This window comes from Dendrobates tinctorius, unplaced genomic scaffold (assembly GCF_039654945.1).
Source record: "Dendrobates tinctorius isolate UK_male_01 unplaced genomic scaffold, ASM3965494v1 ptg000038l, whole genome shotgun sequence".
Taxonomy (NCBI): domain Eukaryota; kingdom Metazoa; phylum Chordata; class Amphibia; order Anura; family Dendrobatidae; genus Dendrobates; species Dendrobates tinctorius.
Window position 1 is genome coordinate 11,122,675 of NW_027361706.1, and position 51,024 is coordinate 11,173,698.

Genomic DNA, 51,024 nt, shown 5'->3' on the forward strand with positions numbered 1-51,024 from the left:
AGTGGCGTTGGACACAGGGGTTTCATGACCATGTTGTGGACTGATTTTTCAAGCCCCGCTCACACGACTGGTAATACTGCATCGATCGAAAGTGACAGGAGACAGCAATTGTCAACTATGGTAACAAACTGCTTCTCCTCCCATATCGATGTTCTCCCTCACCGGTCATTCCCCTTTGACTATTGGGCCAGTAAACTTGACACCTGGCCTGAATTGGCACAATATGCCTTACAGGAGCTCGCTTGCCCTGCTGCTAGTGTGTTATCTGTGCGAGTCTTCAGTGCTGCTGGATCAATCCTGACAGAAAAAAGGACCCGTCTGTCAACCCAAAATGTTGATGATCTAACCTTCATTAAAATGAACCATGCATGGGTTTCAAAGGATTTTGTCCCACCCTCCCCTGCTGACACGTAGGTTGCCAGAAAAATGGCTTGCTTTTGTCCTCCTCTTCTGTGGACTTCTCCAATTACCGCATTTTTCGGACTATAAGACGCACCGGACCATAAGACGCACCCCAATTTTCAGTAGGAAAATAGGGGGAAAAAAAATAATGTGTCAAATGGGGGTCCGTCTTACAGTCCGAATTCAGCTTACCTGGGAAGGGATCCGGCACAGGTGGAGAAGTAGTCACAGGGGTCATTCAGTGGTCCAGGCTCGTGCGGTGGCGGCTCTGTGCTGGGGCAGGTTTGTTGTGCTGGGGCAGCTGCGCTGGGGTAGGGGCAGCTGTGCTGAGGCAGGGGCAGCTGTGCTGGGGCAGGGGCAGCTGTGCTGGGGCAGCAGTGCTGGGGCTGGGGCAGCTGTGCCGAGGCAGGGGCAGCTGTGCTGGGGCAGGGGCAGCAGTGCTGGGGCAGGTGGGCTCTGCGTTGTTGGCAGCTGTGCTGAGGCAGGGACAGCTGTGCTGGGGCAGGGGCAGCAGTGCTGGGGCAGGGGCAGCTGCGCTGGGGCAGGGGCAGCAGTGCTGGGGCTGGGGCAGGAGCAGCAGGGCTGGGGCAGCTGTGCTGAGGCAGGGGCAGCTGGGCTCTGCGGTGGTGGCAGCGGGCGGCGCTCTGCGGTGCGGTGGTGGCAGCGGGCTGTGCTCCGGTGCAGGGGCCGCGGCTCCGCCGGCATTTCTTCACAGCCCGGAGGCCCCCGCAGTTCCCTTGCTGGCCGCCGCCATGTTGCGGTGGCCTCCGGGAGCATGGACGCCGGAAAGATGGCCGCCGGTCCGGGGACGGCGCATGCGCGGCATCAGATCTCGTCCCGAGATGTCGGGGGACGAGATTTAAATCTCGGCAACAAGATCTCGTCCCCCGAGATCTCGGGACGAGATCTGAAGCTGTGCATGCGCCGTCCCCGGACCGAAGGCCATCTTCCCGGTGTCCATGCTCCCGGAGGCCACCGCAACATGGCGGCGGCCAGCAAGGGAACTGCGGGGGCCTCCGGGCCGCGAAGAAATGCCAGCGGAGCCGCCGCCCCTGCACCGGAGCACAGCCCGCTGCCACCACCGCACCGCAGAGCGCCGCCCGCTGCCACCACCGCACCGCAGAGCCCCGCCCGCTGCCACCAGCCACCAGGTTAGTACCGTGTATTGCGACCATAAGACGCACCCCCCACTTTACCCCAATATTTTGGGGGAAAAAAGTGTGTCTTATGGTCGGAAAAATACGGTACTCCATTTGCAGCTGCTGAATGTCCGACATCAACATATGCCAATTTTTCCACCTCCCTAACTGGGCTGCCTCCACCCACAGGGCCGGGGTCACCACCTGGCGCACGCACCCGTGCGAGTGCCGTTGCCCTGGACAGGTGGGTGGGCACACTGTTTGGCAACGGCACTGGCACAAGGTCCCTCATAGTAGAATCAAGTGTCTCTGACGGTGGGAGTGCACACCCGCCGTCAGACACACCGGCGTACTATGAGGGGCCCTGTGCCAGTGCCGTCGCCAACGAGTGGGCCCCCCCCTGCTTGCTCAGGATCACAGCACTTGCAAAGTTGAAATACTTACCTCTCCCTGCTCCACCGCCTTGACGTCTTCCGCGTTTCCTGACAGTGACATTCTGGTCAGAGAGTACGATGACATCACGTCTGTACGCCCTCTGCCTAATCAGTCAAAGTGCAGAGAGATGGAAGATGGGGACGACGAGGAGTCCAGACTAGTACAGGGATTCCCTAGCGAGGAGACTTATTTAATTGTTTTCAATGTTGGGACAGCTATTTTTGGAGAGCACTATACTCTGGAGAATGATATATGGGGCCCACCATACACTGGAGCATTCCAAAGGTGGACATCAGACACTGGAGCAGCATTTACAGGGCCAATTATGCACTGGAGCATTAGAAATGGGACCCATTATATATGGAGCATTTTTTGGGCCCATAACACAGTGGAGCTTCATCCATGGGGACCAACATATACTGTAGCATTATGTGGAGCTCATCATATACTGTTTCAAACATTATATGGGACCAATGATTCTCTATGGAGAAATATATGGGCCTCATTATTCTGTATAGCGCACTATGCGGTGGCCATAATACGGTATGGAGTAATATACTGTCTGTTTTTGGAGCTATTGGAGAATTTAAAATGGATATCAGTCATGAGATGTAAGAAGTGAAGTATTTTTCATTGTACTATACCGCTATTTTTCTGCCGTATCAGAGGATCATGAATTGTGGCATGTGTTAAAGGAGCCCATTGACATTTGGCTATACAGCACAATATACACAGCACAGTATATATAGCACAGTGTATACAGCACAGTATATATGTATACAGTACAGTGCATATAAATATATACACGCACACCACATATGCAGCACAGTATAAATACAGCACAGTATATATAGCATAGTGTATATAGCACAGTATATACAGCATAATATATACAGCACAGTGTATACAGTACAGTATATATAGCACAGTGTATACAGCACAGTATATATAGCACAGTGTATACAGCACAGTATATACAGCACAGTATATACTTCACAGTATATATATATACAGTACAGTATATATATATATATATATCTCAAAGCTCAAGTGTGTATGTACTGTATGTATGTACAGTTGTTGACACCCCTGCAATTCTGTCAGATAATACTCAGTTTCTTCCTGAAAATAATTGCAAACACAAATTCTTTGGTATTATCTTCATTTAATTTGTCTTAAATGAAAAAAACACAAAAGAGAATGAAGCAAAAAGCAAAACATTGATCATTTCACAAAAAACTCCAAAAATGGGCCAGACAAAAGTATTGGCACCCTCAGCCTAATACTTGGTTGCACAACCTTTAGCCAAAATAACTGCGACCAACCGCTTCCGGTAACCATCAATGAGTTTATTACAATGCTCTGCTGGAATTTTAGACCACTCTTCTTTGGCAAACTACTCCAGGTCCCTGATATTTGAAGGGTGCCGTCTCCAAACTGCCATTTTTAGATCTCTCCACAGGTGTTCTATGGGATTCAGGTCTGGACTCATTGCTGGCCATCTTAGAAGTCTCCAGTGCTTTCTCTCAAACCATTTTCTAGTGCTTTTTGAAGTGTGTTTTGGGTCATTGTCCTGCTGGAAGACCCATGACCTCTGAGGGAGACCCAGCTTTCTCACACTGGGCCCTACATTATGCTGCAAAATTTGTTGGTAGTCTTCAGACTTAATAATGCCATGCACACGGTCAAGCAGTCCAGTGCCAGAGGCAGCAAAGCAACCCCAAAACATCAGGGAACCTTCGCCATGTTTGACTGTAGGGACCGTGTTTTTTTTCTTTGAATGCCTCTTTTTTTCTCCTGTAAATTCTATGTTGATGCCTTTGCCCAAAAAGCTCTATTTTTGTCTCATCTGACCAGAGAACATTCTTCCAAAGCGTTTTAGGCTTTTTCAGGTAAGTTTTGGCAAACTCCAGCCTGGCTTTTTTATGTCTCGGGGTAAGAAGTGGGGTCTTCCTGGGTCTCCTACCATACAGTCCCTTTTCATTCAGACGCCGACGGATAGTACTGGTTGACACTGTTGTACCCTCGGACTGCAGGGCAGCTTGAACTTGTTTGGATGTTAGTCGAGGTTCTTTATCCAACATCCGCACAATCTTGCGTTGAAATCTCTTGCCAATTTTTCTTTTCCATCCACATCTAGGGAGGTTAGCCACAGTGCCATGGGCTTTAGACTTCATGATGACACTGCGCACGGTAGACACAGGAACATTCAGGTCTTTGGAGATGGACTTGTAGCCTTGAGATTGCTCATGCTTCCTCACAATTTGGTTTCTCAAGTCCTCAGACAGTTCTTTGGTCTTCTTTCTTTTCTCCATGCTCAATGTGGTACACACAAGGACACAGGACAGAGGTTGAGTCAACTTTAACCCATGTCAACTGGCTGCAAGTGTGATTTAGTTATTGCCAACACCTGTTAGGTGCCACAGGTAAGTTACAGGTGCTGTTAATTACACAAATTAGAGAAGCATCACATGATTTTTCGAACAGTGCCAATACTTTTGTCCACCCTCTTTTTTATGTTTGGTGTGGAATTATATCCAATTTGGCTTTAGGACAATTCTTTTTGTGTTTTTTCATTTAAGACAAATTAAATGAAGATAATAATACCAAAGAATTTGTGGTTGCAATCATTTTCAGGAAGAAACTGAGTACTATCTGACAGAATTGCAGGGGTGTCAATACTTTTGGCCACAACTGTATGTATGTATGTATGTCCGGGATTGGCATCCGCACCGTCGCAGCTACAGCCACAAAATTTGGCACAGTCACACGTCTGGACCCCGAGAGCATCCTAAGCTATGTTGTGAGGTGAAATTTTAACCCCGCGCGTTCCAATTCACCAAACAATTTTGCCCCTATCTACATAATGGGGAAAAAGTGTGTGTGTGTTAAGCGCCGCCCCTCATTATGATGTCATATGGTTGCAAAGGCGACACTGAAGTCATCATAGGTTGCAAGCCCCGCCGCTCATTATGATGTCATAATGGTTGACTATGGGATGGAGGATATGTATGACGGGTATATGGGCACGGGACTATGGGATGGCGGATATGTATGATGGGTATATGGGCACGGGACTATGGGGTGGAGGATATGTATGATGGGTATATGAGCACTCGACTATGGGATGGCGAATACGTATGATGGGTATATGGGGATGGGACTATGGGATGGAGGATGTGTGATGGGTAATTGTGCACTGGCCTATGGGATCGTGGATATGTATGATGGGTATATGGGCACGGGACTATGAGATGAAGGATGTGTGATGGGTATATGGGCACTCGACTATGGGATGGTGAATATGTATGATGGGTATAAGGGCATGGGACTATGAGATGGAGAATATGTATGATGGGTATATGGGCATGGGACTATGGGATGAAGGATGTGTGATGGGTATATGGGCACTCGACTATGGGATGGAGGATATGTATGATGGGTATAAGGGCATGGGACTATGGGATGAAGGATGTGTGATGGGTATATGGGCACTCGACTATGGGATGGAGAATATGTATGATGGGTATATGGGCATGGGACTATGGGATGGAGGATGTGTGATGGTATATGGGCACTCGACTATGGGATGGAGGATAATTATCCACAGTTAGTTACTATGACTGGGCAGCGCCGGGCTCTTCAGCTAGTATATATATATATACAGGGTCGCAATCAGGGCATTACTGCCCTGACTGGCGTATGGGGCCCGGCGAGCAGAGGGGGCCCGCATCGGGCCCGGTCTCCTCTCTGCTCACCGGGCCCCTACCGGCAGGTAAACCGGGCCCTGGCTAGCGGCGCTGCGGGCGGCAGCTAAACGCTATTGACATGCGGGCCCGGCGGCCTGCACGTCAATAATTAACAGCTGCCAGCCAATCGGAGGCTGGCAGCTGACGTCAGCCGCAGCGCGCACCTCGCCGGCGTCTGACGACAGTGTCAGTCGCCGGCTAGAGCGCGCTGCATCGTGGAGGGACGGAGGGTGCCTTGCCCGCCGCTGGACCGCGGCCAGGTAAGGAGAACTATTTTTTTTTGACAGCGGCGATCCGGGGGGCCCGGGGGCAGAGTGGTGGACTGGGGGCAGAATGCTGAACATGGGACAGAATGCTGAACATGGGACAGAATGCTGGACATGGGACAGAATGCTGGACATGGGACAGAATGCTGAACATGGGGCAGAATGCTAGACTGGGGCAGAATGCTAGACTGGGGCAGAATTCTGGACTGGGGCAGAATGCTGAACATGGGGCAGAATGCTGGACTGGGGGCAGAATGCTGAACTGGGGGCAGAATGCTGAACATGGGGCAGAATGCTGGACATGGGGCAGAATTCTGGACTGGGGGCAGAATGCTGAACATGGGGCAGAATGCTGGACATGGGGCAGAATGCTGGACATGGGGCAGAATGCTGGACATGGGGTAGAATGCGAGACACGGGGCAGAATGCTGGACTGGGGCAGAATGCTGGCTATGGGGTAGAATGCTGGACTGGGGCAGAATGCTGAACATGGGGCAGAATGCTGGGCGCTGGGGCAGAATGCTGGACATGGGGCAGAATGCTGAACATGGGGCAGAATGCTGGACATGGGGCAGAATTCTGGACTGGGGGCAGAATGCTGAACATGGGGCAGAATGCTGGACTGGGGCAGAATGCTGGACTGGGGGCAGAATGCTGAACATGGGGCAGAATGCTGGACATGGGGCAGAATGCTGAACATGGGTCAGAATGCTGGACATGGGGCAGAATGCTGGACATGGGGTAGAATTCGAGACATGGGGCAGAATGCTGGACTGGGGCAGAATGCTGGCTATGGGGTAGAATGCTGGACTGGGGCAGAATGCTGAACATGGAGCAGAATGCTGGGCGCTGGGGCAGAATGCTGGACAGGGGCAGAATGCTGGCCATGGGGCAGAATACTGGACATGGGGCAGAATGCTGAATATGGGGCAGAATGCTGGACATGGGGCAGAATGCTGGACTGGGGGCAGAATGCTGAACATGGGGCAGAATGCTGGACATGGGGCAGAATACTGGACATGGGGCAGAATACTGGATGGGGGCAGAATGCTGGACATGGGGGCAGAATGCTGGACATGGGGCAATATGCCGGACTGGGGGCAGAATGCTGGACATGGGGCAGAATGCTGGACATGGGGGCAGAATGCTGGACATGGGGGCAGAATGCTGGACTGGGGGCAGAATGCTGGATATGGGGCAGAATGCTGGGTGCTGGGGCAGAATGCTGGACATGGGGCAGAGTGCTGGACTGGGGCAGAATGCTGTAATGGGGCAGAATGCTGGATATGGGGCAAAATGCTGAACTGGGGCAGAATGCTGGAGACTGGGGCAGAATGCTGGACTGGGGCAGAATGCTGGACATGGGGCAGAATGCTGAACATGGGGGCAGAGTGCTGAACATGGGGGCAGATTGCTGAACATGGGGGCAGAGTGCTGAACATGGGGGCAGAATGGAGATACGGGGCATGATTGGAGACAGATCACACAGGATCATGGGGCAGGATGGATACGATGGAGATCATATGGGGGCAGAATGGATACTCATGAGGGCGGGATGGGAGAACATATGGCTAAAGCCAGGAATGAGACACACGGGGGTCAGGATGGGGGATATTATTACCATAGGGGCTAATTAAGGGATACTATCACTGCAGTGATGTATTTAATTTTTTGAGGATACTGTTTTAAATGGGGGGGGCGGTCCTGTTACTGTGCAGAGCAACACTATGTCGCCTTTTTTTCTTCATGTGGTGTAATGTAGAAGTTGGGAAAAAATAAGTAATGTGTTCTGCAAGCGGAGCTCTAGGTAACTGTGTTATTTCCTGCAGAGACGAGTTCTGGCTGGAAGACGTGATGGCGATCTGTGCTGGATGAAAGATGAAAAGCAAGGATGAAGGACTTCACCTAGAGACATCACTGGTGAGTCAGTGTGTTACCTGTACACTGACACTATACACTGTATACTATATACAGAGGTCCTGTGTATAATGTTACCAGTGATCACTGTGTTACCTGTACATTATATACAGAGCTCCTGTGTATAATGTCATTGATCAATATATTACCTGTACACAGACGCTGCATATTAAATACCGATCTCCTGTGTATAATACCACTAAGGCCTCATACTCACTGGCGATAAAATTGGACGATTGCAATCCAATTTTTAATCGGATTGCACTCTGACCCATTTTAGTGAATGGGTGACATCTCACTTGCGATTTTTTTCACAGCCAAAATCGGTCTGAGAAAAAAATCGCAGCATGCTGCGATTTGCAGTGATTTTTGACAATAGAAGTCAATGGGTGCGATTAAAAAAACGGACCATCCGTTTTCCATCCGTTTTTAATGGATACATCACCATTATGTGGTATAGAACACTGTAAATGGTCCTGTAAATGACTGTAGAAAAAGAGTGGCTGGGAAAAGAAACGGATTAAAAACGGATGGAAAACGGATGTAAAAAAAAAATCGCAAAGAAATTGCATGACACTGGCATAACACTCCACCCTTTTTTACAGTCCAGAAATCGGACCGTTTTTTTAATCGCCAATGGGTATGAGGCCTTATGGTGATAGTATTATGTTTTTTTATTACTGATCAGTATTGTAGTATTCAGTCACCATCTGGTGGTAATATGTGGTCTGGTCATGGTGTGGCGGTATTTGTTCCTTGTATGTGATATTATTGGTCATTTTAAAAATTGAAAAATAAATAAAAATATACCTAAATTGCATTGCATATTTTAACAAATATTTAATAGGTTACAGTAGAGTAGAGCCCGGCCAAAAGTGTCTACCCTGTTATGGTGGCGGCTTAAAAAATCTTTTGTCCAAAGCAAAAGATGCCGGCTATATGTGTGATCTGGTGATGGGAACTGTTAATGTGTGATAGGTGAGAAGTGGAGTTTTTCCAAGAGAGGGCGGTGGGACTGTGGACAGTTTGAGGGGTGGAGGCGAGACTGGGTGGAGCCTGGGCGGAGTCTCAAGGGGGCCCCGAAAATTTTGCCAGTATGGGGCCCTGAAATTCCTAGTGGCAGCCCTGTATAAATATATATATATATATATATATATACACACACCACATATGCAGCACAGTATATATTGCACAGTATATATAGCATAGTGTATATACCAGTGTGTTCAGCACAGTATATATAGCAGTGTGTTCAGCACAGTATATATAGTACAGTATATATACAGCACAGTATATATAGCACAGTATATATACAGCACAGTATATACAGCACAGTATATATAGCATAGTGTATATAGCAGTGTGTTCAGCATAGTGTATACAGCACATTATATATACAGTACAGTATATATAGATATATATACACACCACATATACAGCACTGTATATTTAGCACAGTAATAATAATAATAAATTTTATTTCTATAGCGCCAACATATTCCGCAGCACTTTATATTTCAGAGGGGATTTGTACAGACAATAGACATTACAGCATAACAATAATCACATACAGTAGATTATAACAAATACCAAGAGGAATGAGGGCCCTGCTCGCAAGCTTACAGTCTATGAGGAAAGAGGTAGACACGAAAGGTGGGTGGTAACAGTTGCCCTGATTGTATGGACCAGCCATAATGTTAAGTGTGTAACAGTACAGACACAGAGGGCTAATGGATAAAGCATGTGGGAACATGATGTGGGGAACCTGGTTATGGTAAAACTTTTGGCTGTGCCACACAGGGATAGATTAGGTTAATGTGTTGAGGCGATAGGCCAGTCTGAATAAATGCATATTTATGGATTGGGGACTAATCGTATTGACCTGGGAAGTGCATTCCAAAGAATTGGTGCAGCACGTGTATAGTCTTTGAGACGGGAGTGGGAGGTTCTGATTATTGAGGATGCTAACCTCAGGACATCAGCAGAACGGAGGGCGCGGGTAGGGTGGTAGACTGAAACAAGGGAGGAGATGTAGGGTGATGCTGAGCCATGGAGGGCTTTGTGGGTGAGGGTAATAAGTTTGTACTGGATTCTGGAGTGGATGGGTAGCCAGTGTAATGACTGTCACAAGGTAGAGGCATCGGTGTAACGATTGGCGAGGAATATATATATGCAGTATATATTGCACAGTATATACTGTATAGCACGATGTATACAGCACAGTATATATAGCACAGTGAATACAGCACAGTATATGTAGTACAGTATATATAGCAAGGTATATACAGCACAGTGTATATAGTACAGTATATATAGCACGGTATATATAGCACAGTATATATTTCACAGTATATATACAGTACAGTATATATACAGTGCAGTATATATACATAGATACAGGTGCGTCTCACAAAATTAGAAAATCATCAAAAAGTTAATTTATTTCAGTTCTTCAATACAAAAAGTGAAACTCATATATTATAGAGAGTCATCACACACAGAGTGATCTATTTCACAGTATACACAGCACAGTCCACAGTTTATATAGCACAGTGTATACAGTACAGTATATACAGAACAGTGTATATAGCAGACCGTATATACTTCACATTGTATGCAGAACAGTATATATAGCACAGTATATTAGTACAGTGTATATAGCACAGTGTATATAGCACAGTATAAATAGCACAGTGTATATAGCACAGTATATATAGTGCAGTATATATAGCAACGTACAAAAACCTACAAAGAGAAAAACAAGTCCTCCAAAAAAAATGTATATACTGTAGAAAGAACAATTTTATTCAAACAGTGACTGGCCATAGCAGGATTCCTTCCCCACGTGTCAGGATCGCTCCCTCCCAGTCTCCCTCTGCTGGACGCAGCTGGTATGGCACCTTTGCTGTGACGTCCCCGTTTCACTTTCTTTGGCAGGGAGGGCTGTGTCCCCTAAAGTCTGGTGATGATCTGTCGGCCGATCCCAGGAGCCGAGCGATGATCCCCCGGTACCGACCCTGTGAGTACATGATGTGTATGTGCTCCTATTCCCACAGTCAGCCCTTTATTGCGGGGGGGGGGGGCAGCTGCAAGCCTCCGGGGTCTGAGCAATAATATTGGAGGGGCAGTCAGTGCCGAATATGTTACAGATTGGGGGTCACTGATATTGGGGGAGTGACAATTGTTAACCCCTTGCTACCAAGAAACTGGCATTGTGTCTTTTCTCCCATGGAGGAAGTGGTACAATGTCACAGGTGTCACAGGTGAGGAGTGTGGCAGCCGCTGATGGCAGCAGGTGCCGGCTCACCGACAGGTACACAGCTGGCACCACCACCGCCACCCAGTTGCTGTTGCGCCTCCTGGCAGCCAATCACAGCTCAGATGATACGTTTGTAAGCACATCAGTGACCATGTTGGTTGCTATGGCATCTATACTCATGTCACTTGTAAAGTGTTTATAAAAAAAACAGTTTTTAAAAATAATTTTAAAGAAGATAAAAAAAAAATGTAAAAAAATGTGAAAAAAACCCTTGACTTGGTGGGCATTTCTTTATGGATGGAGAAAAGAAAGGGGTCCATTTTCCCCTTCCAAAAATAAAGAAATGGTACAAAAAATACTCAGTGTAAAAAAAAAAAGCTATGGCTCTTGGAAGAAGGGGAAGGAAAAATGCCAACGTGAAAACTAAAATTGACTGCAGAGGCAAAGGGTTAACAACATTCGGAGGAGCGGATGTGGAGCTAATCCGCCAATGTACAGATCACATATTTGTGGTCACGTGACGGCGGCTGGAACCGGGTGGCAGAGACGAATCCTTTGTATTCTGCAAGCTGAACTTCTTGCCAAAAGTTTGCCCCCGAGGATGAAGACCCCTGTAATTGAGTTGATCCGTGTCCCTCAGTGTTTCATACGTTACTCTATTTTTATTATTATGATGATATCTGTATTTTTCACTGATTTACAAATGAATCGGTGTTTTTCCACCATATTACCTTGTGTTTAAATAAGGTTTTTCCGTTTCATTATTTTTATAATAGATTATTATTATTATTATAATCTTTAGCAATGTTTTATTTTTCAATATTCTAATCTTTATTAAAATCTGAAATTAGTATTCTTGCAATTTTCACAATGGGCCCTGGGGATTTTTTTTTTCTTCTGTCTTTCTTTTTTAGACTCATATTTCCTGATGTTTCAGGAAGCGTTTGAATGGGAGATAAAGCGCAGTATTTGGCAGCAATTACTAAGCACTATACGTGGCTGCTGTCTTCCTTTACATTGCTCAGTTCCAGCTGCTGCTGATTGGTTGGTTGTGCCGAGTGTTGGACATCCATTGATCTCACATTAATGAGCTGACAGTAAGATCAAACCTCCTTAGACGTCTATATGGGCTCACAGGTCATATAAAGTTGAATAAAATGACACCTTGATATTTGCGATCCGATGTCTTATTCCAGAGAAATCCACATTCTTCTTAATATGTAAATGATCTGTTAAGATCTATGGGCGGGACATAGATCTCGCCGAGAATCTGCCTCCAGAACTTATTTTATATGGAATGAAGCGTTACCTGTCTGTGTGACTTGTAGATCAGGAGAGCAGACTGTCAGTCATTACGTGTCTCACACTGGGAATGCCTCTTTAATTTGAAATAATCTCTGGAGGCAGATTGTCAGGGAGATCTATGTCCTGCCCATAGCATCTCATTTACATATTAAGAAAAACATGGATTTCTCTGGAATAAGACATTGGATTGCAGATATTAAGGAATCATGTTATTCAGCTTCATATGACCTGCGTGCCCATATAGATGGCTCAGGAGGGTCGATCCTACTGACAATTGCCTTTTTAATCCCTTCCCAACATGCACAATTACATGAACGGCGCTGCAGGAACTCAGTTCCCGCAAACCACATTGCATGTACGGCGCCGCGATCATGCAGGCTCATACTGAGATCGGGTGCAGGTGTCAGCTCGGGTGTGGGTGTCAGCTCTATTTGAGAGGGGACAACACTGCAGCAATGCCCACAATCGGTGCTAGCACCGATCACAGGCGATTAACACCTCTGATGCCGCTGCCAATAGTGACAGCAACATCGAGGAGCATCTCAGATTGGGGGAGCTCCTTGTCTGCACCCATCAGCACAGCAATTGGGTTGTGCTCATGGTCTCCATGGTGACCCCAGGCCACATGATGGCTGCGGGGTCCTTCAGGGAAGGTGGCCTGTGAGCGTCTGCTAAGAGCAGAAGCTGACACGTCTCCTCCCCTGCCTGTCAGACGCTGCTCTGATGCCCTGCAGTGCAGAAGTAAGTGCTCAGTGTAGTGCACCGGATAACTGTGATCCCAAATGTTATGTAAAATGTTCCCAATAAAAACTTCAATCCACAAAAAAAGCAGGTCCCCACTCAGGTCCGTCATCTGTTAGCGAAAATATAGGGGGCTTCCATGTTACTGGTAGCACAAAGGCTCTGGAAAAGAGCTATGGCTCTTTGCCCCCCAAAGCAAATTGAGCAAATTCTCTGCTCCCAAATCCAAATGCCCCCTCCCTTCTGAGCCCCAGTGTGCCTAAACCACATTTAGCGCTCACATGTTTTTCATCTCTGTAGTGATGAGAGCCCGCCTAATTTACAGGTGCCTGTCTCCAGAAGCATGAGCTGGGCATAATGTACTGGTGACTGCAACGCACTGGTCACTACAGCGTACAGGTCACTACAACGGCAGTTTGCAATTATCACTCAGTAACATCCACTGCTGCCTGTTTCTGCAAAACACCCATGGAGTCAAAATCGTCACTACACCTGTAGATACATTTCCAAAGGGTTATGATTTCCAAAATGGCGTCACTTAAGGGGAGATTCTGCTTTTCTAGCACCTCTGCTAGCTTCACACTAGCATTTTGGGCCGCAGCGCACGGCCGCCACTAAGCCCCGCCCCCTCCGGTCATCTCCGCCTAGTATCGCACACGGCTGCATGCGATCTACACACCCTATCTTTAGCATAGGGCGCGCTGACCGTGCGCTAGTAGAATTTTGCGTGCGCTGCGCCCTTTTGACGGTGCTCCGAGCGCACCAGAATGCAACATGGTGCGTTCGGCGCACACCGGCGCACCGTCAAAAGGGCGCAGCGCACGCAAAATTCTACTAGCGCACGGTCAGCGCACGGTCTGCGCACCCTATGCTAAAGATAGGGTGTGCAGATCGCATGCAGCCGATACTAGGCGGAGATGACCGGAGGGGGCGGGGCTTAGTGGCGGCCTTGCGCTGCGGCCCAAAATGCTAGTGTGAAGCTAGCCTTAGGGGCTCTTTATATGGAATCTGCAAACCAGTTTATGAAAATCTGCGCTCCAGGAGGCAAATAGCGCTCTGTCCATCCCGAGTCTCTCCGTATGGCTAAGTGGTACTGTACAGCCACATGTGGGGTATTTCAGCAGAAATTATGGGACAAGTTCTGGTGCCATTTTTACCCATTTCCCATTCTTGGGGCTAACACACAATCTTGGTCCCCTAGATGAATTCATTGAGAGGTTTAGTTTGCAAAATGGGGTCACTTATGAGAAGTTCCGCTGTTCTGGTACCTCTCTGGCAATGTGACATTGGACCCTCAAACCAAAATCTGCACTGTATTATGGCGCTTCTTCCCTTCCAAGCCTTGCCGTGTGCCCAAACAGTGGTTCCCCCCCCCCCATATATGGTATTAGGATGCTTATGAGAAATTGCACAACAAATTGTATGGTCCATTTTCTCCTGTTACCCTTGGGACAGTAAAATTAGATCTAAAGGAAAATTTTTGTGAAAAAAAGTTGAAATGTTTATTTTTTTCCTTCCACATTCCATTAATGCCTGTGAAGTATCTGAAGGGTTAATAAACTTCTTATTTTCTGTCATATAGACCTCTCAAAGTCACTTCAAATGTGATGTGGTGCCTAAAAAAGTGGTTTTGTAAATTTTGTTGTAAAATGAGAAATCGCTGGTCAACTGTTAACCCTTATAACTTCCTAACAGAAAAAAAATTAGGTTTCCAAAATTGTGCTGATATGAAGTAGGCATGCGGGAAATGTTATTTATTAAGAAATTTGTGTGATACGACTCTCGGATCTAGAGGGCATGCAAATTAAAGGTTTGGAAAGTGACACATTTTTTTGTCAAATTTCCAATTTTTTTTCACAAATAAATGTAAGTTATATCAAAGAAATGTTACCACTAGCATGATTGAGGTGCAACAAGTCACGAAAGAAAACAATCTCAGAATCACCGGGATCCATCGAAGGGTTCCAGAGCTATAATAACCTCACAAACTGACAGTAGTCATAATTGAAAAAAAAAATTGGCCTGGTCAGGAAGGAGATAACAGGCTTCGGGGGTGAAGGGGTTAATAATGTCTTGTGCATAAAGTGCATCTACCATGAATTGTGGTATGGGAATATAGGAGAAAGCTGGGTAAAGCACTTGCCTATTTCCAGCAGTCCAATAGACAATGAACAGTAGACAATGGGGGTTGAGCTTGTTCACCTCTGCTCTGTTTCTCGGCATCCAAAACCTTGTTCCTGGGATTCCTACTGGTCTGTTATCCCTTTTCTATAGTTAATAGATACCTCTACACTCTTTCATTGTGAGTCTGCCCCTTTAATATATAAATTTATATCTGCTCCTTAATTTATCCTCAGACCATTAAAACATCTATTTGACCAATTTTTCCATTTAATTCCCTTTACTTGCTGACCAGTGGGAGCAATTAGCACTGCTACAGGATTTTGTACACAGCTTTTCCAGGTCCCTGAATGGCGGTTGTACCATATGTATATTCCATCCTGTCCTTATATTACTAGCAAGTTAAAAGTTAAGTTTTCCATTCAGGAGGCCAGGAATTCTTGATGACAAAGGAAAGCTACAGTGGCACTAGCTGTCATGCAGGTTGTCACCCAGAGGGTGAGCATTTTGGAGGTAGGAGACAGTAATTCATGCTGGCTGGTCTTTCCAGTCATTCCCTGCGATAAGGCTTCTTTTACACATCCGGCTTTGTGTCTCCGGCGCCGTGCGGCGAAAAGCCGTAGGGGCGGATCCGGGATGTGCCGGAGACACCGGATGCCTGCGTGGCCGGATACGGTGGCACCCACATTTAAAAGAGCAGAGTCTCCGCGCATGCGCTGTGAGAAAACCGGTCCGGCGCTGTCAAAAAACGTTGCAGCGAACGTTTTTTGCAGACGCCGGACGGCTACTTCTTCCCGTATCCGTCAAAAACCGGATGCGCCGCAAACCCATCCGACACGGTGCGGCGACAATACAACTGTATGGGACAAAACCGGATCCGGTTGTTCCAAATTTCGCCGCATTCAAAAAGCCGGATGTGTGAAAGCAGCCTAAGCTGCTGACATAGGTATCTGGACAGACCAGGAGTGATCACACATGCAGAGGAGGAGGAAAGTGCACATAAAGGGTTAACCTTTCCCAAATTCTGGCCTTGTTGGCTGTCTGTTGCACTGAGCAGAGAGAAGGGAAACCACAAGCTGAAATGCCAGTTCCACTTTAACAGGAGGGGAGTGTTCTCTGGGTGTAACCCAAGCTGGGAGCTTGCTGCTGCTGCTGTCAGTGACAGTCATCATGGAAGTGCTGGAGGAGGGTCAGACAGACAGACAAACAAGGAAGTTCTCTGCTCCAACACTGCCTTATTATCAGCCAGAGGAGGTTGCAACATTTCCTAATCTCAGCATGTCAGGTCAGTGACCCCCCCCCCTCTGAGACCACCCAGTGCTGTGTGACCATGGGACACAAAGTTATTCTGTGCAGCCAGGAGGGGAAAGTGACATTGAGTAACTTTGTAGCCTGTGCTTTACTCCACACATTGTATCAATGGATTGTTATCAATGAATTAATGTGAAAAATGAAAGTGGCTCAGTCATCCGGCAGGGGTGATGTGAGGACGAGCTCCTGACACCATAGATCTGACCGCTGCACCATGTCTCTAATATATATATGTATATTACCCAGCTCAGTGTCACAGCGGAAGGCTCCTGCGCTGTCACCGTCCCCGAAATGCAAGGAGGCATCAGATTAGATTGGTAGATAACTTTACTGTATCTGCATCCACTAATGGAATGTATCTATTCTCCGAGACAGAGAATCGTCAATATTTACCTTTATGGATCTATTGTTATTAGACAGGATTTTGGCCACCTCTGGGCTGGAGTCTCGGTCAGATGGCTTTTTAAACTTTTCCTGGCGAAATGATTGACCCACGTTATAGTCGGGGGGGCTTTTGGGGTCCATCATGTGACCGATCAATCAGTTTTCTATTTTTCTAGCAAAACAGAATTACTAACGCAGATATGAAGAGAGGCCTCTCTAGCTGTGGCGGAACTACAACACCCAGCTGTGAGAGTTGTCATTTTGCAGCAGAGATGACCGGACTAGGCGATGGCATCAGGCTCAGGCTAATTTTTAAAGGATTGCTTAGATAATGGAGCATATTTATTAAAAAAAAAAAAGGTTTGGTGCTTCCCATAGATGCAGGGGTGGAAATCTAATTGGTTCTCGGGGCCTAAGAGGTAAGGGGTCCCGTTTCTACCTCCAAAGCAGGTGCAATTTGGCATTTTTTACGGAGCTCTTGAGCTGCAAAAGTCCCGTATATTTTTGTTGCCCAGGGGCCCTTTTCTGTCTGCGTCTGACAGTGCATAGATGTATGCATGCAGTGCGCCTCAGTGTCCAGTGTATACACTGTATGATTAGGATTATTGATGAGCGAGTATACTCGCTGCTCGGGTTTTTCCGAGCATGCTCGGGTGACCTCCGAGTATTTTGGCGTGCTCGGAGATTTCGTTTTCGGCACCTCATCTGCATGATTTGTGACTGCTAGACAGCCTGAATACACATGTGGAATGCCTGTTTGTTAGGGAATTGCCACATGTATTCAGCCTGTCTACAAGTCGCAAATCATGCAGATTAGACAAACGAAAACGAAATCTCCGAGCACGCCAAAATACTCGGAGGACACCCGTGCATGCTCGGAAAACCCGAGCAACGAGTATACTCGCTCATCGCTAATTAGGATCCAGGTCATAAGCCGAATTCCGGTGTCTGGACTTGCTTCAGGTTTCCCTACCTGAACTCAACAATCTCATATATGCCTATGAAAGCGTGAAGTTCAGGTCAAGAGACCTGTGGCCAGTCCGTGTATCATGGTCCGTACTCAGACTGTGTTTTACAAACCTCTAAATGTGACCTAAATCATTGAATTTGGGTTTTTCGTTCGGTGCTGTTGACACAGGTTTTTAATTCAGCCGCTCACCTGCCGTCACTAATGTTTCTGAAACAATGGCTCCTTCTAAAGAGCCCACATCTGTAGAGTCCAGACCTCCTCTGGTAATAAAAACTGTGCCCCCGATGGGAGCTTCATTGCATGGGTTTCCATAGGAAAGCTGCTGCATTCCGCCGTACATTACCAAGCACAATGTCATACGTTGGATGCAGTGGTGTAAAGCCGCCACCACTGGTCTCTGGAGGAGACCTGTTCTGTGCAGTGACGGATCACACTTCTCCATCTGGCATAATATGGACTAGGTTTGGTGACTCCACGAGAAGGTTCCTCCCGACTGTGTACAGTTTGGGAGGCACAAGATGAGTCTGCTGCGGCTTCTACCTTTATCCAGGTGATTAATAAGTCTCACCGTATGTGTACATAGGGAAATATTGTCTGTCACCTGGAGGCGAGGGAGGAGCTGCAGCGCTGTCATCTCGTTTCTCCTGGCCGTCTCTTAAAATCTTTTTTTTTTTTTTTTTTCTGAAATGCCCAAGTGGGTCAGAGAAAACACCTGGCTGCCATCGTGCGGTAGGCTCCGATTCATGCTCCCTGTGATTTGGGCGGCATGAATCAAGTGACAGGTTCCTTTTAAAGTTTCCCTCTCGTCTTATAATTTTGTATCGCACTCAATGTTTCCAGACCCTCGAATGGCAAATGTCGCTGCTTATGTGTTGGTGGAAAGAAAAATGTGACATATTTACTATTAATGCATTTACAAAGTAAGGGAAGTCATCCTGTATTATTTGCAAGCAATCCTCAGTGTTTTGGAAGGCTAGCCCAAAGGTTTTGCATCTTTAGGGTATGTGCACACGTTGCGGATTCGCTGCAGATCCGTAAGTGATTTACAGTACAATGTTATTCTAAAGGGGGAAAAACAAAACCGCTGTGCACATGCTGCGGAAAAATCAGCGCGGAAACGCAGCGGTTTATTTTCTGCATCATGTCAATTCTTTGCGCGGAATCTGCAGCATTTTTACACCCATTGCATTATAGGAATCCACAGGCCAAATCCACAATAAATCCGCATAAAAAAGTGCAGATTCCGCGCGGAAAATTCCGCACAGCAATCCGCATCGTGTGCACATACCCTTAAAGGGTCTTTTGAACTTGTCCGTTGTCATCACTTTTACGCCTGAGGTTTACAAGATTCCGAGACTTTGATTTTCGTGAAGTCTTTAATGAAATGGCAGAAAGAGGGTGAATTGCATCGGCCCTCTATACTGATTAGCCTTCACTCTATAACAATAGATCTTCATAATCTATATGCATCTTTTTGCTTTTTTTTATGCATAATTATCAGTTTTTACTCAATGGAGTATGGGAATAATGCAAGTTTCTATATGGAAACTTATCCTATTCGAACACATGGTTTTTGATCAGTCTTGTTGTTTGTTTTGTTTTGTTTTTTTTACCATCAGTTACTTCCGGTTTTGTCACATGAAAAATAAGTTTCCAAACTTCTAACTATTAAACAGTAAAGAAAAATTGGCAGACAATAACCAGATGATAGAAGGACTGCATCCGAGTGCTATCCATTTTTTTTTTTCCATATATTTATTCACATAGGCCTCATTCAGACACTTATGTTTTTGTACATACAAGAAAAATGTATGAATTTTCGTCAGTTTTTTTTTCTCTGCTGAGAATAAAAAAAAAATGTCTCCACCTTCTCCTATCTGTCAGTGAAAATCAGATGGCACCCGAGTGCTGTCAACTTTTTTTTTCACGGACCTCGTTGTTTACTTTGATCCGGCACATAGATCAGTATTGGCACTTGTATTTGAAAAACAGACCTGTGAATGAGCCCTTAAAGACAGAATTTGATCAAAACTGGAAATGTCTCCCACCTTTTTTTTTTCTGCCAAAAATTTGGACACCCGAAAGACTCCATAGACTATAATGGGCACTTTCTATCTTTTTACAAACCTGGAAGAAACACGAATGTCTGAATGAGACCTAAATTGTACTCCTGTGTGTATAATGGTGTAGGGTATGTGCACACGTTCGGATTTGCTGCGGATCCGCAAGTGATTTACACTACAATGTTATTCTATGGGGAAAAAAAACGCTGTGTACTTGCTGCGGAAAAATCCACGTGGAAACGCAGCGGTTTTTTTCCCACAGCATGTCAATTCTTTGTGCGGATTCCGCAGCGTTTTTACACTCATTCCATTATAGGAATCCGCAGGTGTAAAAACCCATGCGAAATCCGCATTAAAAAAAAAGCGTAGATTTTGACCTGCGGATTCTGCCAAGAGATGCAAATTCCGCACAGCGATCCGCAGCGTGTGCACATACCCTTAATATTCTTCACTCCCCTTGAATCTACCTATAATCACAGGGGTTGTGTGACCGTTTGAAAAGAATTTGAAAAAAGTAATTAATCTACTGTATAATACAAAGTTACCGGCGTTTGACATTTTCTGCATTAGTGTTAAAGCTGTAACATGTCCTAAAGTTCCTCTGGACCTTGTTTTGCATTGGTCTTGCCCTGCGGAGAACTAATTGTTTATGAAACCATTTGTAAGACTTGTATCAAGGTCACGGGAGGCGTCTAGATGTGAAAACATTAGGAGTCAGCAGTTACCTCTTCAAATAACATATTTGACCTCATGCTTTACTGTTCCAGTGCTAGCTTCAGTGCACTCATGGCTTCTGTCGGGATCCCCGAGAAAAACGGGATCCAGACATGCCCTTGACGGAGCCACTCTGTACAGTGTGACAATTCGAGTTCAGTGGCTTTCCGTGCTGGCAGAGCCTCCTCCATGACTGACATCCTGTGCACTGCGCATGATGGCTGCAAAGGATCGGGGGGGCTGATTACAGTGCACTCATTGTGTACTAAGTGCTGACTGCTCACATCACCTGGCACCACCATGATGAATGGAAGCAAGTAGCCACAGCGAGAATATAACTTCATATTCTCTCTGCCCCCAAACGTCAAGTTAGATTGTTACATATATTTAAAATTACATTTCCCTCCAGATTAGTACTTTGGCTGTAGGTACGGTCAATGCTTTCTTATATGAAAGGTTCCCTAAATGATGAGATACTGCCTGCCGCATATATATATATATATATAGTTCACTGTGTTAAGCATTGCTTGTATGGGGGTGTTGGGCGTTCAGGGTTCCACTGGGAAATTCACTCGCTTCCCTGTGGGTCAGTCTGCCAGTTGCTAGTAAGAGCTGAAAGGGAGAAACCTATCACAAGCAGAAGCCAAGGAGACAGGCTGCATCACATAGAATACACTGAGATTCTGCTGTGTGAATCAAGAAAAAGGTATTAATTTATCACTACTGCCTACAGACGAGACTGAGAAGATGACAAGTGCTATGTGATAAGACTGACTGTGTAGCAAAAGGCAGTGTGGGAGATGTCTGTGTTAGGGGAGCCACAACAGACAGAAACAAGGGCATAAATGGCATATGCAAAACCATACAATATGCAGCAGTGAAAAAATGCCAGTGCGGCATTATCTCACGTTTATTAATTTTTTTTAGCCAAATAGTTGTTCTTGCTCCCTTTACTATGGAAAGTAGTGTTAAGACCCCCATATACATTAATGTTGGATGAAGCAGCCGAAAGGCTAAGGAGTACGGTTGCTTCCCGTCTCTTCCACATCAGAGAGAAAAAAGGATTTGTGTTATGAGCTCATTTTCTGCTCCACCAGTTGAGTTCTCCTTCCGTTCTCCCTCTGGTGGTGACAGGAGGTAGTGAGGTTGGTTTAATTGGTAGTGATCTGCCACCTGGTGAGGAGGATAACGATTGGATCTCTGGAGTATCAGACTGGATATAAGACAGCCGATGCCCTATCCTGGTGCTGGTGATTCAGTCTGCTTCTCAGGTCTTGGACTCAGCTCTGTTCCAGTCTTCTCAAGTTAAGTTTGTTTTTGCTAATGTTCACACTTGCTCTTGTTGGTCAATTCAGTTTTTTGTGTGGTCAGCCAGCCCAGCTGGGCTGTGCTGAATTTCCACTCTTATTTATCTGTATTTGCCAATTTGCTTTTTTTTGTCCCTTATTAGATTGGCCTCTTTTTGCTCTCTCAGAATATTTCAGAGTGCTGATATAGTGGGAGAAGTCTAGTGACTTCAGGGTTAATTTTGCTATCAGATGTGTTGGACATTATTTTTGGTAGGGTGTTTGGCAGATTGCAGACAGTGTCTTTCCTTTCCTGTCCTTTCTAGTTAGTTTGGCCCCATCATTTGCTCAGCCTATTTTCCTGCCTCTGTATGTGTTTTCATCTTGTTTCACCGTCAATACATGTGGGGGGCTGTCTTTCCTTTGGGGTCTGCTCTGGGGCAGTTAGTTTTCCTCTTTTCCTGCTTTAGGCTTATTTAGCTCTCCGGTTGTGACGAGGCATCTAGGACCAACATAGGAACGCTCCACGACTGCTGCTAGTTGCGTGGTTAGAATCAGGGATCTGCAGTCTGCATAGTTACCAACCTCTCTGGTTTTCTGAGACTTAGCTTGTGGTGTTTTTATTTTTCCTCGGCGACCCATTCATAACAGATTTGATTTCTTAAATTTCAACAAAATGGAGAGTGGTGTTTGAAAATATTTGCACCATCCCGATCCAACTGTGTATAATATTAATCAAGCTATAAACCTTTTGACCGTCAGAATCATCCTGGTTAATATGGCTTCCGCTTCTCTGTGACGGCCGACTTCCCGTTACAGATTGTGACAATAAACCCTCCTCTAGCTGTTTTATTGACGATCTTCAGAAGAGGAGTTGTGTAAGGGAGACGGAGAATGTACATTTTATAGCATAATAAAGGGCATTCCATACGGCAATTATATTTTATTACGTGTACAAACACCATAAAGGCCAGAAATTCTATATAGGACACTATAACTTCTATCTATGAGGCTTTTCTTCCATACAGGTATGTACAGTAATGGGATGATGAAGTCTGCAGATCATCTCTCATCAGTACAAGATCAGTTCTTCACTCTTGATTCCCCATTTAAGCCAATGTTCTATGCAACTTATAGGATCCACTTGAATCGGGTAGTTCCTCCTGGACGTCCTTGTGCCTTATTTCACATAAAGTCGTATGGAGACTGATCTTTTTGAACATTTTTTTTTTTTCAAAAGGAACTGTTTAAAGGGGTCATCCATCAATTCCTAAACTTTCCAACAATCGTTCTGATGGAGCAAAACAGACATGTGACCGCTGCAAGCAATCACTGACTGCAGTGGTTATGAAAATGGCCTTGTTGCAGCCAGTGATTGGCTATATTAGCTACATGTCTGTCTGGAGGTGGCATAGTTTCAATAATATAATAACCCTGGGCACATTTTATTTTGTTTTACTTTTTGGGTAGTGTGCGCTAGTTTTAAGATAAAAATACTATGTTTTTTCCTGTGAAGTTTTATGCCCCTAAGAAGTAGTGTGCATGCCTCGGACTTCTTGCAAAATGTCCAGAATCCTTCATCAGTCCAGAGTCTCTCACCTAGCCAAATCAGTTCTCATGCTTTGCACTGATGAGGGGACAATAGCCCAAAACAGTGTCTGCAAATTGAGATTCTGATTTGGCTTTCATGTCTTGTCATATTGTAAGACTCGTTAAAGGATCGATTGTGACTTGTAGTATCACTACTACCAACAGGGGGCGCTATAGAGTTCAAGTCCTCTTCCGCTCTGAAAAGGCAATTTTCAGAATCTCCATTATGGAGCTCTACGTTCTGCAAGTCACAGGCAGCTGTACGCCTATGGCCTATAAGACATCAGCATCCTGCTGCCGGCAGAACAAAGACGTCACTGCGTTGTGCCGCCTGTGCCAGCCCGCCCTGTCTACTCACCCGCTTGTATTGAGTGGGGGTGAGGAGGAGGTGCATAAAGATGGCACTCAGGAGGCATCATTACATTTTATGGCACACTTTGTTTTAAGGGGGCACCACTTGTTTTTAGGAAGCACTTATGGGACATTATTCCTGGGCTACTTGCCTTGCTCCACTTTATGCCACTGTCGTCTAGAGTGAGCATAATGTACAGATGAGGGCAGGGGAGAGATATAAGATGAGTATTACTTATTTTATTATATTGCAATATTTTGAGTGTTTCAATCTTTTTTTTTTTTTTTTTTTTTTTTTTTTTTTTTAAGTCAAAAGAATCTCTCTAGTGTAAACCAAAACAGAAAAAAATATATATATTGCCTAGATGGGATTGAGAGTAAAGTGTCAGTCTTTGCTGGCCTGACGACGCCAAACTATGTAGGATAATAAAATCTGTCCTTGACATGAAGATTTTATAAAACAATCTGAATGGGCAAACACTTGTCAGATGAGGTTACATTTATCAACATTAAGTAATGCACAGAGGATGCAATAATCCTATTGCTGCATATACATTAAATAGGAGAATATTTGGAACTACAGATCAGGAGAAGGACAGGAGTATTCTGGTTACAAGTAAGCTGAGCAGCAGCACTCAATGTCAAGCAGCAGCCACAAAAGCAAACAAGATTTTAGGGTGTATAAAAAGTGAAAATCCCGCCATCCCAACTTATTACCCCTTTATAAATCACTGGTGAGGCCCATCTAGAATATGGGATCCAATTTTGGGCTCCACATTTTAAAAAGGATATTCAGAAGTTAGTCAGTTCAAAGGAGGGCAACTAGATTATTACAAGGGATGGAGACTTCTCATATGAGAGGCTGGAAAAGTTGGGCTTGTTTGTCTCAGAGGAGATCTTATGTACAGTGGGGAGAATAAAGATTTGATACACTGCCGATTTCGCAAGTTTTCCCACCTAGAGAGAATGGAGAGGGCTGTAATTTTTATCGTAGGTACAGTTCACCTGTGAGAGACAGAATCTAAAAATAAAAACCAGAAAATCACATTGTATGGTTTTTACATAATTAATTGGCATTTTATTGCATGAAATACTGTAAGTATTTGATCACCTCCAAATTGTATTGGAAGAGTTTAGGAGTTTTCCTACCTATCTGCACTGATAAGAAATAGCCCATGTGTGCCATAGGTCCCTTGAGGAGTCAGATTTTGATGGAACTAGTCGGAATGCACAGAGGGTGCAGTGCCTCCATTGTAGGGTCAGTTGTGGACTGCCCTTGTTAGGGGGCTCCCTCACCCAGAATCCCTCTCTGTGAGCCGGAATGGAGAGCGCCCCCAGCCAGTCCTTATATTACATAGACAATGTGTATAGTAGTCTGGTGAAAGCCTCAAGAGGGGCCAAACTTGGAGTTTGAGAAGCTGGACCCACGTTGATTACCTGACTTCATTTTAAAAATGGACTGTCAGTATGAAACGTTTATGGCATTTATTTGTAAAGTTGGCCATACATGTGTTGATAGCTGTCAGCTAAACGATCTTTTTCCTGACCACTATCGTTCTTAAAGGGAACCTGTCACCCCCTCCCAGGGCGTTTTTAAGTAAAAGAGTCACCTTCAGTAGCACTAAGGCTGCATTCTGTGAAAGTGGCTCTTATGTGGCCTGGGTCAGCTCATAAAGTCCCATGGATTCCAGTACCACCTTTATGCTGACGACAGTCAGATCTACCTCTCTGGCCCAGATGTCACCTCTCTGCTGTCAAGAATCCCGGAGTTTCTATCAGCCATATCCTACTTCTTCTCCTCTCGCTTCCTCAAGCTCAATGTGGACAAATCTGAACTCCTCATCTTTCCTCCATCTCACAGATCTTCCTTACCTGACCAATCTATCACAATTAATGACATCACGCTTTCCCCAGTACCGGAAGTCCGCTGCCTCGGAGTAACCCTTGACTCTGCCCTGTCCTTCAAACCGCACATCCAAGCTCTTTCTACCTCCTGTGGCCCCAGCTCATAAATATTTCCAGAATCCGTCCTTTCCTCAACTCTCAATCTACTAAAATGCTTGTGCACGCCCTCATGATCTCCCGCCTCGACTACTGCAAAATCCTTTTCTGTGGTCTCCCTGCTAACACCCTCGCACCTCTCCAGTCCATCCTTAACTCTGCCGCCCGACTAATTCATCTCTCTCCTCGCTACTCCTCCGCTTCTCCCCTTTGCAAATCTCTTTACTGGCTCCCATTCCCTCAGCGTATCCATTTCAAATTACTAATACTGAACTACAAGGCCATCTATAACCTGTCTCCCCCATATGTCTCTGAACTAATCTCCCGATACCTTCCCTCACATAATCTCCGATCCTCCTTCTCTCCTCCACACTTATTCGCTCCTCACCCAACCGCCTCCAAGACTTCTCCCGAATAGCCACCATCCTCTGGAATACTTTGCCCCAACATGTCCGACTATCAACCACACTCGGATCCTTCAGACGAAACCTGAAAACCAATCTCTTCAAGAAAGCCTGCAATGACCCCACTACCTCCTCACCACTACTGGAGATATCACCCCAACCAACACTGGAACTGCTGCAACCCCCCAACCTACTGTCTCCTTCCCCACCATCCTGTAGCATGTAAGCCCGAAAGGGCAGGGTCCTCTCCCCTCTGTATCAGTCTGTCATTGTTAGTTTTACTGTAAGTGATATCTGTAATTTGTATGTAACCCCTTCTTATGTACAGCACCATGGAATCAATGGTGTTATATAAATAATAATAATGTTTCTGATCCCTAGTAACGCCGAAATATTGACTTTTATAAATTGCTCCCCATACCTGTATTGAGTCCCATAGGTATGGTGTGTCCCCCTGTATCAGCCGCCTCCCAGCCGTCCATCATCCTCCTGCTGCGTCTGTGCGCCGCATCCTCCTGTGTTGCTGTTACATGCCTGCGCTGTGCCAACAGTTCTCGGGCATGCGCAGTGCGCGCTGCCCGGGAACTGACATCAGGCTGTTTCACCTGCGTGTTGCGGAGGCCCCAAATTCCACTCCGCAGTGTGTTATGATGTATTCACTCTGCGGGGCTGGGAATCTGGCGCCTGTGCAGTGAGCATCTATAGTTGCGCCTGCCCCCAGCCATAGTGAACTGCGTGTGGGGAGCTCAGCTGGCAGGTCAGCTCATCAGACGCTGCTGAGGGAGGAAAGAGAAAGAGGAGGGAGATGGGGCCAGGCGCAGATATAGTTGCTCACTGCGCAGGCGCCAGATTCCCAGCCCTGCAGTGTGAATACATCATAACACACTGGGGCGGGATCTGGGGCCTCCGCAACATGCAGGCGCGATAGCCTGATGTCCGTTCCTGGGCAGCGCGCACTGCGCATGCCAGAGGACTGATGGCACAGCGCAGGCACCGGAATGTAGCAGAAACACAGGAGGAGGTGACGCACAGACGCAACAGGGAGATGATGGACGGCAGGGAGGTGGCTGATACAGGGGGACACGCCAAATCTATGGGGAGCAATTTATAAAAGTCAATATTTTGGCGTTACTAGGGATCAGAAACAGAATAGTCACCTTCACAGAGTGCAGCCTTAGTGCTGCTGAAGGTGGCTCTTTTACTTAAAAACGCCCTGAGTCGGTGATAGGTTCCCGGTGGCGGATGGATGTGATCAGTTTCGTTGCAGAACAGCACAGCTCCGTTAACTATAGTGACCAAGTGTGGGTGCTGCAAGTCCGCCACTACTTGAAAGACGCTCTTCTGTTCTGCCCCGCAGCTGATCACATCCGGCAGGCACCAGAAATGGCTGATCGGCAGCGGTGGTGGGTGTCTCACCCCACGTATCAGATACTGATGACCTACCCTAAGGATAGGCCATTAATATAAAAGTACTGGACAACCCCTTAAGTCTCCCATACAGAGGAAGTCTCGGATTGACAAAGCGCTCCTGTGTACCCTATGAGAGAGCTGCTGGCAGAATTATCTGGCGGCAGCTTTTTTTTTTTCCCCTGCATTTATCACCAACTCCTGGCTTTGGCTTACAAATACTGATCCAAAATACTGAACGTGTGAACGAGGTCTTATAGCTGCGATGTTAGAAAGTCATAGATTCTTCAGCATGTGTCAGGGAAAGGTTTAGTTTGTTTCTGTTCCTTCTGAGTAACTTCCCATCCATCCAGATCACTTATCGTACACTGGCAGACGTTTCTTTTCCATGCAGAAAGTCAATTCAGCCGGGATATAAGTTCTTGTACGTAAAAGAAGATGAGTCAGCCGACCGATCAGTAAGAGGATTACTGAGCAGGGTGTCAGTGCTGCTGAAGAAAGAGATTACACTTTCCTCTGATTCTTCGCCACCCTCCTAACAATGTGAACAACACACACAAACTGTATCCTAGAAGGATGAGGTTTATCTTTGAAGAAGCGACACTTGTAAAATCTGGAATTTGGATATATAGAAATTGCCGAAGTATATTTATATTACCAGAAATGTCCGTTAGACGTCAGTCTGTCTCTGGCACTCCATAAACTGCAGCAATCAAAGTCAGCCAGGATTGGAACCAATAATCATGGGTCACCACTCGCCATAGCAAAATCTGAGAAGTCAATTTTCAGCACAAGCCTATTTTCTAAAATTTTTATTTATTTTTTAATGCAGTGGTAAATGCGCACAGTGATGTAACAATCAATGCAAGCATAAGGCGCAAAGTAGCGTCACAGCACACGAATCATGCACATATTCAAGCCTGCGGTAAAGAGATGATGCACATAGTAATGTCACAGCACAGAAATAAGAAAAACACTGGTGGGAAAGCCACCAGAATGGACATAAAGAAATATGATGAAAGTGTTTTTTGCAGGAAAAAACTCGGCAGGTACGACCATATCTAAAAGACGTTGTGTGCATGTACCCCAAGGGTGCTGGCCGTGTGAGCGCACCAGTAATCTCTACAATTGTCCCATCTGTACTGGTGGATGGATGGCAGGGATACATTGGATAAAACATCTATGCTCTTACAACTCTTCAATCCTTCGACAGTCCAGAAGAGCTTGAGTTACCATGAAGAGATGTCGTTGTCTACATCTCCTAAGCCACCACAAAGGAATCGGTAATTGCCGTATTTAATACAGATTTGTAGCACAATCACTGTCAAATGGAATTGTCTTGCCTGAGTGCATGTGGCATCGGCTAATTGATTCCTGAGAGTCTCCTGGGTGTCGTAAAAGGGTTTTGATTGTCTGACAAAATATCGGAAAACGTGGGTTTTCCTATGGGAAGATTGAAAGAGACTGAAGTGTGTCGATTATGGGGAAAAAAATATTGCAACAAGCAATTTTACACACATTACATCTCTGCTGTTCACTTTATATACTTTATTTTTTTTATTTGCAGTTCATTGTGGGTTAAAGTTGTACACTTTTTGGACAATTGTTTTTTCTCTTAAAGAGGTTGTCCACTACTCAGACAACCCCTTCTGAATCACTAGGTTTCCTCCCATGTCATAGAAAATATTAAAAATCTTTGAGGTCCCTCACATCCTCTCTTTTTTTTTTTTTTTTTTTTCTTTCCTCTTCCATTTGTCATGAGGAGACAGGAGCTAGCACTCCATGCTGCCTTTATGTAATTTGCAGTGTACATAGATGTGAAGCAGATTAATAAAAATGCGAGGATTCCTCTTTATGCCCAGGTGACTGACGAGGATGTGTATTGTCCACAGAGAGAGAGACAGGGAAAAGTTATTAGGATCTGAATGAATCAAAGGAAGATCTGATGCCCTTCTCAAATATCCATGGTCACTGCAGTTACAATAAATCAGCAGACAGTATGTCTCCGGGAGAAAATATAGAATATTGGAATTTCTATCCATCCGATATTAATGAGACGTACATTTTCAGCACCAGGATAACTAGGCAAAGATGCACATATTTTCTCATAATTGTAACCCCCACCAAAAGGCCCCAAATCCATAGGACCCATATAACCTCCAACAGCTAGGCCAAGTTTGGTCTCTAAGCGTAGATAAAATCCTGATACAAAATATGACATCAGTCTCAAACTTCTGTGATCGCACTATGAGGAATTATTGCATAAATTGGATTTCCTAAAACGATGAAGGGCTGCGACCAGCCCACGACCAGGCCTATGTGAGGTCATCACGGGGGGGGGTGTAGGTGGGACTCAGGGTGTGATAAAAGATAGATCAATCCCAGTTATGATATGTGCTTGGGCAGAGAGTTGCATATCCATTAGTCTCTGCGATCGGTGTAGTAAGTTCTCCTCCTATTCCCTTTTATTTTATGTAACTGTGTATGCTGTATTGTTTTGTCCCCCTTGTAAAATCTTTAGTATATTTTTCATAAACACTGCCTCCCTTTGGATTAACTATAAAATGTAATAGTTCTGTTCCTTCTCTTCTGTAAACTCTGCCTCAAAGGCGTAAGCTACCGTAAACAGTCTCTAATCGACCGAGACAGATTAGTCGTGGCGACGAATAGTCTTAGGTTATTGTGAAGTTAGTGTTGACCGTACCGGGGTGTATACACACATTCCCTGTGTTGGAATCCGGAGGTGTATATGCCGTATGCTTACCGTTATTTATTCGGTCGTCCATGACAGCACCACCTGATATACGGGTGCTGTCATGGACTCCGAAAAATACCGTTAACCGGTGAGTAACTACGACTTTATTCGGTCGTCCATGACAGCACCCGTATATCAGGTGGTGCTGTCATGGACTCCGAAAAATACCGTTAACCGGTGAGTAACTACGACTTTATTCGGTCGTCCATGACAGCACCCGTATATCAGGTGGTGCTGTCATGGACTCCGAAAAATACCGTTAACCGGTGAGTAACTACGACTTTTCCCCATAGCCGACTTAGTGATGCGAAGGCTACGGCCTTCTCCGTTGATTGTCGGCCAATCATGTAATTGTCTGGACAATGGTGGGCAGCAGAGAGCTGTTTGCTTCAAAGATCAGAGGGTGGTACTCGTAACCTTCCCAGCCTGTGATATCACGGATTTGTGAGATTAAGAAAGACTTTTGACAAATTAAAATCCCTGACACCCTAGGAAAATAATAACACTTAAACTCCCATCCGATGCCGGCGCCATTCCAGTGGTCTTTGCACTGGCCCTCCCGGGGATTGCATAACATTAGTTGCTGGGGTTGCATCACATAACAATCAGCATTGGCTTCACTCTCTTCTCCTATGGACAAAATTGACATGGGGGGGAAGTGAGCGCTGCGGCTACCCTCTCACTTCCTCTGGATGTCTGGCTTTGTATGAAGGAGGGAAGAGTAAAGCCACTGTTAATTGGATGACCTAATGTCACACGAGCCCTGGAAGAGCCAGAGCAGGAGGTGAGCAAAAGTGTTATTATTTTACCGGGAGGAACCTAGAGATTTACAGTAGTGAACAACACCTTTAAGACTGCGTTGACATACAGCTACCGCGTTGACATGTTTCAGCCGCGAAGTGGCTCAATTATCACACCACCATTATTTCTAATAATGCAGTGGAAAGCCACTGAAACATTTTGGATGCACCTACTCAACTAGACACAGCTTGGATGCAGGCTGCACGTGTACAGAGTACTATATGTCACCCCAGCCCCCATGGTCCTATATGGATGAGTAGCATCTAGACAACCAAATCTACTTTTTATCACATCGCTGTGACGGTTCTTGAGATGATCATCAGTGTTACAAGATTATAACGACTCGCTCTTACTCTTCTGCCATTTCGTTCCCATTGTTTTCAGACCACACTTACTCCGAGCGGCTCCTGCAGGACGTAGCGCACCTGAAGAGTAACAAGAATTTGACTGAAAGGGTTGTCGACAAAATCATTTTGCAGCTAAATCGGGTCTATCCTCAAGTTCTGTCCAATAAAGAAGCTGAAAAGGTAAGCTAAGAATTCTGCGTAGCCAGTGTAAGGGGAACTTGTTGCTTCTCTGGTCATCAGACTGGAGTTGGATGGGTGGTTCAGCAGACTGACTTTAAACCTGGCTCTTTATAGTTTAGGAGTGTGCGAACCCCTCTGCGCACCCGACTGTCTGATCTACTGATACATCTACAGAGAAAGGGGGAACGAGAATGTCAGGAGTTCTACAGGGCGCTCCAAAACAACGCAGACGCGGTGTACGCCACCCTGCCCAGCAGAAACAACCTGAGTAAGTGACAGCGAGCAGCTCCATCACCACTGCCATCAATCAGCAAGCCCAGGTAGCCATCATGACACCATATCCGATATTATCAAGTGTCAGATGTTCGCAATTGCAGTGATCTTCTAGAAAGAAACAAAAAGACTAAATTGTCACATTAATTGCTGTAGTCCACAGTGTAAAAGATAAACTTCGCCCACTGATCGGCTGCAACATTCACGTGAAGTGTCGGACTGAGGTGCCAAGGGCCCACCAGTAACCACATTCAGGGCCCCACTGTTCAGCTACACGCAAATGTGACATTATCCTCAATCACAAATGAAGATAACGATGAACTGGGTAGATTGATAAATGAATAAGAAGCTGCCATTCTCTGTACAGAGTGATTCAAGTATATTGTGCCAAGTACTGCTCAAATAAGAGGGTGGTGGCCCACCGGAGGATTCTCTTGTTCTCCGGTGGGCCAGTCCAAACCTGCTCATGTGGCATAACTATCACGCAAGCACTAACAACGGCACCAGTGCAAGAGATGAGGATACTTTTTTTTTTTTTTATCTATCTTACATGGGGAATTACAGCATTTAAGAAGGGGATACCAAGTTTTGGGCAACACATTTTAAGGGGTATTTCAGTTCCACTAGTTGCTGCTAGAATACCCCTTTTAAAAGTTACGAACAACTTTTACATAAAGAAAAAAAATGATTTAAACATGTTCATGGTTACTTTTAGTTAAAAGTAAAATTGCACTAAGTTTCCGTCTGCAATCTTCATTCCTTCTCAGACCCTGATATGCAGTTTGTACGCGGTTGGACATTGTGGCACGGACACTGTCCAATCACTTCTGATGTCAGATATTGTAGAGACGTGCCCTTTTGACAAGGAGAATGCTAATGACTAATTGGCAATTGAATTAATATATTTCCTGGAGGAATAACAGAGGGATGGCTCACCGCAAAGTTATAAGAAAAGTTGTTGCAGAATTGTGCGTTTTCCTCATATTTAGTTATTCTTTTTGTTAACTCAGATACCTCGGATCCCCTAGAAATCAGCCTTGACCTGGAGAAAACTATCCTCAATGACCGCGGTAAGTTATAGCAGGTAAAGTCGGTGCTTGGTATACACGAATATAATGCAGGATATCTAGATCCGAGGTTCTCGTTCTGTGGTGCTTGTCCTGCAGACATACACAACCATTGTCCCTGCTCCATGCCCTGCATCCAGGAGTATGATCACAGCCCCAGGAGCACTCGGCGTAGAAACATGATCAAACGCTGATCCCATGTTATTAGATTCATTCAAGTCCAATCTTGTTGTTGGTAATGGTGGGGGTCCTAAAAGGTACACCCCCGCCCAACATGCTTGTATCTATCATGAGGTATTTTCTTACGCCTGTTTTCCATTCGCAGGGCCCGTCTTCTTCCTGGCTTGCTTCAGCGTTGCAGCAGGACTGGCATTATTAATGTATTACAATAACTCAGGTAAAAATCAAAAAATCTAAGAAAGCCCAGCTGTGAGGTCATGTAATGCTGCGCAACATGTACACACTTAATATCCCAAATCCATAGGTATTATTGATCGCTGGGGGTTTGGATGATGGGACCCTCAGCGATACAGAGATCGGGGCTCTGGTTTCCAAGAACGTTGCTCTGCAGAGCTCCATCTTGGATGAGGCATGTTCAACATTCGCACCATTCATTGTCTATGGAATGGAAATATTGTCGTGCTGAACTCTGCTTTTCCTCCAGTCTGTGGCTGGGTTCGTAAAAGCCAATTTTTGGTGACCCCACAATGGCCCACGGTAGTCAGTGTGCAAGTGTCCATGAGTGATTTTCTACATGGAACTAAGGTGCCCATGAAAAACCACTCAGCATTCACTATCCTCGTCCATTTTATAGGTGCGCGTAATGACAAGTAGCTTCTGCACCGTCCACGTTGAACAGTTGTGCACGGACACTGCAGTTGGGTAGGGAGTGCTTACGTAGTCTGATAATGTCAGAACTGTATGTCCTAAGGGAAGGAAAATCATGATGTTGGTGTATTCCTACAGTTCTAGGAGGAAGAGCAGATTTACTAAAATTTCATGGTTGGAGTTATAGCGATTTTTCTTCCTCTCTATTGTTATGACAACCTCTGGATTCATAGTTTTAGATTAACTTTGCACATTCATTGTACAGGCCACTATTTTTCTCCGGTCTGCCTATCCTCATGCTCACTGCCTCTTGTCAAGTGTAACCTGTCTCTGGAAGCTGAGATGCCAAAATGGATTTTAGGATGGGGGCAGATCTTTTACAGACAGGAGACCAGGATCAGAAAGGCAAACTGCGTACAACAATAGCACAGGCAGGATTTCAGTTTTGGTGGCAGGCAAGACATAGGACAGTGGCAGGTACAATGCATGCTGGAAAGTAGGAGAAGGAAGTTCTAGTACTGTGGTGGGGGCAAGATGCGGATGAAAAAGAAATGCCTCGCCAAAAAGATGGATGGAGAGTTACGACGCATGAGCCTAGGGACAGCTCCTGGAGATATTCTACTGGTTTGCGCGCTAAAAGCCGTTTTATCTTGTGGGGGACAAGAACAGCAAAATGATGATTATTTTTTTTTTTAGAGGTACCATCTAATAAAGCTACACTTCAGATTACTGTAAGAAAAAAAGTACAAGTTTTCAAATATCAGCTTGTTTGTTTTTCTGTGTATTTTTCATTCTCGACTTGGACCAATCCTTTTGGTGTATGTTTTTCGTTATAGAGGTGAAGTCGCCCGACTCGGCCAAGAAAGTGTTTGGCTTTACTGCTATTGGATTTGGGCGACACATCAGAAACATCTTAATTTCTTTTCTGGAGGATACAGCATTGAGTCACTGAAAACCTCAACCACTAGGCGACCATGTACTCGAAGCAATCTGCCGTGCACGACGCTTACATCTACCAAAGATTAGGATTCTTCTCTGTCCATGGTGTCCTGGGGTCGTCTTCCACCACGTTAAGGAAAGGCAAGAATATTATGGAAGACAAGTATTTTGTATGAAGTTTTCCAAAAATCTTGCCGTCCAAAGATTTATTGTGGACCAAAGGCCGATGCAAACCGTTATTACCTTCTATCTGTACATGAACCGTTACTGAACAAAACACCAACGTGCTCGAGATGGGTCAAACTCCGTAACCCGCGTTTAAGTATTCAGAAGCTCCTTTGTCTTCTCATTCAACAGGTTTTTCTTTAGTTTTAAAAAAGTGTTTTCCTGTTTTTTAGGACTTATGAAACGGTTATCACTTGACCGTAATATACTGTCTGTTGCATGCATTGCATGTGTTTTATGTTAGAAATATTTTAATCTATATTTTCTTTTTTCTCTTGTTGGGGATTATGGTTCCTTTAGGTTATTTTAGACTACTTTTGAGCTTAATCACATAAGCAGTTTATCTACTTGGTTTTCTATGAGTGCAGGTGGACCGGTTGGATTGTTTGGGCAATTTTGGAGATAGATGCAGGTCAGAGAGGTGGACACCACATCTGTTACATAGATTGCCTTCTTCTGCTCCCAACAGCTGTTCTAGTACTTTCTGTCTCTCGCGTAACTGCAGTTCTACCCTGCAAGCTCAGACGGCGTCTCCAATGTGGCCGGAATCGCTCTGTCTCAAACCTATGAGACTCACATTGGAGGTTGCTTTCTCAATGTAAATCTATAAATCCTTAAAGAGAGCCGGGCACTAAGAACTGCCGTTATGTGGTGCAGAAGAGGACCGGAACAGCGCTGGAAACGGGAGAGGACGGCAATTGATAAGTGTTTGAATGCACATAATATCTAGCTCTCCACTCCCTGATAGGTATTGCAAAAACATTTCTTGAGTGCTACCCTAAACTCTCCAGACAGAAGTAGGAAGGATTTATAGTCATGATCCATAAGGAGGAGGTGCCTTCTGTAGAAAGCATATAGGTTTCATTCAGAAGAATGGGACAGTCCTAGAAATGTCTGCGACACATTTGATGCACATACACCTAGGATGAATGCTTTAGGCATTTTATAGTCCAGATTTGCGGGTGAAAAATCGGCAGCATATTACAGAAAAAGCAAAGTGGATGATATTAGAACAACTCTCATCCACACGTTGCAGAAAAAAACCCACATTGGGAATTGACCTATGCTGTGAATAAAAAGGGAGTTATCCAGGACTATTTAATTTTTTTTTTTTTTTACTATGGCCCTTAGTGATCAACTATCTGCCTGTTAATTCTATCGATCTGTTGTGCTGGCGTCGATCTCTGCTGGCACAAAGTGGTCACGGGATTCAGCATCTTTCATGGACGTCTCGTTGACAGAGAAGCGGCTTCTCTTCTGCTCAGTCGAAGGGAAGTGACTGCAAACATCATGGTTATTGACAGATGGCTCACCGCTGCCTATCTGTGGGGAGCCAGCTGTCTATCAGTATGACATCACCAGTCACGCCCCATCGACAGAGCAGCCCAGAAGAGGAAGAGCTGCTCTGTTGACGTGGAGCAGCTGAATTGACGGCTGGAGCGGTCCGTGACCGTTCTGAGCTGTCGCTTGGTAAAACAGACAGGTAGTTGCCTCTATTTAGAAACTATAGGTTTTTAGGCCCATAGTAAACAAGAAAAATTAAAATAATCCTGGACAACCCCATTTTAAAGTCAACAGAATTTCAACCTGCAGATTTTGATGCAAATTTGGCAAAATCTACAGTGGAATTTTTTTTTTTTTCTGTATGTGAATGTACTCGTAGGGAATGTTCACCTCAGAAAATCTGCAGCTGATATGTCCCTTATGGAGAAACCATTACTCTTCCATTAATCCATCTATGTTACAGGTTTTAATTACAGTATTTTCTGGTCGGTCTTGTTTGTTTGTTTTTTTCAATTGCCATTGTATTCATTACATCTCTGACCTCTGTGCAAACAGTCGAGAGTCACCCAATATGTAAGCTCAGGATAATACGCTCCGGCCAGTGTATTTGTCTTTTTTGCATTGGAATATTGAATAATATCATATTATCGATGGACATTAGATTCAAGCATTGTCGGCTCTGAACTCTCAGGTGACCCGCGGTTATTTTGACAGTATTCATCTCTTATGGCCACTGCCCGTGCATGCGATTTCGGCTTTGCTGCCGGACCGTGTCCTCTTACCTTTGTACTCGGGTGAACTGTATGGTACAGATTCTCTCTGAAATCCCAATGATTTTAGCTACAGATCACTGTGCACATCACCCTTCATAGTGTATATAGGAAGGTACTTTGGGCTTAATTCACACTGCCGTATTACGGTTTCACGAGTGAGATATATTGAGCACCAAGAAAAGTCATCAGGCAGGATTATCCGTACAGGGATTTCTTTTTTTTTTTTGGCCTGAGGAATTTCTTTGCTTGGAAGGTAACCACTCTAATATATATGTACCACATATCGGAAGAGAGAAGTTACTTCGATTATTGTCACTGAACTGCGTAGCTAACAGTTCCCCAATATGTTGGGGTCATTAATGCAATCAGCGACAATGTTCATTCCAACAGTTCGTCGAGCATACAAAAAAGAATGTGGTTTTCACCGTTGGAACGAAGACATCTGAAGTCTTCTTTCATAGTATTTTTATACAGCTTCTTTTTGGTCTGCATAGTGAAAGCAAGAAGAAAACGACCCCAAAAAATCTGCCAAAAGAGCGAAAAAAAATCACAAAAACAGCATTTTCATTGTACAGATATAGTACCCTAAAAGCTATAGTGCACAACATACGTGTTTTCATTCATGTCCTTTTGGTTTGTGGTTTTTTGTTTTTGTTTTTTTGATGTGCATAATGCCGTTTTTTTTTTGGTTTTTTTTGGAGGTGGGGGGATTCTGTTTGGTCATAAAACACTAAAAACATTTTTAAGGAATGATAATTTTTTTTTTTTTTTTTTTTACATATAAAGGAGGACCTCTTTCATATTCCCTTCTAAACTTGTGCTGTCCCCACACCTCCGAATTGCAAGGTCCCATACACAAAACATTAAAATTGGACAGAACCTAACAATTTCCTTGTCCCGAGATCTGAATCTGAGCATGTGCCGCACCTGGTGGCCGTTTTCCCGGACGCCACCGCATCAAAGCAACAGAGCTGCGGAGGCCTCTGGGCTTTGCAGAAATGCCGGCGGAGCCCCCCACATAGCACAGAGCGCAGCCGCCACCCCAGCACGGAGCACTGCCCCAGCATAGAGCTCCGCCAGAACACAGATCTCTGCCACCGCACAGAGCACTGCCGTAACAGAGCGCAGCCACCACACAGCGCACAGCCGCAACACAGACCTCTGCCACCGCACAGAGCACCTCCACAACACAGAGCACTACCACCCCACAGAGCTCCGCCCTAGCAAAGAGCAGTCACCACAGAGCACCACCACAACACAGAGCTCTGCCCTAGCAAAGAGCAGTCACCACAGAGCACCACCACAACACAGAGCACCGCTGCAACACAGCGCACCCCCACCCCACAGAGCACCACCGCAACACAGAGCACCGCCACCACACCAGCCTGGGATGGGATTTTCCCAGAGGCCACTGCACCAGCCTGGACCATCGAACAACCCCTGTGACCAATCCTCCACCTATACCGATCCTTTCCCTGGTAAGCTGAATTCGGACTGTAAGACGGACCCCCATTTGACTCAATTTTCTTCCCCTATATTCCTTCTTAAAATTTGGGGTGCGTCTTATGGTCTGAAAAATACCGTATGTGCACAAGGGCCTCCCGATAGATGGTATTGGGAAGAATAGGACCGGCCTGTTGGAATTTCAATGTCTACGGTTTTTGTTTTCGGGGGAGAGTAGCTGCTGCCAAAGGATCCTGGCAGTGGCTTTTTCTCCATTATAGACACATGAACGTTCAGCCGAGCAGTCGTGTACGGGGGGAGATGAAGGAGAACTGTTCGGCGGGCAAGTATCGTGCAAGCTCCATTGACCTCAACAGCCTCCTATATGGATGTGTGAATTCAGCCAAATAACCACTAATTTACTGCTCTTCACTCCCATTTATCCAATCGAGTAATAAGAGCATCTTTCACCTCCCAAGGAGCAAACGGTCCCGTTGATACCTGATTCTATTCTAATGCAGCTCGACACAAAGCAGCTTGTCTCACTGTACACAGCGCGCTGGAGCTGAAATCACTGTTCAGCTCTTGCAGTGATTTTTTTTGTGGAATTTTATACCAATCTGTAAAGCAAGATGTTGTACAAAATATTGTCACGTACCCACTGTATATGAACTGCACCTATTAGAGCCGGTGGCTGATATTTTATTTTTCTATATTAAAAACTTTGCTCAATAAAGTGTCTTATTTTTATTATTATTATTATGGTAGCATCACCAAATCTTCTTAAACTGAGAAGATCCAAAGAATTATGTAGTTTAGTTCTATAAAATTTTTTTTTTTTTTTTTTATGTGCAAGGATAGTGAAAAGTAACCTAAACACTATAATTGACCTTGTTCTGGTCAGTAGCATGAACGCTTTAAAGGGGTTTTCAGCCCCATCAATTTGCCCTATATACAGTAGACATTAGTCAGCTGTACTTCCCGTTCCCAACACCGGCTCTCAGCCATTGCTGTTGGTGGCTGCAGCGGTGATGTGATGAAATGGGACCAGCGGTTCTCATGCCATCTACGTCGGCATCGCTGCTGAGCTCAGCAGTCACGCCCGTGGTTGTCATGATGTCACCGCTGCAGCTTGTAAACCATCACCAGGAGTAGCGGCAGAGAGCCAGAGCTGAGAAAGCACAATCAGCCGTGCGTGCCTATCTGTACACAAGTCAAACCGATGGGAGAGAAAATCCATGAAGGAAAACTCCTTAAGGCCGGTTTCACATTTGCGCTTTATAGTGCAGTGACGGCATGCGCACAGCCGCCACTAAACCCCGCTCCCTGCCCGCCCCATCCGGTCATCGCCGCCTACTAGCGCACATGGACGCTTGCGATCTGCGCACCCTATCTTCAGCATAGGGTGCGCAGATCGTGCGCTGGCCGTGCGCTAGCAGGATTTTGCCATGCGCTGCGCACTTTTGAAGGTGCGCCGAACGCAGCATGTTGCATTTCGGCGCGCACGGCGCACCTTCAAAAGTGCGCAGCGCACGGCAAAATCCTGCCAGCGCACCCTATGCTAAAGATAGGGTGCGCAGATCGCAAGCGTCCATGTGCGCTAGTAGGCGGCGATGACCAGATGGGGCGGGCAGGGAGCCAGGAGGGGGCGGGGCTTAGTGGCGGCCGTGCGCAGGCCGTCGCTGCGCTATAAAGCGCAAATGTGAAACCGGCCTTAGAGTATGTGCACACTGCGTCTTTAAGACGTTGGCAGAAACAGATTTTTTTTTTTTTTTTTAGGCCACGTGTACACACTGAGTATTAGGTGCATTTTTTTACCTCAGTATTTGTAAGCTAAAACCAGGAGTGGGTGATAAATCCAGAAGTGGTGACGTGTTTCTATTATACTTTTCCTCTGATTGTTCTTCACCTGGTTTTGGTTTACAAATCCTGAGGTAAAAAACTCGCCAAATTCTGAACGTCAGAGGTGTATCTAGGTTGTCCGGCACCCGGGCAAAATTTCAGATTGGCACCCCACACCAAGCACATATGCAATTTGCAGAGTCACGTGCCGACAAGCTGCTCTCCCTAATGCTCAGTGAAAATGCTGAGAAAAGCTGGAAGACAAGCTCGTCGTTACATGATCATAAGCATGAAAATCGCATATGAGTAAAGTGGCCATGTGATGACTACTGGAACCTGCAGCGCTGAATCCTGACAGTGGGGCTATTACACCATTAAGATCAGCTGCAGGGCTTTATTTTATAATTAAAGGGTGTGTCCAGGTTTGAGATGAAAGTCTGCAGTCCGTATAGGTGATTGCAGGCTTCTGAATTCTCACAGCACATGCACTGCACACCTTTAGATTCTCGCTTGTCAAGGGCAAGAGTGGATGGTCATATCGGCACAAATATGAGATGTGTATTCTTCTGGCCACATTCTGACTAGATGTGTCCGGCCTCCATCAGTTCCATCAATTCATTTTTATTGAGGCCATGCAGTTGGCACATGACATCATGTATGCAAATCAACGGGACCAGAGAATCCTGACAGCATGCAGTGCGTACTGTGAGAATTCAGAAGTCTGCAGTCACAAAGAAAGACTGCAGACTCATCACAAACTTGGAAAACCCCTTTAATGCTCCTAACAAATAAAAATGAGACTTGGTCAGTATCACAAATAACATTTTCATGCAGGTACCTGAGAGATTACTTTGTCTCTGACTGGAGTTGTTCGCTTTTTGTTTTGTCCAAACTCCATGATGACTTTTCTCAACCACCGCTTGTCTCTGCAGACTTCCATCTTCTTCGTCTTGTACATCACATCCATTCCCTACACAATGCCCTTAAAATTAGCAGTGTTATTATAATGTTTTTGAATAAAAAGATCTGCCCTAAGCTGAGCCCCTGAATAAATAATGTTCCCTAACTATATTACCTGCACAAAATATGACCCACACACTGTCCTTCTTATGGTACATGCCCTCCACACTGCCCTTTCCATACTGGGCCCCCTCTTAACTGTCCTCTTACACTGTGTCCCCCCTATATGGCCCAGTCTCTATACTATGACCCCTCATCACTCTCCCCCTCCTGGCTGTGCCTTAACACTGTGCCCCATACTACTCGGTGTCTATTCTGTGCTCACTCACCTTTTCTCCTCCATACTGTATTCTCACACTATTACCGTCAATAGTCTCCTCACACATTTCCACCTCCCTCCTCATACTGTCTTCGGTCATATCCCCCTGCTAACCATACTGTCTCATATTTACCCCCTCGCTCTCCATACTGTCTTGTCAGGCAATACGACTCCCCATACTGTGTCTGCACGAATCCCATCACCTTTGCTCCCCATACTATGTCAGTACACATCCTCCCCATTCTGTGTCTGCACTTATCCCCCTTAACATTCACCCCCTTGCTCATCATACTGTATCGGCACCCACTCCCCCACTCATACTGTTTTCGCACCATCCACCTACTCCCCATACTGTGTTCCCCCACTTACCATATTGTGTCTGCACCTATCCCCCCCCATCTCCCCTCTTGCTCCTCATACAGTCTTCAGATTTTTTCCGCTCCCCAAACACGTCCCTTCCTTGCTCCCCAAACTTTTGTCATGAAGTCTTCCCCATTACACTAAATCTCCCATACACACTAAATACCCCCACCCTAAATCTCCCACAGTTACAGCAGTGTTCAAAATACTAGCAGTCCAATATGACTAACTAGATTAATCACTGTTTTTGGTATAAATTATATGTCAATGTAGCGTTTTGGCATTTTGATTTTTCTTTTTTTTAACGCCATTTATTTAATACAGCGGTTTCATTTCTAATTAAAGAATTGTTAGGCTGTGTATTCCACTCGCCCCACAAGTTTCGGCCTCTGTGTATTACACCCACCCCACAAGTTGCAGCCGCTGTACATTCCACCACCCCACACACACACAAGTTGTGGCCGCCGTACATTCCACCACCCCGCAAGTTGTGGCCGCCGTACATTCCACCACCCCGCAAGTTGTGGCCGCCGTACATTCCACCACCCCGCAAGTTGTGGCCGCCGTACATTCCGCCACCCCGCAAGTTGTGGCCGCCGTACATTCCGCCACCCCGCACGTTGTGGCCGCCGTACATTCCGCCACCCCGCAAGTTGTGGCCGCCGTACATTCCGCCACCCCGCAAGTTGTGGCCGCCGTACATTCCACCACCCACCCCGCAAGTTGTGGCCGCCGTACATTCCACCACCCACCCCGCAAGTTGTGGCCGCCGTACATTCCACCACCCACCCCGCAAGTTGTGGCCGCCGTACATTCCACCACCCACCCCGCAAGTTGTGGCCGCCGTACATTCCACCACCCACCCCGCAAGTTGTGGCCGCCGTACATTTCACCACCCACCCCGCAAGTTGTGGCCGCCGTACATTTCACCACCCACCCCGCAAGTTGTGGCCACCGTACATTCCACCACCCCACCCACCCCACAAGTTGTGGCCACCGTACATTCCACCACCCCACCCACCTCACAAGTTGCAGCCGCTATACATTCCACCACCCCGCAAGTTGTGGCCGCCGTACATTCCACCACGCCGCAAGTTGCTACTGCTGTGCATTCCACCCCACCCCCTCCGCAAGCTGTGGCTCCACAAGCTGTGTTCATTCCATCCCCCACTTCCAACAATTGCGGTAAAACAATTTTGGAAAATAGCAGCTAATGGTGAAGTTTTTGTGTCGCAGCTGCAGAATAAAAAAAAAACTATTTGCCGACTTTTTCAAACGTTTTATTGCAATTGCGGCAAAAATAAAAACACAGTGACCTGAAAGTGTGAATACAGCCATAGCGAGTGTGTAGTTACACATCACAGTCACATTGTAGTAAAACTGTTGAACCCTTCAGGGCTCGTACACACAATTACTGCCAAGAAGCAGATGTTCCCAAATATGCAGCGGAGTTTCCATCCATATTACATTACCAGTATTGTGGATGAGATTTCTGCAGCATGAATGGATTCTGATTGCATGGTCTTCCCTTGTGGTTTGAAATTCAATATATAATGTTTCCCCCCCCCCGATTTCACCATTAGTATTGCAGCAGGCACCATCGGCACCGTGGAAACAAACCCCTTGTGGGCTCCTCTGGCACTGCTCACAACTCTATGGGGAGGTGAGATGTGCTGATGAGATTGTGCTGCCAGATGTCTGCTCTTACGTGTGCACAATCGGCGGTATTATGCTGCTGTACTAGTCATTAGAATAGGACGCGTGCACCATACCTGACGATCATACATTCTGGCAGGTATATGCCCACACAACATCCTCAGCATGTCTCGCCTCATGATGCAGAAGTGAGGTGGCAGTGAACTCTTAAGAGTGGCAAGGTGGCTCGGTGGTTAGCACGGTAACTTTCAGCACTGGGGTCCTGGGATGAAATCCCACCAAGGACAACATCGACAAGAAGTTTGTATGTTCTCCCTGTGTTTGTGTGGGTTTCCTCCCAAAGACATACTGATAGGAGGTGTAGATTGTGAGCCCCAATGGGGACAGCGATGATGTAGGATTATGGGAGTATCTTCAATAGGGTTTCCGGCATGCATACGCTCGGTTAGGCTATATCCACACACAGCATAAAATAACGTTTGCTTCTGAGTGCTGCAGTTCAGATTTTAGCTACCACCCAGATTAAATCGTTCATTCCTCAATACTTGGTTCCATAAGTTTCTTTTCCAAAAATGACAATATTGCAGCCATAACGCTACACTTCTTCTACCACTAGAGGGCGCAGAAAGATTTACAAGTTCCAAGCCCCGAAAAAAAAAAAAAAAAAAAAAACTAGGTGGGGGGGGGGGACATCGGCCATCTTACAGGTTAGAAAATGACAGCGGGGCCTGTTTTGTTTTGCACATCTTAAAAAAGACAGAGATCTGAATAATAAAAAAAAAACACTTTAATGGACAATATATTTAAAACAATAAAAAAATCTCGAGGTACAAGTGGTTTTATATAAATTTGGTGTAAGGAAGAACTTTGTTTTTCCATATTTGTACACAATATCCAAACTTGTGATTGTGAATAAATGAAAGTTGACATTGTTATAGACTAAATATGAACACACATACACCATGTATAAGACCACATTCACACGGTCAGTATTTTCCATCAGTATTTGTTACCAAAACCAGAAGTGGTGACGTGTTTCTATTATACTTTTCCTCTGATTGTTCCTCTCCTCATTTTGGCTTACAGATACTGATGTAAAATACTGACCGTGTGAACGTGGCCTAATACATACTATCTTTACAGAAAACTTCAGGTGTCAGATAAAAGGTGTATTTCCATCTTCAAGATCCTAGTAGGTGTAATAATAGTAGCAAATACTTCCAATTAAAAATGTACAGTTTTTCTGATTCGCTGTCTCTTTCCTAATGTGCAGGCATTGCAGGACCTTAGGTATCCATGGTTATAACCAATCGAAAAAATAGCTACAGTTAGGTCCATATATATTTGGACAGAGACAACATTTTTCTAATTTTAGTTCTAGACATTACCACAATGAATTTTAAACAAAACAATTCAGATGCAGTTGAAGTTCAGACTTTCAGCTTTCATTTGAGGGTATCCACATTAAAATTGGATGAAGGGTTTAGGAGTTTCAGCTCCTTAACATGTGCCACCCTGTTTTTAAAGGGACCAAAAGTAATTGGACAATTGACTCCAAAGCTATTTCATGGGCAGGTGTGGGAAATCCCTTCGTTATGTCATTCTCAATTAAGCAGATGAAAGGCCTGGCGTTGATTTGAGGTGTGGTGCTTGCATTTGGAAGGTTTTGCTGTGAAGGAAACATGCGGTCAAAGGAGCTCTCCATGCAGGTGAAACAAGCCATCCTTAAGCTGCAAAAACAGAAAAAACCCATCCGAGAAATTGCTACAACATTAGGAGTGGCAAAATCTACAGTTTGGTACATCCTGAGAAAGAAAGCACTGGTGAACTCATCAATGCAAAAAGACCTGGGCGCCCACGGAAGACAACAGTGGTGGATGATCGCAGAATAGTCTCCATGGTGAAGAGAAACCCCTTCACAACAGCCAACCAAGTGACCAACACTGTCCAGGAGGTAGGCGTATCAATATCCAAATCTACCACAAAGAGAAGACTGCATGAAAGTAAATACAGAGGGTTCACTGCACGGGGCAAGCCACTCATAAGCATCAAGAATCAAAAGGCTAGACTGGACTTTGCTAAAAACATCTAAAAAAGCCAGCACAGTTCTGGAAGAACATTCTTTGGACAGATGAAACCAAGATTAACCTCTACCAGAATGATGGAAAGAGAAAAGTATGGTGAAGACGTGGTACAGCTCATTATCCAAAGCATACCACATCATCTGTAAAACACGGCGGAGGCAGTGTGATGGCTTGGGCATGCATGGCTGCCAGTGGCACTGGATCACTAGTGTTTATTGATGATGTGACACAGAACAGAAGCAGCCGAATGAATTCTGAGGTATTCAGAGCCATACTGTGTGCTCAGATCCAGCCAAATGCAGCCAAACTGATTGGTCGTCGTTTCATACTACAGATGGACAATGACCCAAAACATAAAGCCAAAGCAACCCAGGAGATTATTAAAGCAAAGAAGTGGAATATTCTTGAATGGCCAAGTCAGTCACCTGACCTCAACCCAATTGAGCATGCATTTCACTTGTTAAAGACTAAACTTCAGACAGAAAGGCCCACAAGCAAACAGCAACTGAAAACCACCGCAGTGAAGGCCTGGCAGAGCATCAAAAAGGAGGAAACACAGCGTCTGGTGATGTCCATGAGTTCAAGACTTCAGGCAGTCATTGCCAACATAGGGTTTTCAACCAAGTACTAGAAATGAACATTTTATTTACAATTATTTAATCTGTCCAATTACTTTTGGTCCCTTTAAAAACAGGGTGGCACATGTTAAGGAGCTGAAACTCCTAAACCCTTCATCCAATTTTAATGTGGATACCCTCAAATGAAAGCTGAAAGTCTGAACTTCAACTGCATCTGAATTGTTTTGTTTAAAATTCATTGTGGTAATGTCTAGGACCAAAATTAGAAAAATGTTGTCTGTCCAAATATATATGGACCTAACTGTATCAGTGGTTGTAACCATGGATATCTAAGGTCCTGCAATACCTGCACATGAGGAAAGAGACATAGCGAATCAGAAAAGCTAGGCTACATTTTTAATTGGAGGTATTTGAGAATATTATTATTATTACACCTACTACATATTGGGAAAGGATCTTGGAGATGGGAACACCTCTTTAACAGTCTGGATAATGCAGCAGACAGGGGAAACATGCAGGTCTGTGATATAATAAAGTGCAAGCTCCAATCGGCAAAAATCCTTTAGTTTAATTCTGGATTATCAGGCGGTCCTGTGCTGGAGAGACAGACGCATTCTGAATTAAAGAAATTTAAGAATACATGTGCTAGAAATCTAAGGAGGAACTCTGTCCCTGCTCCTTTCCAGACCGGAAGCAAGTGTTGAGATGCGAGTCCTGAGATCCCCCCCCCCCAATCAATCACATGAACCTAGAAATGCTGAAGCTATACTCAAGAGCACGCAGAGTGTTGAATGGACTTTCTGTTGAGCCCGTACACTGACCTGCTGCTTGAAAGTGTCCCATTTCTGGTGGGGGCAGAATTACAGAGCATCAGGACTAGGAGGCACGAGACTTCTAGTCCTGTAGTGATAATCTCCTGCTGATAAAACACTGATTTTATTGAAACAGTAACACACAGCCCAGTAAGTGATATGTCGCTGGAATCAGGGTCTCAGCCCCTTTAAAATGTTGTATATAACAAAAATCTGCTGTAAAAGTCATAAATCCCTTTATGTGTATATCCAGTGTAAACAGACTGGAGCGGCGGATTTGACATCGGCACATGCCATCGTATGAGGTATGAGGAATGTGCGGCAAAAGAGAAATGAAATCAGCAATGGAAGGGATTTTTTTTTTTTCTGAGTCCTCAATGTAACTCTGTCCCTATTTAAAGGATGGCAGTAAAGGAAATGCAATACCCAGAAGACACAATAAATCATTATAGTAAAATAAGAGGTCAGTAATAGCAGCTTATTTTTTGGGAATTACTGTAGATTGTTCCCCATGGCAATCTAGCAAATGAGTTTTGTTTCAAGACCGGGCCTTCCCTTCCCACATCCTATAACTATTGGTATATGAGGTTACAGCATTTTACATTAGACCCTGAAGGAGTCTCTTAGTGACCTGACACATTGACCATGATCCGGAAACGTGAAGTTAATCCCAGGTGTTAACAGGGTTGTCCAGGCTTGGGACAAAAGTTTGCAGTTGCTCCATGCAGTCATGATTTCCTGGTTTGCATAGGTGTGGTCACAAACCTACTAGACTCCTGCTCTTCTCGCAATTTTCTTCTATTGAGAGAAGCCAAAACAAGTCTAGTCGGCACAATACCGCAAATCGAATATACGGTAAGCGATTTGTGGTATTGTGACCTCTTGTTTGCACTGGAAATACCGCCCGCTGTCACCTTTCGGAAGGTCTGTGGTTGGTCACGTAAAGTGACTGCAAACATTTGTTCCAAGTAGCCCTCGAAAGGGATTTTTCAGTTTTACGTTGATGGCCTATCCCAAATACAGTCATCAATGTGAGATCGGTAGAGGTACCATGGCTAACATTGCAAAATGTAAAAAAAAGACAAATGTTTCCACCAACTAAGCCCCAAATCAGTTAGGGTCTGGCAGCCTTGACGCACGATTTAGTAGATTGACAATCTATCCATCTCTGCCATTCAAGATGGGAGTCTTGAAAGAAAAAGCACTTACAAGTGATCCTACCCACTCTCCGTATTTATGTGAAGGAGACTAGCACACGGTGCAGTGAATGAGGCCTCACTGACTTGGGGGAAACTCTGGAACACAGGGGGTTGTCAAAATGTAATAGGGCCAATGAGAGGTTAAACACTGGGTGACTCCTCAATACGCTCACCCCCAGAAAATCAAAGGGGCGGAGAAACCCACCAGGATCCCCACCAATCTGCAAGGTAAAGGCACAGCAGTCTGTCCGGATCAGTGGCTCCAAACTTGGTCCCCATTCAATTACCTGGAGAAACACTTTTGGGGTTGGTGAAGAGGACTGTATAAATCGGACAAGCGCATTCCATAGCGTTCCGAGGAAAAAAAGTAGCAGCATGGACAATTTGCCTCACAGAATCGGATGGCACTCAGATTCATATCTATGGGTTCCTGGAAAAAAAAATTCGGAACACACTTGGATGACATTAGGGTATGGTCCGATTTTCAAGGACCCGCCACCTACAAGAAAATTATATCAGAGTCTGATCAGCATAATCGATGTGATTTTCTCAGATGAAGAGAAGACGGTCGTGTGACCCTAGCCTTCTAATGAGAGACTAGGCAGTGGTGGGGTCAAGGCCTTACCTTAATCCAACCATAACAAGCACTTGTGCGCTGGGTATCACTGTTGGGAGACATTTCTCACGGGGTCGGTGGACACACATGCCTTTGGCGTTTGGTTTTCACAGATTGATTCTACATTCTGCCTTTCCTTCTGCTTGTGCACATTTCCTCACAATGACCCCCATGGACTGAAATGTCCCATAAGGAGAACGCCAAGGCTTACAAAAATATCCGACTTATTGCGTAATGACTAACACTAATTCTTCTATATGCTGGGAAATGAGTAAATAGGAAGACACTTGTCATGACAGAAGGCACATCAGCAGCAGGTAAAGTGCTACGGAGCCATGGAGAGGGTATGTGCACCCGACGCGTTTTGGACGCAGGCTGTGTTTTTCTTGAAGCGTCCTTTTCTTCATATTTTCGTAGCGTCCACCAATCTATTTTTTCATTATTTCATTTAGAAGATAGTGAACAACCCCTCAAAGTGGTGTGTGCCTATTAATAAACTAGGCAAGTCTTTTTCCAGCATGCCTCTCATTAAGACTAGAATATGAAAGGCCTGTCTTAGGGCTCATGCTCACTTGCGAGAGACACGCACGATTCTCGTTGGGAGTCTCTCGCATGAAAACCTGGCACAGCTGCCGGCACTGGGACCGGAGCGTGCAGCTGCATAGAAATACATGTAGCCGCAGGCTCCAGTCCCAATGCCGGCGGCAGCGCCAGATTTTCATGCGAGAGACTCCCACGAGAATCGTGCGAGTCTCTCGCAAGTGAATATGAGCCCTTAATCAGGAGTCTAGTAATTGGCTTAATAGCTAATGTGAAAATTGCAACATTTGTGCATTAATTTTTTTTCTATAGCTAGTGATATGGGAAATGTAAAAAAATGAAAAAACATTACAGTTTTAATGTAAATTTTATACAAATATATTCCTAAAATGAATATTTATATACCTTTTAAATCAGTGCTTTGCAAGCCGGAGTAAATTGTCCAAAACTAGGTAAAAGTCTTTTTTTTTAAAAGACAAACCTATTATTAAATCATTCTAAAACATTGGGAGATTTTCCTAAGCATCCCTATAAAGACAAAAATAAATTGCAAATAGTAAATTGTTGAAATGATATAAATATTCCCTGAATAATCTTTATATCAGAAGTTGAGCGGCCGGATGAAAAGGGGTAAAATGATTTTAGGGAAGAGTCAGACGGCCATATAAATTGGACAAGGATCGCAATGCAATGCTCGGACTGGCCGGCGGCTCTTCCGACCTGAGCATGTATTTCTATGCAGCTGTTACGCGAGAGAGCCGCCGGCGAATCCCAGCATTGCATTGTGATCCCCATCCGATTTGTACGGCCGACTGACTCTTCCCTTGTGATAAGCCACTTTCGATAATGAAGGAAAAGTTTAAAAGTTTGGGAAGAATTGGGTTAATGATTAAAATTGGGCATTCTTTTGTTATTGTTTAAACCATAAAAACTTTGTTACCCCAAGAAGTATGGGACACAGATGTGGGCAAATCCCATAACCTTTCGTTTGCAGCCATGTAGGTGCTGTGGAGAGTGGATTTTTGGCGATGTACTCAGCAACCATTAGGATAAGGCCGGGATCACACATGTGAGAAACACGGTCGAGTCTCGCATGTTAATGCCGACACTGCTGCAGGCCACTCGGGAGCGGAGCGTGCGGCTGCATGTATTGCTATGCGGCCGCATGTATTGCTATGCGGCCGCATGCTCCGCTCCCGAGTGCCGGCGGCAGTGCTGGGTATTACCATACGAGACTCGGCAGTGTTTCTCGCATGTGTGATCCCGGCCTAAGGAAACAGTCAATGCGATCTTGGCCTCCTCTCCAGAGAAACCATCTGATCTACCTC

General features: G+C 45.2%; 1 protein-coding gene across 2 annotated transcripts; it reads left to right on the forward strand.

Annotated features, from left to right (window-relative positions):
• The first annotated feature begins 10,809 nt into the window (after positions 1–10,809).
• CARD19 (caspase recruitment domain family member 19) lies at positions 10,810–39,466 on the forward strand. 2 transcript variants are annotated; one of them, XM_073574196.1, is made up of 6 exons: positions 10,810–10,927; positions 31,756–31,898; positions 32,013–32,166; positions 33,182–33,241; positions 33,564–33,635; positions 34,903–39,466. In XM_073574196.1, exons 1-6 carry the CDS (start codon positions 10,906–10,908, stop codon positions 35,016–35,018), a joined length of 567 nt encoding a protein of 188 aa, XP_073430297.1. In that variant the 5' UTR covers positions 10,810–10,905; the 3' UTR covers positions 35,019–39,466. The 2 variants fall into 2 exon arrangements, with proteins under 2 accessions (XP_073430297.1, XP_073430295.1); XM_073574194.1 differs by lacking the exon at positions 10,810–10,927 and adding an exon at positions 16,427–16,619.
• Positions 39,467–51,024: the final 11,558 nt, after the last annotated feature.

Bases quoted from the DNA above. Each gene is read 5' to 3' on its own strand.
- CARD19 (XM_073574194.1), top strand. From the start codon at position 16,505: ATGGAAGTGCTGGAGGAGGGTCAGACAGACAGACAAACAAGGAAGTTC. The intron at 16,620-31,755 runs GTCAGTGACCCC...CATTGTTTTCAG, and splicing joins TCCTAATCTCAGCATGTCAG to ACCACACTTACTCCGAGCGG. The intron at 33,636-34,902 runs GTAAAAATCAAA...TTTTCGTTATAG, and splicing joins AATGTATTACAATAACTCAG to AGGTGAAGTCGCCCGACTCG.